Below are 57968 nucleotides of genomic sequence, written 5' to 3'. Positions count from 1 at the left end.
TTTCAACACAAAATAAACATATTATAAAATATATTTAATGTCAGATTTAATGCAATTCGATATTTTGGATGTTGCTAAATTTTTATATAAACTTGATAAAAAAAATCAAACGACTTATAATATGAAATGGAGGGAATAGTATCCACATGCTGTAAGCAATGACGCGCAGCTGCTGCAAAAATCACAGTTGAACAAGACCATTCGCATTTCACGTAGGAAGGTTGGAGCCTCTGAAATGAGATGCAAGCAGAACAGCCCAGCCCGTAAACACACCTGTAGTAGGATATTGGTGGTTCGCAGGTTGGCCTCTACTTGTCTTTGCAAACTGCAGTTTCAGTTGTATTGATAAGTATAGTAGCAGCTGTAGGCTTGTAAGCATAGTAGCAGCATTGATCAGGAATCTTGTGGTATACAAATCTCTTTGTCACACTTTTGAGTAAAGCAGCTATCACTGATCAGTGCCAAAAAGAGAGAGAGGAAGATCTCGCCGGACATTGCGCTTTTGGGTGGCTCTCCTTGTATTTGTGGTGTGTGAGTAATTACAGGTGTAATGTAAGTATGTAGCATATGCTGTGAAAGAAGCGAAGAATTCAGGGCAGGATCAAGGATCATCATCATCTAGGGGAGAAAATGGTGGCCAAGCCCTGATCCACCGTCAGTTGGATGGGAGGGCCATAGGCCATCAGGTGCTCTATCTCGTCGCCGGTGTGTGATCCATCCCCTCTCGCGATCACCTCGCCATCGGAGTCGATGATGCCGCCCTTGGTGGTGCTGCCCACCCGCATTCCCGGCTCAATCCTGAGAGCCTTCACCTGTCAGAGATTTTACATTGGGTTGAGAAAGAAAAAAAAGGAGAAAGTGGCACGGAATCAAACGATTGAATGGCATTATCTCGGTGGATTTTGCTGTGTGAAACTGCAGAGGCCGAAGATATAAACCATTTCCATTATCTAAAAAAAATGTCTCGGTGGATAGCATGGCATTTTCTTTTACACTGAGGAACAGAGATGGAGTGGTCAGGAAACAGAGGGGTAAGTAAACACAGTACCTTGAAGTACTCCACATAGGGGGATTTGACATAGCTGCCATCCTTCATCTGAAACATCAGCCCAGCAAGAGCCGACCTAGGGCAGTCCTTGATTATGGCTACATCCAAGTAGCCATCTCCAAACTGCAATGTAATGAAGAATAGTCAGGGTATGGACTGTGGACAATCAAGAGCCTTGTAGAAATAGCAGAAAATGATTGACAACGCCACTGAATGATTGGCGACCTTTTGACACTTGTATTAAAAAAAACTAAAGAGACAGCTTTAGGGCTTAATAGGATGTAGACACTTTTAAATACAGTATTTATTTAAGCGTCTGAATATTCATTGCTACTAACCCAATAGCCAGCTTTCTATTGCTAAAATCACTTGAATTCCTAAGTTTCCAGCTTATCTTTTAACAATATTTTGGCCTTTCCGGACTAAAAGATTATGAAGAACCAAAACAGAGTGAGATTAACCTTTGCTTCTGGTGCTGTCATGACATTTTCACTAGCAAAAGGAACACCACTGACCCAAACCGAAACAAATGGCCCATCCAGTGATCTCCACTCATGATCAGCTTCATCAATTGAAGGGCCTGCGTAAGCACATGTTTCGTCATTAAAATCATTTGATCTGTCCTCTTGTACACCAGTGCTAGCCCCATTTGATTTGCAACTGCTAATTTGCTCTACAAGATCACCAAGTCCTTCGTATCCTGGGGCTGGAACAAAAAGAACACGCCCATTGTACCGCCGCAAGCTCACCACACGGAGAAGGGACTGAAATAAAGTCAGAGCATAGAATGAATTGCTAAGTATCCAGAAGGGGCTGAATAAGCGAATACAAGGACACTACAACAATCTTTGCATTATACTTTAGACAGCCTCTAAATATGCTCGATGAAGTACTAAAGCTCACGATGACATTTTTTTAGACATCAAGGCATATTTTTGTGTTCAAAAGTACACAACATTTTTCAAAGCAAAATAATGCATGCATAAACATGCATTCCATTTAAAGAACATGCTCCACGATGGGAACGTCATAAACAAATGTATCTGTTGATTGTTATTATATCATCAGCACACTGATGCAAGCCTAACCATTATGATCATCTAATTTTGGAAGCACATTACAGCATTGTGCACATGACTGACCATGAGGACCACATAAATAAAGGAGAGGAAAGAGAGAGGAGAGAAAGCATATGGATATAATTGAGTGTTTGATAGAGTTATGGTAGAATGCATACATAGAAGTCAAGACGAGCACTGCCCATCCACCTGTACTTCTCTGACTCAATATCGATATCAGCTACCAGACCTGCAGTTCATAAATCGTTTTCTCTTAGTGCCCCAGAAATAGATAGTGGGAGAACAAGCTCTGAGAGTGACAGTCAGTGTTATGGGGGTATAGACGTGTAGTTTAAGAGAGAAAAAAGCTTAGCATCAAGCTAATACATGGCATACCCCAAGTAAGCATCAAGACACTAAAAAACCTTGTCTTTCCCTGCACAACAGAGGTAACATCAAGGGGACGCTTGTGACCTGTGCAACAGAAGCTGCCATCAGTACTTTATAACACAGCAAATGGAAATATTTTGAGAGGATTTACAATATGGAAACACAGATGACTATTTATGTTAACCGTGGGGATTGGGGGGGGGGGGGGGGTAGAGACTTGCCTCTGATAATTGCAAGCACAGCGTTATAAACAGAGAAGGATTCACCAGCAAAATGCACAAGTGATTGCACCATTCCATTTCCGGTACCTATGGTATTTGTAATGGGTGAAAACTCTACCCAGAGAACTTATAGTATTGAGCTGTAAAGAAGCTACACAAGGCTGAACAAAATAAATAAGAAATCACAAGCTACTCTCTAGTGTAACACAACTTTATGATGTTCTGCAGTGATCAGAAAGAACAAACCTAAGGCATATTACAGATCTCCTAGGTGTAACTTTGCATCACTACAATAAAGAATAGCATTATGAATTGTGATCACATATTCAAATACCTGCCGGGATGATGCCTAATGGTATTTTTATTGCTGTGTTCCAGTCCTCTCTTTGCAGCAGACCATTAACCACCTAAAAACCCAAAATAAAATAATTAAATGCAAGTAAGAAGAATAAAGGAAAGTCACCCTTCTCTAAAAATATCTGAGGATAAAGAAGACTACTGCCTATAATTTGCATCAGGTTTTTGTACGAATCATCTTTTTTTGCTAACCTCTACAAGTACACCATCTCCACTGACGCAAACAATTCCATCATATTTCCTAAGATCCAGTGAATGAGCAATTTCTTGAGCGTGAAGCCGATGCTTGGTTTCTGAACACAATTCATAATTCAGAAACTTTGTATACAGAGAAACTGGGTGTCACACTAAGATTACCAAAATAGGAAGATTTTGAACAGATATCACAACCTTGCATGGTGTAAAGGATGCCAGCAGCTTCAATGAGAGGTAGGACCTCAGTCTGGAAAATCTTCCGCCCACCTCTCTTTCCACCATAAGGGTTAACTATGATGAACAATCTCTTTGGCCGACCTATTCAACAGCATATCACGGTAGAATAAGATAGATGTCAAGAATAATTAGAAGTCCAGCTTTAGTTGCAGTGTCAATACCCTAAATAGTTGTCTCCATATGCATGAAGAAGAACAAATTAGAGATGACACGTTCTTTTTCCTTTTTTTCCTAAAAAAACACTAATAGAGGGGCTCTGGAAATTTATGGAGGATGTCCAGGATAGGTTCAGGGAAAAAAGAATTTACTACCAGAAGGAAATCAACAACTGGAGCAAACATGACAAACCAAAGAAACTAACTTTTAGGAGAGTTAGGACCTTCTGTCTAAGTTCAACATCTTCTTTGATGCAACAGAACACCTCCTGAAGACCTGGATGGACTACCTAGTGCTGACAAAAAGGGCTACATTTCACTCCTTCACAAATTTCAACAGGTGTATATAATCACTCCAACCATGCGGGATTCCTATTATCTAAAAAAAGGGGGGCAAATTCTATTCCTTCTTCCTTGGTATTATTTGCATTACAAATTACCAACAGACTGTTATTCTGGATTTTGGGACATATGAATGTTGCCAGGAAATAACAGCCTGCCAACCGTGGCAAGCGAAGAATTCAATCCAACTTTGCCAGCAAAAAACCCAATTCCAAAGAGAGGGTCATTGTCTCTGCTTCAAGTATGCATAAGACACGGTTGGTGTGAGTGCAGAAGAACAATGCTTAGAGATAGGATAGAATTACATTGTGTGCGTGAGAGCAGTAGAAGCAAAATGCTTGAAGTCCTATAACAATCCTATAATAAACTAATGGGTGGAAAAGTGAAAACATAAAAACCACCTTCATTTTTTTATTGAAGTCTAATGAAATACACAAGGGTGACATTTAATAGCAATAGCGACACTGAGAAGGACATTTGACCAACACATGAAAATCAATGAAGTATCCAAATGATCATTACAAAAAATATCTTCTCCTACATTAATCAGCAGCAGATGAAAAGAGCTCATCAGGATATCAGATGGTATGATTCTTGGACCTGGCTGAAATTTCAAGTTCAAACACCACAATCTTTGTTATGCCACCAGGAGCTGGTCCATTTGATTCAAAATATATTTAAAAAAAACAAAAACTCATACACAATTTAAACTACCTAGTAAAAGTTGATCTATGGTCAGTGAAACTTGAAGAAACAATGGGGTAAAAAGAACTCCCTATTGGAAGTATTGTACGCTATCCGTACATATAAAGTAGTACTGTACAATTGACGATTTGGACAAATTTGTGCAACAGAGCTGACAGGCCACGTTACAACAGCACGGACACCAAGAAATATCCAGAGAGATGCAGTACTGTACATCCCTCCCGTCGATTGTAAAAACTCATTACATTAAGTTTTTGTTTATGAAGGTGATCAACTAAACAAAGTGAATAATCGATATTTGGGGGTTCTTTCCCCACTACGTTACTCCGAGTCTCCGACTGAGTCAACGCAACCACCGCCCAATTGATCAAAGACCAATCCCAATAAAAAAGGCGACATTTCGTGACCAAATCACACCATGAATCAAACAATAACCTAAACAAGCTTAAAGATCATCGAACAGTAGACATTTCTGTTACTAAGAACAAATCAAGAGCAGATGATTACCGAGTTACTACTACTACTAGTGATTAATCAGTGAATTTACCAAGCGAGGCGAGGCGATCTCTCATGGCGTCCCCCCACGCCGCGGCGGCCTCCTCGCTCTCCATCTCCACCACCACCTCCCTCTCCCTCTCCCTCCTCCTCTCCCCGCCCCCGCACGTCGCCGGCCGCGCCGCCGCCGCCGCCGCGTCGTCGCCCCTCGCGAAGGTCGCGACCCTGAGCGCCCTCCCGTCCACCCGGACCCCGAGCACCTCGGACTCCAGCTCCATCCTCCCCGCCTCCCCTCCTCCCCCGCCGCCTCCCGTGGGGCGCCACGCCAGCTCCCCGCCGGAGAGCGTGGCCTCCGCCGCGGACCCCCCGACACGCACCGGCTCCGACAGGGCCTTCGCCCCCGCCTGGGCCTTGGACTGCTCCTCCGCCATGGATGGCGGAGGAAGGAAGGAAGCTAAGCTGCCTCCGGTGGTGAGGTGAGTTGAGCGAGAGTCGGCGAAGGTTTTTTTGTGTTTGTTTGTGTTGGGGAGGAGGAAGACGAAGGCGACGTGGTGAAGTGATGAGGGGTGTGTGTGTGTGGGCTACTACTATAAAAATGGCGCCTTCCAGCTAGTGGGGTAGTATATCCGTATGGGGGGGGGGGGGGGGGGGGGGGGGGGGTTGTATTTATACGTGTGTGACGTATGTACACACTGGAGTATATAGTGTACCGTATACGGTATACCCCTGGTGTACCGTACAGTAAACGATAACGATGTCGACTTTTGAACACTTGTCTGACTATTCCGTCTTATTTAAAAGTTTTGTATCAATATATAAAATATAAATCATGGTTTAAGTACTTTTAAGTGATAAAATAACACACAGCAAAATAAGTTATGATTATGTAAATTTTTTAAATAAGATAAATGATCAAATATGTGATAAATCGTTAACGGTGTTATCTATTAAAAAAATGAGGTAGTAGATTTCTGTATTGTTGGAGGCCTTTTTTGTTTTTTTTTTTTGGAGGTCCTTGTATTTTGGGGGATTTGTGTGGGGATGGATGGATATATTGACGTTGCCGTGATGCCGTCCATCTTATCATAGGCTTCTAGAAGGAGTAAGCTTTTTTTCTTTTCCTCTTGGAATTGGAACTTCGCTTCTAGAAGTATGGAGTGGTACTTTACCTTCTAGTACTACTACTAGGTGCAGTGGTTCTATGCACGTGGGCCGTGGCAATTCTTCATGTGGACACCTTCAACAGTGCTTGTGTTTGAAAATTGATTTCTCAGCTTGAAAAAAATGTGAAGGGCACCAGCGCACCACCAAATTAGAGTAGGGCCAAGAAAAAAAACAGTTTTTAGGTCATGTTTGAAAAAAGAAATGAAAACATGATAACAAAAAACACATTTTTTTTAAGAATGGAATATATATTTCTTGTTTTTCTCAACAAGCTACAACCAATTGTTATATCAAATCATCAAAAGCATTCACGATGTAATGAGACCAAAAAACACACCAAGTTAACATAAAACAGACACAAACTAATAAGCAACAACACAAAATAAAAGACCCACAATTATTAAATCCGAAAATGAAAATACATGAATATGATATAGTGTAAAGTTGAAAACTAAGGAATTCAAAAGTCGGGAAGATGCAATTTAGGCAGTTTAAATCATGTCCCCTTATGCAAGCATGAAGCAAAGGATATTTTCCTTCGGATCAAAGTAGATGTTTTATTTCCTATGAATGGAGAAATTGCTACTTTTCCGAAGGAATCCAACAAACCTATTCCTTTCTTCCAAACAAGCTCATAAGAAACAATTCCAAAGGATTGCAAACCTCCGAAAATCATTTAAAACCTATGTTCCTCAACTTAGTTTTTTAAGGATATGAAGGTAGAGAAAGATAAATAACACTAAAGGTTCTAATATTTGCCCTAATTTTCTTTAAAAAAAATCTGATTGCTCAACTTAGCTTTTATGTCAGCTTTGGTTTCATATAATGAAACCCTCACATTAATGAAAGGTTAATGTCTCTAAAGGAGAATACGGAGGAAATAGTCATGCTGAACAAGAATGCTCCTTCAGAGCACCTCCTTCATGGGACATCGACGCTAAGCCTCTTAGTACAAAATCTTTTTATATATAATTTGATTGGTCCATAAAGTAGGAATTATATTCATCGCGGGTTTTATTAGAATTGGATAGGAGAATGATCATCGTAAATGCACTAGTGAAGCTAACAATAGGTTGTCGTGAGCAATTGCTTAAGCGCAGCAGCACACAACACATGAGGTGGAAATGCCATGTCGTTGGTAACGAACTAGGTAGGTGATTTTTTTTAAGTGGTTTCATCTGATCTTTAAAAAAAAATTCTAGAATTGTTATTGACATAGAGGAATCATCAGCACATCAAGCATAACAGATTCGTACAATTCTAGTAATGTGTCATAGTGAATTTCATCTGGCTTAAATTTTCTAGATCCGTCACTGAAATGGGAGTGGGGGGTCCATCCGCAATCATACAGGACAGACGTACTGCTTGCCAACCACACGGGGTAAGACGAGACCAACGTGTGCCGATAAATGAGAGAGGAGTGACACAAGGGAACAAAGGCGGATAAATGAGAGAGGAGTGGAGGGAGAGAGGGGCTGTAACCTCTACTCACTATAACAAGCTTAATTTGCAGTGTTCGTCTGCTTGAGACTTTGAGCCCATCCACAGTATGACATGTTCTTGGACGAGTGGACACAATTCACAGTGACTTACCAGAAGAAGTCACCGTGATGCGAAGATGGATCAACCATGGACGCTACACACGTCGGCTAACCTCGTGCAAATCGCGTAGATCAAACCGGCCAGACACATTGATTACGCACACGACGGGCAATTAAATAGTCGCGCAAAGTTGTTGTTTCGTGCCTGGAAGGTGGTTAAAAGGTGAACTAGCTAGGCATCTAGCACTAGTTGTTTATTGTCATGGATATAAAAAAAAACACATGTTCTTATGCTTCTTTTTTTTCAAGTTGTACCTATATAAACAGACCCATCGTTTCACCTATATTTATCCATACTGTTATTAATAAACCAACAAATAATAATTTATATATACATGTCACTATTGTAAAAAAAAACTACGATGGAAAAAGTATGCCATAAAATCAACTTTAAACTTAAGTTTTAAAATTTAAATTTTGACTTGTATAAGCATAAGCTCCAATGAATTAGACTCAACTATCACGGTGTCACCGTCGGATCAATCCCTTCCCAGAAAACGAATGAATGAAGGCGAAACATGAGTGCTAAGGAAAAGGAGTCGTTTTCGTTCATAGCCTCACAGGAACACAGAGGTATATCCAGGGTTCAACTTTTGTTTTCGTCGATACGAGGGTACTGATATACCAAAAATTTTGAACAAAATATTGCTAAATTAATTTTTTTTTGGCTAAAATAGTATCCATATTTTTTTTTTTTGGGGGGGGGGGGGGGGGGGGTTGATCTTGAACCCTGGGTATATCTATGATCTATCCACCGTAGCTCTCACGATGCAAACGGGGTAGCCTCATCTTCGCTGTCGACGTCGCCATTGGGGCATCCAGAAGAATTCACTCACACGGTGACAATTGACAAAGCTTCTCCTTGTTACCATTTGGTGATGCTTCAGTTTTTGCACTCAAATGGTTGACCTCTGCACTTGTTTTGTTTGTAAAATGAGCCCACCCAATAGCCAGAATGAGATGCCATATTACACTCTACGTTTTAAAATATAGGATGCAATTTTGTTTTATTAGAACAAGTGTGACTAACGATTATTTTAGTAGGATATAATATTTATAACACAAAATTAAGTTTATTAGATTCATATAGAAAGGCACACTTACTTATAATACTAAGAGCTTAGCGTGTGTGTCTCAGGGGCATGAAGGCTTTTCTATTGCCGTATTGCGTAAGAACTGAAACTGGAAAGGTGCTACAGATCAGGTAGATGGATTCTCCACACTTCATTTTCTCAACCAATCCAGCAAGTTGGCAGCCAACTATCCAAATCAATCAGATTAGTGTAGTATATAGTAATATAATATAGGCAAATGACGTTATCCATAGCGACAACATACCACCAAAGTCCAGATAAGGCGGAGAGGAGTATATGCCATCATCTAAAATACCTCATACTTCAAGGAAAACTCTTTGGTTTGTAAGTCAAAGGGAGAAGGAACAACAACAAAGGAAGAAAGAAAAACAAAAAGGAACAATTGGATCCTATTATTTCTTTTACGACATGCCAGTTCAGACTTGAGATACACTATTTTCTCCACTGCATATGAACTAGCAAAAAAACAGACAAATTGTTGGAAACATGTAAAGTAGCTTGTCAACAAGAAGAGTATATTGTACACCCAATTAAGTTTTCTTTTTCCTATCTTGCTCCATGGAAATTATGTACACCACAGACCATTTCCCAGTTTCAGAGGATTTTCTGAATAGTTTGGTAATACCAAGTTTGTCTCACAGTATGTAGGGCTCAAAATGAACACACATTAATGCTGAAAATAGTATAGAGGGGAACAGAATATTTGCTATTATACGACAAAATGTAGAGTGGGTTGGTTGCTATTGGATGATCAATATCAAAGAACGTGACAGTACAAAACCAACCAATCCTACTATTCTACTATTACCACACATCACAATATTTGTAGGCAAAGCTTGTATTATAAAACACATAGATTTGGTTGCTCTGAAGGATGGAGATATATAGGAACACAAAATTGGGTTAAACCCACTGAACCTTTAGTCATACAGAGACTTAGCAGATTGGACCCTTGACTTCTTGCTTTTGGCTTTCAGGACCTTCTCCTCAGCCTTTTCATTTTTTGAAATGGCCCTGGCAACAGCTTTCATTTTCCTCACGTTTTGAGACCTTTTAATTTGCACTCCCTTTTTAATTTTCCTGGTTAAAGTAAAAAAAGGCAGCTATAATTAAAAAGCATTCAACATGCACTAAGAATATATATCCACCAAGAAAAAGTGCACAATCAAGACAGCAAACTCACACCACAAGTAAAGATATATGCATATTTAACTCCATCTCTATGGAACTTTTATTAACTCACTTTAAGCGGAATCTTAGAAAACTTTAACAGGAAGTCTTGAGAGGGGATAGGAGAAGGAAGAATAACTTCACCAAACTCCATCGTGATGCCCCAAAGAATGGAGAATGATTGAATTAGAAAAAGATCCACACTGTCAAAACTGAACTATAACTTTCTCAAATATCATGGTAACTTGGATGTGTTATGACGTTAATTGCTTGAAATTTTTAATACATTAATATGAAAGGCCAACAGCATGTTTTGAATCATCCTGGAGCAGTAGAACAGAAAATTATCTACAATAACACACAAGCTGCTTTCATATCTAACAAAAATATTCCTAAACACATTTTTCTAGGCAACTAGGGGTCTCGGGCATTCCTGAGCCTAGGATGTTGCAATATATAGTAACTAAAGTTCTTTAACAACTCAAGTTAAAATCTGTCGCGAATCAAAAATATTACTAATAGTTAGCCTGTCCAAATATAATAAAACAAAATTGGAGTTCAAAATAGACCAGAATACTAAACGCTGTCCTAATATAGTCCATTAGTGAAATGTCTGTTTTTTTCCCAATTAGTTGACAGATTTATGCTAATAGCAAATGAACAGCCAAAAATGTAAACAGACATACATAATGAATAATTCTTCCTTCCTTTTTTGCGAAACCATACCGTTAGCACGCAGCTAGGCCCAAGAGATAATAGTCAATAACCAGTGTCAGCATCTAGTACTGTTTAGCATTCATACCATCGGCAACTTGACTTTTCTTCTCAATTTTACAGCAGCTTTTACTTCAACCCATTTATCCCAGAAAAGATGACACGTCTTGGGCAATGCTTGTCTACTGTGCCAAATTATTACCCAATTATCAAGTACTAGTATGTTTGCCATGTGGTTGGAAGTGATGGTGACTAGCACTTAGAGGAGATAGGATCAACCTAGTTACCTGGACACAAAGAACTGAGCTGTTTGTTTTGGGTCTAAGCGTTTCAGGACAGGTATGTCTTCTGTTTTTCTGGAAAAGGATAAACAATATATCCCATTGTTCTAAACAAATCACAGAAAAGATATCGAAACTTCATTTGACTTGGACAACTTAAAATATTGTACGTTCATAGAAGGCCATGACATTGTGAACCATCAAACCAGATGGAAGCCGACTGACAGCAATGGATGCAACGCCTTATACTAACATATTCCATATGTAAGGAAGCCAGTTTTCAACAAAGTCAGAATATTCAGTTTGAAAAATCTGCTTCAACAAAGTCAGAATATTCAGTTTGAAAAATCCTCAACCCTCACAGAAATATTATCATCCAATCCAAGCATGGACAAGATGTAGTCATTTCCAATTTCCTACTCAGTCAGAAAGGTATTAGTGCATTAAATATTTGCATGCCAAAAATTATTCATGGACTACATGATTCCACATAAACACAGAGTGAAAGAGGTAGTTCTTGCATATATCCACCGTACCACTATTTTCTTCTAATTAATTGTGCCATCGGCACATTATTTAAAGAGATAGTCTGATAAACTGAAGTACAGCCCTTTAAGTCGAAGTTCCTCACCCCTCAAGCCAACAAAATCGAACTAAGGACCACAATAACCCTCATTGGTGTTCTAATTCGAATTCTAGCAGTTTAATTATTGAGATAACCTCGAAAATTAGTTAGTTCCATGCTGCAATAACCAAACGAGCAAAAAAAAAAAGGAGGAAAAATATAAACTGCTGGGAATCGCTTTGCTCACTTGTTAATCGAAGTGAGCGCAACCGATACTGAAGACGTCTGCTTCCCCTCCGACGTATCCATGGCTGCAATCACAAGGAAAGATAAGTGGGACACCCAGAAACCACTGAAAACTCTAGGAAAAGGAAGAAACGGAAGGGCAAGATTACGTTCTGGTGCGCCAACGGCGGTGGAGGCCGCCGGGGCGCCCTCGGAGGTGTCCATTGCGGCGACCCCGCCGCCGCCGCACTTCTTGCTCTTCTTGTTCCGGTTCTTCGCCATGGCTAGTCCTAGGGTTTGGAGGCTTCGGCTCGGTGGTGGTCGTCTCCGATGTGAAGCGCTGAATTGTAATTAACGGAGATGCAGGTACAGGCCCAGTATGGCCTTTTCGTAATTAAGTCCCAATTTACGGCCCAGTAAGCCTAAGACCCAAGTTCCAGTCCAATTGTCCTTAGGGCCAATTTACCGGCCTAGTAGGCCAATGGCTCAATTCCAGCCCAGTAGACCTAAGGCTTAATATCCAGCCCGTTAGTACTAAGGTCCAATTTCTGGTCCAATAGTCTAAGGTCCAATTTTCGGACCAATTTCTGGACTATTAAGGCCCATAGTCTGGTAATATATGGAATTCAGGCGTGGGCTTTGTTGAGGAGAGCATTATTCCTTTTCTTTTTGCTGATGTTGCCATTTGTTTTCTGTTGGGAGTGGCTATATAACACTCGATAGTTTTTTTATGGAAAACTTTTAAATATAACTATAGTTTAATCGGGGTATAACTATATTGTAATTGTACTATAAATGTGTAATAACTTATATATAACTATTGTATAAAAAAAAAACTTGCAGGACTGGTTGGATAGCTGTGCATGCTTATGTGCGTGAGTTCACATGGTTGTCCCTGCGGCCCTACCTCAAGCGCACGGTGTCAAAATTTTCATCCTAGTTTTTGCATGAATCTCAACGATGATCTAAGGGTCCATAAAGTGAAAGTATTTTTTTTTAAGAAAAACCGGCGACAACAACTTTTTAGAAGAACTGATACCGAACATTTTATTTCCCTCTTCTCCTAGTAAAGACCATCCCTCCATTATTGTGTAGTAGTATTTGCCTGTCCACAAGACCACAAGTACCCAGTTTCCCTGAAGCCACGGTACATCTTCCTTTTTTAGATGGCTACCAAATTCCACACGACCAATCGGTACAATCGTCCAAACTAACACCTGAAAATAGTCAAATATGATGGCTATACCGCTGCCACGTCGAATCCACGTCACAGTAACCAGAAAACGGTATATATATATTCTGGATTATTTTCTTCCCAATACGTGGCATCTACGGTCTACCACGAATTCTCGTCAGACTCTTCTCCAGCGAAGCAGAGGCTGCAGCCGAATACGAGCCACCGCATCGCCATCAGGCGTACAAACACGGCGCAGCTGAACCAGTAGAACGTGTATCGCTGTGTTTGCCTCCACTTGGTGTGACCTTGTGCGGATTTTTTCAGGTTCAGGAAAAAACGGACGCTGCCGGCTGCCGCACATCATACTGGCTCCAAATTGACGATGAAAAATACTAGCACCAGTAGGATTTTCTCGTCTTTTTTTGTGTGTGTGGGGCCTAGCTAGTGCTCTGCTCTTCCACTACCCAAATACTCGTAGCACTAGCATTAGCTGGAAGCTGTAGGCAGCTGTGACCTGAGTTCAGGGCCTATTTGATACAGCTCCAACTCCTAATTTTAACTCTAGGAGTTGAGTCTGAAGTGAAGTTGTGGAGCTGTCTAAACCCAGCTCCACAACTCTAGTTCATTTTGTGAGAGAGCTCCATCCAGCTCCACTCCTAGTTTTGGTGGAGCTGAAACTGTTTGGCTGAGCTCCAGCTCCAGGAGGGGTGGAGCTAGAGCTGGAGCTGTGCCAAACAGACCCTTAAGGGACACCACAATTGTATCCGTCTATTCCATCTTAATTCTATACTAATCTTGTATTTATAACTAATTACTTTCTAAATAATAAAGTTATAGGCAATTAATGGTGTAAGTACTCGTTCTAAAGATAATAAAGCCATGAGTAACAAGGCAACAATCAATTGATGAGGGTTACGCTTTCGATTAAACAGGCTTAAAATTCGATGTTAGCGTTTGTATTTATAGATAATTATATTTTATAGGTAAAGTTGTAGGCAAGGTGTGTTTGGTTGTTGGGCACACTTTATCATAACTAAGATTAGACAAGTTATAGCAGATACAAAAGTGTGGGTGACAATACAAATTGCTAGCTATAAAGTGTGATAAGTTGATAGGAATATTGAGTTTATGATATGTGTGACTGTTATTGAAAAAAAATGATAAGTCACAACAGTAAACCAAACACATAACTAATAACCTGTGATAGTTAATGTGATAAAGCGTGGATATGAACCAAACACGCTAGTAACAATGAGTAGTAGCAAGGCAACAACCGATCGTCGATGGGCGTCGCTTTCGACCTGACAGAGCCACCGGGCTTGGGACGGATTGGTGAAGCTCACCAACCAACCTGCCTGCACGCAGAGGCCATAGATCAGGATGGATCAGAAGAACTCCTCGCTTCACCGGCGTCGTCGTCGTGGCCACTGACCGCGACAAACGCAACGAGACGGCGAAGCGAAGCAAAGCATGCTGATGAGCCCAAGTGGCGACGACGCCCGCCCGAATGCAGACGCGGATGGCGTAATAAATAGGGCCCTGGAAACACGCACGCAGCGGACGGCAGGACGCTCGCTCTTGATGGGGATATTTGCCGTCGTTTTCGGGGCTGTTTCATCCGGTTATCTTCTGCTTACGGAACAGGCGGTTAATTGATTGGGAAAAGAAAAGGTTACCATGCATAGGGTCGTTGTTGCTCGTTGGTAGAAGAACGGCAGTGGAAGGAAACTGGTAGTGTGGTTACTGTATTAGTAATTGTTAAAAAAATGTTTTCTCTCTCTCAGAAATAATACCTACCATATTCAAAAAATTATGTACTCCATTCATCCTAAAATATAAGCATTTTAAAAATAGTGTCAAGTCAAACATTTTTTACTTTAACTATTAATAGAAAAAATAAAAAGATCAATCGTGTAAAATTGATGTTACTAGATTTAACATCGAACTAACTATCATAATATGCAACTATTTTTATTTAAAATATTTTACTTTTATTGTTGGTAAAAGTAATATATCGAAGACTGTGTCGAAATCTAAAAATACATATATTTTGGAACGAAAGGAATAGTATAAACTACGTATATGTAGTGGAAACCGAAAAACTATTGTATGATGTAAATCTCATACGTCTATTTTTTTTCATCCAGGTTATCACTACATATGTGATTTCTACTTCATATTTTCTCATGAAGTTTTCCAATATTTTGCATGAGACCAAACCTATCTTGGTACAATTTGGATGATCAGGTGGGACAATGCTGTTTTTCAGGGAGGAAATAACAGTATTTTTCAATGGAGGAAAAACAAAGCACCAACATATATACTACTCGCACCGTCTCGAAATATAAACATTTTGAAAGTTTTACGTGGACATTAAGAAAGTAAGTGAAATTGAATGAGAAATGATAATGACTGGTTTGAATGAGAAAGTATATGAAGAAATTAGATATGTTTGTATTGTACAATAAATTTTGAGTGCTATAATATCTTATATTTCGGGGTGGAGAGAATAGAAACTACTGAGTAGTGGTGATCGTTGAGATGTCGCTCATAATACTATGTCATTGCCCTACATGGGACATCAAGCGTGTACGTGAGAGTAAATAAGTTGTAGTTGCATACAAAACACACGCATGCTGAGTAAGTGACACAGTGATATGTGGATGCATGCCATGTGGCCGACATTGATTTTTTCCGATCGATGGATCGATCCAGCCGGCGTCTAGCTATTGTATTGTGCTGAGGATCTGAGCTCAGGCGGATGTACCTGCCCTTTCTTATGTATGGCCTACGGGGTTGATGTTCTTTCACGCTCAATTAAAAAAAAAGGAAAGTGTTTTCTCCTGCCATTTCACTCAATTATGGTGTTGATGTATCATGTAATGAGACCCTATTGCTGATAAGTTTGACAGCTATCGTGGTACAGTAAAGTCCTGTTTTTTGGATGAGGATAATAGGTATGAGACATGCATCTATAATGGCATTGATACCAATATATATATGAGGATAATAGCTATAAGTCCTGTTAAGTACCTTCATTTTCTTTAAAATATGTGCAGTTTTTTCTTTGAAGAACATAGAAGCCCATCTCAAAAAATATATGTAAGGCTCATATTTGTTTTCCAACTCCATCACTACCCTTAAGCACCTACCACATTTGAGCATTGAAGATATCTGCACAAATTCTGCCACAATAATGCATCTCTTCTTTTCAATTAATAGGTGAATCAACACATACTATGTGCAAAATCCTCCATTTGAAGGCAAGGAAGAGTTGGCAACCCAATTAACATTGCAATGATGGTTAGTACTAGAACTGAACTGCAGTACAAGCCAGGAGCGTACATCCTACAGATACTCCTGGTCCCAAAGAATCAATGTAGGAGTAAGTAGTATTCTCCATTCAATGTGCAGGATTAGTTTGCATTGGATGCATGGTTGGTTGGCTGTCTCCTGACACTGCCGTCCCAGTGCACCCTCACTTGCAAGCAAGGCCTGCAATCATGGGTCACCCCCCATGATGCCTGACCAAGCTTTGCTACACCTAATCATCGCCTTAAGACCAGCAAAAGAAAAGCTAATTGCCCATACATTGTGCAGTGCAGCACTGCAGCAGTGTATGTGCTCCAAAGAGTACTTGATGCAGAGGAAAAAACCTCATCATTCTGTGGCCACTTGTGTGGATGGATGGATGATGAGTTGATAATGAAGCAGGAAATCCTGCATTGTGTTGCTGATATTGCTAATTGCTAGTGTGGGCCTTCAGATTTTCTTATGTTTTGTGGAGTTCAGTTCCCTGTATTAAATTGCAGAAAGGCCTACGAGGAATAAACTTATTGAAAAGGTATATGGTACTACTAAATTAATTCCATGATCTGATCATGTCACTAGCCGTTTGCCTGTCATAAAAAAACAGCATCACTACAGTAGCTAGGATGTTGATACAGCTCTATCATTTGGGATTATCCTACACCAAAAATGAGATAATACTATACTCTAACAACCTAACACTTGAGCAGGAGTGAATAGAAATCAATACTCCTAGATGACAATGCAACTTTTCCGAGTACTAAACCACACCACTAAGGTCTGGTTTAGTTTCCAATTTTTTATTCAAATTTTTAACTTTTTCATTGTATCAAAACTTTCCTACACACACAAACTTCCAATTTCTCCGTCACATCGTTTCGATTTCAATCAAACTTTTAATTTTGGCGCGAATAAACACACCCTGAAAATACATGTCGGAAATAGTACTCGTAACTGAACTGTGAAATCTAACCTGAAGCCTCTGCAAGAGACTACGGCAACATCTCGTGTGCCTCGAGATCTGAGACAAAAGAATTCGCAAGCGAGGTCGATGGAATCATAGGAAGCTGGACTGGATGTTGGCGCCGGTCGCAGCAGCGGCCAGGAGATCTGCGCTCGTGTGTTTCCCCGTCACTGAGCAGCCCAAGTCGAAAGCTCCTGCATGCAGCTGCTGCTGCTGCACCCACCATCACCACGGGAAAGCTAAAGCAGCAGCACGCAATTACCACAGAGGTTATCACCAACACAAAAAGATAGCAAAGCAAAGCGTACCAAAGCAAAAGCCTGATCACCTCCTCTTACCATACCAAGAATAATACATGTAGGGATATTTAGTTACCGGCCACATTTAGTTTCCGTCCTTTTCTCACGAAGACGAAGATTTTATCTCGGTTTTCGTTAACACGTTTTTCAAACAATTAAACGACGTGTTTTGTATGAAAACTTTCTAAATGAAAGTTGCTTTGGAATATCAAATATATTCATTTTAAGTTTGTAATAATTAAAATTCAATTAACTTGAGCTAATAACTTTCTTGGTTTGCGTGCCCGAATTTACTCTGAATCTTTATAAGATTGGAACACAGCCTTAGATATCTTGTCGCACGGTTTGTCGCGTCTAAAATTAGATAAGTTTGAGTAACTTGGCAATTATTTAGTTGTTATTATAGTTATGATAAAATTCTCTTCCAACAAATTAGACCCCACACGTAAATGACTCAGAAAATTGTGGTATGATTTTTTTAGATGTGGCAAATAATATATTTCATTTTAGTTTTCTTGAAATAAATACTATCCTCGTTTCATATTATAAGTCGCTTTGAATTTTTTTCTAGTCAAACTTCTTTAAATTTGATTAAGTTTATAGAAAAAATTAGCAACATCTATCTCACCAAACTAGTTTTTATCAAAACTAACATTTAACATATTTTGATAATATGTTTGTTTTATGTTAATAATATTTTTATATTTTTCTATAAACTTGATCACACTTTTTAAAATTTGAATAGGAAAAAAAATCAAAGCGATATACGATTAAATATAAAACGAATGTTTCATTTTAGTCAAGGGTGACAACTTTTTTATATAGTTGTAAGAGTAGCTTTCAACTAAACAACCTCATTGTTTAGTCGCCTTACATCGATCATTACTTCAGCCTTGTTTGGGAGACCTTAAGATTTCAAGAAGTAGACGGTTAGAAGTTAAATGGTGAGAATCTGAATAAGCTGAGAAACTCAGTTTCTAGATTTTAGTTTATTTTCTAGATTATATATATTTTCTTAGAATCCGATTAAAAATCTGAGCCGTTAGAACTTAGAACCTCCCTCAAATATGACCTTCTTTCCGGTTGGCATGAACGATGTTACCACGGGCCCACTTTGCAGTGACCGTTGCGAGGCGTCTGTACGTGTAGTATGGGTCTGGGTGCTTTTTGGATGGAATTCTGTACCCTGACGAACGCCATGTTCTTCTGCTTCGACCTCCTGGCCACCTGAAGAATTGTTATTTTTTTCTCCAGAAACGAGCTGGCACTCTGGCAGCTGGTGCCATGCCACGAGGGTAGCGTTGACATTTCCTTGACAGTAAATAGTAAAATAAAATTAATGTACTGGCAATGACAGGGATTTCGTGTTTACTGCAAAGGATGTTTGGTTTCCGTTCGTTTGGTATCTAGAGACTTTTTTTTTTATAAAAAAATTACTGTGTGTAATTAATTCTAGTCCTTGATGACTGGCGTAATCTTGCTCACTTTTTTTTGGTCTTTTGCGTTGGAGATAAGCTGTGGAGTGCTTAGCTGTAATTACCGTACTGTAATAAATCTTGGACTTTTGATGAAACGTCCTTGACGGCCATGGAATTTTGTTCAACGCAGTAGCCACATATTTCTCCATGAAGGTTTGGTACAGTTTAAGTAGTATTATGTCCGTTCAGAAGTTTTGCAGGGCATTATTCTGGGCTAAAAATGAATTCAGGCTCAGGTCGGAGTGGCCTGGATTTTCAGACAAAAAGCGGTTCATAAAAATTGCTGTTTTATCATATGAAAAATCTGCACGGATCTCAGAGCAAATGGGAGTTGACATAAATACATAATGGAACATAGTCCACAGAAACCTTCATGGAAGGATGTTAAAGCAATAATTAATGATTAACCATTTTCTAATCTAGTACTTAATCCACTAATGGGCACACTTATTCAGGTTCATTGAAATGGGCAAATCTAAAGAAAATATCTACTTCCTATTGACTATTGTCATTAAACATTACTTCTTTAGGAGAACTTATGAATTTATGATGCCCTGATTGATCTTCCCATTGACAATGACACAAAAAATGCATACAATGAAGACCTGCCAAACAGAAGCTTCCATTAATTAAATCCACTAATCCGTTTACTTATATTTCTCTAGATAATAAACTAGTTTAGGATTTTTTTAGATAAAACTAGATTAGGATTTTTTTAGATAAAACTAGATTAGTATTTAGGAACAGGCAAAGCTCCCTTTTTTTAAGGAGCACAATAATATAAGTCTAAAAACAAAGTAGGGCTTGGTGCGTGAGCACTAATTTCCAGGGGTAGTTTGGTAATTCCACCGGCCTCAACTGAAGTCGTGGAGGGGAAGAGCGCCAGCCGCTCGCATCCAACGGTCCAAACCGAAATCCCCAATCAGCCACCACCATCCACACTACCCTCCATCTTTCACAAAATTAACGAGAATGCCACTGCCCAACCCAACCGTAATACGAGGGGCACGCGAGGGCATAATCGTCATTTCGGTTTGCTTTGTCCTAATGTTTTCCACTGCCTAAGTAACGGATCAAGGCGGAAGGGGGAAAAAGACAGAGAAATGTGGGGGGTTGGGGAGGTTTGAATTGTGAGGTTGAAGCAAAAGCCCCCGAGAGAAGGAGGAAAAAAATCGCGTTTTATTTTTGGTTGTTTTTCTGTTTGGGTTTTGATTTGTTTCGGTTTGGCTGTTCTTGCCGTTGGGTTGGGGGGGAAAATAAATCCCGTTTTATTTCTAGTTCTTTTGATGATTTCTGCGCATCTTCTTCTTGCTGCTCCTGCTGCTGCTGCTTAGTGTTGCGACCCTTTGATTCGGGAGGCTTTGCTTTTTTTGTTTCGGGCTTCTTTTGCCCCTTTTCTTTCGCCAGCTTTTGCAGTCGCCCCTTGCCGATTCCAAGCTTGGCCCCCGGTTCTTTTCCCCCCTTCAAAAATCGCGCGGAGTTTGGGTTTTTACCCCCCCGTCCCTTGGATTCGTGCACGCCGAAATCTGTTCTTGGTGCGTGCAATTGAGTGCTAATTCGGTGCTGGGGGAGTGGGAATTTGAGAGATTGTTGAGGGGATTTTGAGCCCTTGGCGGCAGAATTTGGGGGTTTGGGAGGGCTGTCACTTTCGAGCCCTTTGCTTTTGAGTTAGGGGCGTGTGCACCTAAATTTGGAGATAATATTGGTGCGAGATGGAGAAGGTTTTGGTTGCCATGGTGCCCCGCGGCAGGATTTGGCGGATTGGTGTGTGAGGCTGCGTGTAGGTCACTGGTCTGATCTGGTGGCTTTTGTGTGATTTCCCACGGCGGTGATGCTCTCTGCAGCCGCCGTGATGGCGCCAGCCCCGGCCGCGGCGAAGAGCTCCCTGGAGGTCTTGCTGGAGACGATAAAGAAGCGCGATGAGCAGCCCAAGGATGCGCCTCCGGCATTGCCAGCGCGGCCGACGTGCCGCGGCCGCTTGCCCAGTGCAAGACGGCCATCACTGCCTTCTGGGGTTAAGCTCGAGAATGGCGCGGCAAAAGGCGCTGTGGCGGATACGGTGATGGCTGGGGTTAAGCTTGAGAATGGCGCGGCAAAAGGCGCTGTGGCGGATATGGTGATGGCTGACAAGAAGCCAGGGGTTGAGATGAAGATTTGTGTTCAGGAGGCCAAGGAGGAGAATGTGGTAAAAACTCGCATATTTGGGGCCAAGAGGAAGTTCTCTAATGGGGAGGTTCTTGAGGAGTCACCGTATGCTGATAACATTCACAAGGAAAGGAAGGAGATGATGGTCTCTAAGGAGCTCCCTTCTGTTTCTCCAAGGACAAAGACAAATGGGAAGCCGGTGTTCACTGATACCATGGATTATGTCCTCCAGAAGGTGAGAAGCTTGTTCATTGTGATTTGATAAGATTTTATCTTGTTATCATGTGAACAAATGGTACTACTTGGCAACAAGTTCTCTGATCTATTTGTCTTTATTACATGGAAGTATCATGAACTGAATGCTTGCTCTTATATGATGGCAAGAAATCACTCATGAGTTAAGGCTGAGAATCGTTAGTCAAATTGATCCTTCAATTTGATTATATGTTACATTTGTTTGTTGTCCTGCAGTATTAATCAGTATATCTAGGCAGTTGTTGCTTTGTGCTTGTTCCTTGCCTGGGAAGTAGACCCTCTACTTGTTTTGGCTAGTGGGTCAAGAACACCTATGATTACCTTGCATGTTATTGTTACTCCGATCCTTAGAAGTATGGAACTATGGATATTTTGGACAATCAAAACAATTTTACATGTAATTGGGATTACTTCTCTTTTTTTTTTTCAAATTTCTTTCCCTTGATGATTTGAATATGATGCTTTTGAGTTCAAATAGTTGTTAAAAAACCAGGCAAAGCCATAACATTTGATTTTTTTTATTTCTTCAGAAGCTCCGAGTTTGGTGTTCTTCACCAGATGCAACATGGAAACTTGGACAGATTCAATCAGTTTCTGGAGATGATGTTGAAATACTCATGGTTAATGGAGAGGTGAGTCTCATGCTAAAGTAATGGCATACTTATTTGAGTGAATTTCTGTAACAGTTTCTTATCTAATGGTTTCTCTGTGTAGGTTTTGACACTGTCACCAGACAGACTCTTGCCGGCGAACCCTGATATTCTTGATGGAGTGGATAATTTAATCCATCTCAGCTATTTAAATGAACCCTCAGTTCTTTACGATCTGCAGTCCAGATATTCTCGTGATCTTATTTATGTAAGGTCTATCCTGCAAATTAATTATGTTTTTATAGTCTAGTTTGTCTCTTCATTTGTATTCTTGTCTTTGTAGACAAAAGCAGGGCCTGTTCTGGTTGCTGTTAATCCATTAAAAGAAGTTGCTCTCTATGGGAAAGATTTCATCTCGCAATACAGGAAAAAACTCAATGATGATCCACATGTGTATGCAATAGCTGACTTGGCTTTTAATGAAATGCGAAGAGGTAGGTGCTAAAGGGATTAGTACATTTATACTATTTTTTCGCAACAAGTATAATCTGACGCAACTCCTCTCTGCAGATGGCGTAAACCAATCTATAATAATAAGGTTAGGACATGTTACTGTGCTTCCATGACAATAACAACAATTCTCTTAAGACCGTGTAGCCCAGTATTTTAATGCACTCTCTGTGGTCCTTGTATTATTTCAGTGGCGAAAGTGGAGCAGGAAAGACTGAGACAGCTAAAATTGCAATGCAATATTTGGCCACTCTAGGGGATGCCAGAGGAATGGAGTCTGAGGTTCTTCAGACAAATGCTATTCTGGAAGCATTAGGGAATGCAAAAACATCAAGAAATGATAACTCTAGTCGATTTGTGAGTTTATCTTCATGTAAAAAAATTGTCTTTCCATTGTTCATCATTTAATCATTTCTAAGTATTCTCATTATGCCATGATGATTTTAATATATAGGGTAAACTTACCGAAATACACTTCTCTGAAACTGGAAAGCTGTCTGGTGCTAAAATTCAAACATGTAAGTCTCCTGTACAATATATTGTTGAGATGTCTAGCGATAAAACTGTTGAACTTCCTGATAACGTGTTTTTTTGGGCATGTATGTTCCTCAAACTGAATCTCATGGAGCAGTCCTGTTAGAGAAGGTATGGTGATTCAGTTGTTATCAAAACTCTGATCTGATTTCTCCTTTGAAAGTTCTAATGTCCTGTATCTTGTCTATGCAGTCGAGGGTGGTTCGAAGAGCAACAGGGGAGAGGTCATTCCATATTTTCTATCAACTGTGCTCTGGAGCTAATCCCCTTTTAAAGAGTAATTACATTGCATTTGTTTACATGCTTGTTTGTCTTTGCAAAAATATATATTTCCTAGATAATGGTTCATCTCTTAATATTCCTCTTGCATCCTTATTACTGCAGAAAAACTGTTTTTGAAAGAAGCCGATTACTACAATTACTTAAAGCAGAGTGCTTGCTTGAGAATTGATGGTGTTGATGATGCTAAAAGATTTTCAATGCTAGTGGTAATGTTGCTGCAGATTTGACCATCATTTCTATCCAAATTTCTCTTATTATCTTACAATATCTGTTATTTATGTCAATTTTTCCATTTACAGGATGCACTCGATATTATTCAAATATCTAAAGAAGACCAAATGAAATTGTTTTCCATGCTCGCAGCTGTCTTGTGGCTTGGAAACATTTCATTCACTGTGATAGACAATGAAAATCATGTGGATATTGTTTCAAATGAAGGTACAATTTTCCCCTTCTATGTAATGGGCATTTTTCTTTTCTTATGGTATGCACTGGGGAAAATATGTATAGAAATGTAAAACTATTAGCCACATTGTCTTCATCCTGCATTTGTAAAGAAAATTTGGTATAGCTGTATAGGTGCCAGTTGGTTTTCACCATGCTTAGTGAATGACTGCTGTGTAACATGTTTTTCAGGGTTGGCTACTGCAGCCAAGCTGTTAGGTTGCAGCGCTCCTCAATTGATGAATGCCCTCACTACACGTAAAATCCAAGCTGGAAAGGACAATATTATTCAAAAGCTGACATTAACTCAGGTAAGTTACCTGGCAAATTTAGCAGCATGGATCATAGGTCGCGCCTTATTATATTTTCCATCGTGTTTCTACTGTATGTTTTCTACTTTCTCTAGGCTATTGATGCAAGGGATGCTCTAGCAAAGTCCATTTACGCCCATTTGTTTGACTGGGTTGTTGAGCAAATTAACCACTCACTTGGAACTGGAAGAGAACACACATGGAGATCCATAAGTATTTTAGATATTTATGGGTTCGAGTCTTTCATTGTATGGAACAAAACACATTCTTTTTAATATGAATTTTTTCTTCTAATATCTCAGTTATTAACATTTAACTATACCACTACAGAAGAATGGTTTTGAGCAATTTTGTATAAACTATGCCAACGAAAGGCTACAACAGCACTTCAATCGACATCTTTTCAAGCTAGAACAGGAGGTAAGATTCTAACATTTCAAGGAATATTTGTTTGTGGCAGTGCCAAAGTTTTGAAATAATTATTAGTTCTATTTACATGTAAATTCTTTCTTGAAAACCAATTCTGGAATATATTTTGGTTTGCTTGCTCTGCATTTTTAGCAAAGGTGTAAATGAGTTTCTTACTCAGAACTTGGCATGTGATCAGATGCCAATATTTTTTATATCATCTTATGCTATTTGTTTTGCCATTGTCTTTCAACTTTTGAGTGCTTTTAGTCTTGTACCTGTTCCAATATGGTCATCACACTGGTTGCAACTTCTATTGATTGGTTACAACCGTGCAAGTTTGTATCTCTCAGTTATTTAGGATCTGTGTAGATTGCCTTATCTTTCTTTGGCTCCCTTTGGCACAACCAGTTTGTGGGTGAAGCTTGAGGGACAGCTTTGATTCTTAGTGTAATATCAGACTCTGCTCACTCATAAGCTGCTACTGAATTTTGCTATTTGGCAGCACAATTGCTTTTATCTTTTTTTTTTTTTTGGGGTGTGTGTTAAAGCTGGTAGTCTCATGCTTTTATCCCCTATATCAGTGCTAACTCTACACTTTTTTCAGGAATACTTAGAGGATGGAATTGACTGGGCAAATGTGGAATTTGTGGATAATGCTGACTGCTTAACTCTCTTTGAGAAGGTATCTAGTGTTACTTTCATGGAATCCCATAACTTTTCTGAATGTACATGGTCAGTTTGGAATGTTCTGACTTCTGAGTTTGTTATTTGCATGCAATTTCCTTTTTATTTGGCCTTTTTTTTTTTGAAATTTACTCTTTCTTTTAACGTGAATCCTTTTTATTTGCTTAGATGGTAGAGGCAGGCAAAACCGCAATACCATATTTTAAGTTTTTTTTCGCTGTTCTCTTCTTTTTTGCCTGTGTCTTTCCATGTATCCATCAGTTGCCTTTTTTTTTAAAAAAAAAAATTGTACTAGAGTAGGTACTACAAACTGTTGTAGCAGACCTTACAATAACGTCCAACCTTCTATTCAACAATTCTGAGCTATTCTAGTTTAGTGAACATTTTCCAAGATAAAATGAGAGAAGATTTTGACCAGACAGACAGAAGCACATCCTCAAGAGGAATGTCTCTGTGGAAAATTCCATTGGTCATAAATCAAATGCAATTAATAATTATGTGCAATTATTAAAAAGACTGACATCATCATTGTTTTGCATATTAATACCTTGTGATGTAAACTTAATTTTACATGCTTTGTCTGTGCATGTACTGTTGTATCATTAATTTCTTTGCATTACAGAAACCTCTAGGGCTATTATCATTACTGGATGAAGAGTCTACATTCCCAAAGGCAACAGACTTTTCTTTTGCTAACAAGCTTAAGCAGCACTTGAGGGGAAACTCTGCCTTCAGGGGTGAACAAGAAGGTGCTTTTAAGATTTGCCATTATGCTGGAGAGGTTGGTGATCTGTGTTGACCTATCTTTCCATTGTTTCATTGTAGCCATCACTTTCTCCATCTGTGTGAACTTGTCCGTTTACCGTCAATTATCTCATTTGTTTTTGAAGCTTTACTTTATACAACTTGATTAATCGTACAAGTTGTGTTTCCAGGTGACGTATGATACAACTGGTTTCTTGGAGAAGAACAGAGATCCGTTGAACTCTGAGTTAATTCAACTACTCTCATCATGTAAATCTGAACTCCCAAAATACTTTGCCTCTGTCATGGTTGCTGATTCTCAGAATAAATCAACCTTGTCATGGCACTCAGCTGTTGATTCACAAAAGCAAAGTGTCGTGACCAAATTTAAGGTACCACTTTCAATCATTCATGTATTCATAGGATCAGATAATTTTGTTCAAGAGTGTTGCTCTTGTCCTCTACTTTTTAACTCAATATTTTGTATTTACTTCCATGGCAATGCTTTTAGCTCCTGGTCCATGACAGCTTAATGCATAATGTTGTGCACATTTCTATAAAGTTTGATGTTACATGTAACCATCTTCATGCTCTATTATGTTATCAGGCTCAACTGTTCAAGCTGATGCAGCAATTGGAGAACACAACTCCTCATTTCATTCGATGCATCCAGCCAAATAGCAAACAACGTCCCATGCTATTTGAGCATGATCTTGTTTCACACCAGCTTAAGTGTTGTGGGGTGCTCGAAGTTGTGCGGATATCAAGAGCAGGCTATCCAACTAGGATGACTCACCAACAGTTTGCTGAAAGGTTGCTAGTTTGCAGAATCAGACTTCATGAGCATACTTGTTTACAATGTTCAGTACTAGTGTACTAGCTGATTTCGAAATTCCATTTTTGTTTTTATAATCTGCAGATATGGGTGTCTTCTCCTGCGTTCCATTGCATCGCAGGATCCTCTTAGTATTTCGGTTGCTGTATTACAACAGTTCAATATTCCACCAGAAATGTATCAAGTTGGCTATACAAAATTGTTTCTTCGTACAGGACAGGTACAACGATTCTTACATTTTTGGATAAAATACACTTCAACAGTCCAATAGCACACACTGGCTTGATATGGATTGTCGTTCTCATTGATAACTTGTAGGTTGCTGCACTGGAAAATGCTAAGAATCGGATGCTCCATGGAGCCCTTCGGATTCAGAAGAACTTCCGTGGGTTGTGTACTAGACAAGAATACCAGGGACTGAAGAAAGGAGCAATGACTTTGCAATCATGTAATTCTCTTTATTTTTTCTAATGTTTTTAGTTTTTAATATTCCTAATAAATTGACCTTCTGGCATGTGTGGGATGTTTGACTTTCAAACCACTCCCTGGCTTTAGTTATCAGTTCGGAGATGCCAGATATTTGGTCTAACATTTTTGCCTTGCAAATTTGCAGTTATAAGAGGTGAAAAGGCAAGAGTTCACTTTGATCATCTTGTAAAGAGATGGAAGGCATCTGTTCTCATACAGAAGTATGCTAGGCGTCGAATTGCAGCTACCATGTTTATTGATCAGCTCAAATATGTTGTTCTTCTACAATCAGGTACTTTAAGAGTTGTGAGAAGGCTTTAGTGACATCATGTTGCAATATGTAGCACATCCATCTAATCATGTGCTTCTGTATGCGTCTGCAGTGATGCGTGGGTGCTTGGCCAGGAAGAAATATAAGTGCCTGAAGGAAGAGAAGGACTCAAAGGCTAGTCACAGAAAAGTTATACATGTAAGGAATAATGTTTCACAAGCGCGGATGTATCATGTGAGTTCTCTGCAAATGATTTATATATCTCAATATTATGTAATCCTCCCTCACCTCCCAAGCTGCTTACTGCTTTAATCCAGTATTGAGTGAGCAATTGGGCAGTACATGATCTGACCGAGGATTTGAGATTGATGTTAGAGATTTTGTTTCTGCTATTTGCATGAGCACAATATTGACCTAATCACCAACACATAGCTATTGAAAACTTTCACTACTTGTGATATCCAAGTTTCCCTATTGAGAAGTCCTCCCTGTACAAGCTTTGAATTGATTCAACATTCTAGTGGCATAAATGTCAAAGGTGTATCCTCTAACGATTAGCATCCCATGGCAGGAAACGAATGGAGATTATCCTCGGCAACCAGTTATCACGGAACTCCAGGGACGTGTTTCAAAAGCTGAGGCTGCATTGCGAGATAAGGAGGAAGAAAACGAAATGCTAAAGCAACAATTGGATCAATATGAGAAGAAATGGTCAGAATATGAGGCCAAAATGAAATCTATGGAAGAGGCATGGAAGAAGCAGCTCTCCTCTCTGCAGGTAATTATCTACATTGTATCCTGTTAATTTTTCATGATTGCTTATTTTTGTTTGAGGGAGCACATAAACACTTTTTAAAACATGTTCTCATATTTAATGCCCTATTCTTTTCTGAATAAGATGAATATTTTACCTTGGTTTCCGTTAGCATGTTTTTTTAAACTGCTAAATAGTGCGTTTTTTTTGCAAAAAACTTTCTATATAGAAGTCTCTTTAAAATATCAAATAAATCCAATTTTCAAGTTTGTAATAATTAAAACTCAATTAATCATATGTTAATGGCTTTCTCGTTTTATGTGCACTGATTTCATCTTCATCCATCTCAAACACCAGTATTATATGGCATGCACTTCTGTACTTTGGCATGCCAACCCATGAGCTAAATTATGCAGTACCGAGATATGGCTAAGATTTGAGTGATTGGAGTGTTTAGAGAAGAGTGTCTTGCAATAGTGTTTTCCTGTATTATCATTAGAAGATTACATTCCTTTGGAGTCTAAATGTAAATCATCTGTATTCATTTCAGTTGAGCCTTGTGGCAGCCAAGAAGAGCCTAACTGCAGAAGATGTGGCCAGCCGAGCAGCTCGAACCGACGCTGCTCCAATGCATGCTCATTATGATTCTGAAGATACGTCGACCGGGACCCATACCCCTGAAGGGACAGAGTTCAAATATCAAAACCACAACTCTGAGGCTAGAGTGGCAGCACCGAATTCAGATAGGCGGATAAACGCGGTGAACCACCTAGCCAAGGAGTTTGAGGACAGGCGGCAGGTGTTCGAAGACGATGCTGGCTTCCTTGTTGCCGTGAAGTCCGGACAAGTTGGTTCAAACATGAACCCAGACGATGAACTCCGAAAGCTCAAGGACCGATTCGCGACATGGAAGAAAGACTACAAGTCTCGGTTGAAGGAGACCAAGGTAAATCTTCAGAAGGTTGGTGAGGAGAAATCCCGGAAAAGATGGTGGGGGAAGAAGAGCTCAAAGTGAATGCATTCAATCTGAATCCAAGTGCATTTCCCTACATTCCCTGCTACTGCATCCAAGAAGAGACAATGGAAGAGACTGGGAGGTGAAAAACAAGGCTTCGAGGTTCTCTCCTCTTCATCGCAAGCCTGACGAGATGATGGTGATGTTGTTGATGACGATGATGAGCTCCATCATCAATGGCGGTGGTGCTGGCACTCGATCGTCCGGTGTCCAGCTTATCAGAGAAAAGATTTATATAGGTGAAAGCAAGAAGTCTGTACATGTATATTAGTTCTTTGTTGTCAGTGTATGTATGCCATCTTGTATGTAGAGAGATGAACCTGAGATATGGAAGGGTAATTAAATACAGATTATCCGCCATGAGCGAATAGAGATAATGCAACACCAGCTCTGTAATATGTGTACAGCAAGGAAATCATCGAATTTGCAAGGCGTTTTTACTCCATCTCTGCCTTTGTCTGCAAATGTTTTTGTCTCTGCTTCAACTGAAGTCTGCAAGGTTTGTATCTTCAGAAATCTGAATGATGAACTCTGTATCCAGTACTTGATGCAAGAAAATGCCACAGCAAATTAGCAATAATCAAACACTAGGTCTCGTATGGATCATTACAAAGTACACAAATGTACAAATTAAAACATCAAAAGAGTTAACTAAGCTTAAAGCAGCAGCTGACACATAAGTTGCAAACCCCAACTTTTTTCAGTTTCTGAATTCTGGATGGATCATATCAGATTCATCACAGCATCGTACAATCTGTGCAAGCATTGGTACATCGAGCGATGGAGAGAGAGAGTAGTCTACAATGGCGGCTGGGCCATTCACGAGCCCGGCGTGAACTTGGTGGCGTAGACCCAGGCGTTGTTGGCGACGGGGTCGGCGAGGTGGTCGAGCAGGTTCTCCAAGGGGCCCTTGCCGGTGACGATGGCCTGGACGAAGAAGCCGAACATGGAGAACATGGCGAGGCGGCCATTCTTGATCTCCTTGACCTTGAGCTCGGCGAAGGTGACGGGGTCGTCGGCGAGGCCGAGCGGGTCGAAGTACTGGCCGCCGGGGTAGAGGTCGTTGCCGTCGCCGACGCCGGGGAGGCCGTTGATGCGGTAGCCCTCGACGAGGCCCATGAGGACGACCTGGAATCCCAGCACGGCGAGGATGCTCTGGGCGTGCACCAGGTTGGGGTTGCCGAGGTAGTCGAGGCCGCCGTCGGAGAAGATCTGGGCGCCGGCCTTGAACCACACGGGCTCCTTGAAGTCGACGCGCACCCACTTCTCGAGCACCTCCGGCGTGATGCAGCCCAGCGCGCCGAGCATCGCCCACCGGCCGTGGATCACCTCCAGCGCCCTGTTCCTCGCGAACGCCTCCGGGTCCGCGGAGAGCCCCGCCGTGTCCCACCCGTAGTCGCCCGGGAACTCGCCCCTCAGGTACGACGGAGTCTGCGCCGAGAATGGCCCCAGGTACTTCACCCTGTCCGGCCCGTACCACAGCTCCTTGCTCTGCACCCCCACAACCAAAAAATAGCTACTTAGCTAATCTGCAATCTCTCCGTCCAAAAATATAACAATTACTATGATGTATTCTCGAACATCTGATGATATTAGGTTGTTATATTCTTGAACGGAAAATAGTAGAGTAAGTGTGTACGTACCATGGTGATGCGGCCGGTGGCGGCGGCGGCGGCGATGTCGCGGAGGGGGGCATTGGAGGGGCGGGGATGGCCGAGGAAGGGGGTCTTGGCGGCGAGGACGCGGGAGGTTGGGGCCATGATCGTGGACGCCATCGGCGGCGGCTGAGCTGCTGCTGCTGCTTCTGCTGCTGGATTCGCTAAGACTAACACTACTCTAGAAGGAGAGGTGCTACGTGTAACGTATATGTAGCGGGGGAGTTTGTGGCGGAGGTGAGCGGGTGAGGTGGAGATTTCTGGATTTGGGCGGGGCCAATCGGGGCGCGGCTTCGGATAGTGGCGCTGCCACGTCGGATGCCTGCCTATCTCATGTGTTATCGCAGGTTTCGGCCCAGCAGTGTTTTTTGGGCCGGGCTGAAGAGCGCCTGGGACCCACATCCAGAAGCGATGGAATCCGTATAGGAGTATCTTCTATTTTTAAGAGGGATTGCCTAGCAAACATTCGAATGTTGGACGTTGTTCGTTTCGTCGTAAAAATTGTAAGCAATGTGAGTTATTGGAAGTTTAGGGAAAGTTCAAAAGGTTATTATATAACGTCGATCAATAAAAAAGGACAAAAATATATTTTAAAAAACACTATAATGTTACAACGACATAATACTAACATCGTAATAACATCAGCATATGGGTATAGCTGGGTGTTGTGTTTAGTACCTCTTATCAGATCTGGTAACCGTAACTTCTGCGTAGATTTCAGAATGCGATTCAGCACATAATGAGTTCTGTTGGCCTTGGCCATGGATGCATGGGAAACCAGAGCTTTCAGCTAATGAACCAATGCTAGATAGTACATAATCTTGTACAGCCAAAGCAAGCCTCTGCAGCTCTACAATACTCCCCCCATTTCATATTATAAATAGTTAGATTTTTTTTAATCAAACTTTTTTAAATTTAACTGAGTTTGTAGCAAAATATAATATTATTTTTAATATAAAACAAACATTGTAACGAAACATATTCAATGTTCAATTTAGTGAAACTAGTCTGGTGTCATCGATGTTGCTAATTTTCTCTATAAATTTGATTTAACTGAAAGATTAACTAAGGAAAAAAAGTCAAACGACTTATTATAATACGAAGGAAGAGAGTACTACGAAATCAAAGCCAAAGATCACAAGACATAGCAGGTAGCATGAAGCTACGACGACGCGTAGTGCTCCCTTATTGCCTGATTAAGCAATTCGAGCTCGTCCAGAAGATGGGTCGCGCCTTGGTCGACGAGCATCCTCGTCACGGCCGGGCCAAGCACGATCACGGCGGCGTCCGCCGTCGCCGGCGCGACCTTGGCGCCGTTCCTGCGGCGGCGGATGGCCTCCTTCGCCCTCTTCCACGGCGACCGTGGTGGCGGCAGCACGTCCCGGAACAGCTCGTTGAGCTCTTCATCCAGCTCCCTCATCATCATCTGAGCCTCGGTCTCGCCGCCGCGGGGGACGAAGCAGCCGATGAGGAGCTTGATTAGCTTCATCGTCTAATCTTGTTACGAGGACGTATGCGTAGATGGATGCATCATTTAGGTAAAAAAAGGAGACGAAACTACGTACGTACACGCCTAGCGTTTTTAATTATGCAGGTGCGGACACGCGCCACGGTCGATCCGTCTCAGACTCGAGTATAGTAGTTGTACTCCATCTCTTTTATTTTGCAGGAGGTTTTAATTTTTTTTTCTAAAATCGAGTTTCTTTAGACTTAATCCAGTGCAGAGAAAAACTTAGCAGGTCATCAACAACGCTGTCCAGCCATCGTGCAGATCGTTACGGTGTACATAGTACAGGTAGCTTCCAGGTAGCTTCCATGTGCATGTGGCATTTGCTGCTTACATTGTGGTCACTATGTTCGGATGGGACTTCGAGACGAAAGTCTTGCTCGGCTTGCCGGTGCTGGTGACAGTGAAGCTCTTAGACGCTGATTACCTTTTTGAAGGCGTTGTTATGGAGCTCTCGTTCAACTTTATTTCAACGGATTTCTCTAGGTAGGAGGTTTTTTTTACGCAATTGTAGGAGGTTTTAAAGAGTTAGAAAGTTCGATTATGAAAAAAAAACAAGTTGGCTTCAACTGATGAAGCAATATTGCTAGCAGGTACAGAATCATGTGTAGATCGTCAAATTAAAGTGTTGTTCGCTTTGTTGCCAGACTTAATCCTACTAAATTTTGGCAAAACCAAAATTTGACAAGGCAACAATCTAAACATTATCAAAAATTACCTACGCTACCAAACTTTGGTGTTTTTAGAATCTTCTTCCCAAAATACCTGATAGATGTAGTAAATTAATTAAATACAACCTATACATCAACAACCTTACAAAATATTGACAACGCCAAAATTTAGTCACGTTGATTTAGGCATCAAAATAAACATGTCCTAAATCAAGTTTCAAACATGGAGCGTAGTTTGTGCGAGCAGCTGCATAGTAATAGCTATTTCATATAGCAAGACATTTTGCTAAAGCATTTTTGAATTCAAACCAAACCCAAGATCACAAGACAAGCGCGTGGATCCGGCATGATCAGGTCGGTCCAACCAGCAAAAAAAAGAGAATATACCAATCTTTTTAAAACTAATTTACGTTCATATGTCTGTACGAGAAAAATTTGCATAAATATATCCACCCCGCAAAGTGAAAACGCGGGAATGCGGGAGCGTTGGCTGAGCTGTTCCCGCTGAACAAGGGAGTGGAACTGCGACGGTCCCGCGGGTTGAAACTACACCGCGGACCGGGAGTGTGGCAGCGTGGCACCGAGATAGTCCCGTGGCTCGAAAACGCGGCACCGATGCGGTCCCGTGGTTTCGTCGTGCGTAGGGGTGGATGCCGAGCCGGCTCGGCTCGCTTTAATCTAAACGAGCTGACTCGGCTCGGCTCGCTATCTAAACGAGCAGAAAACGCAGCTCGGCTCGTGCTCGCTACAAGCTCAAGCTAGCTCGTTTTAGCTCGCGAGCCAGCGACTACACGGGGACGGGCAGGCCGCGCTGCGAGTGACGGCACAAGGGCAAGGGCAGCAGGCTATGCAGCAAGCGGCGGCGTGGTCAAGCACACGTTTTGACATGAATCTGGCACAAGCAGCAAGCAACCTTCATTAGCCAAAATAAATCCCAGCCCGAGCAAAGGTAAAGAAAGAAGGTTAAATTTGTAAGGTCAAAGGAACATTTGATTGAATCTTGCAGTTGAAACAAAACAAACGAAACACATGACGAACACCAACTCAGTGAGAAGTGTGAGAACCAAAATCTCTTACATGTGAACCAATTTTCCAGGACTCCAGGTGGGGCTTCGAGGATGTGAGGCAGGGGCCTTGCCTTCTTGTCCCTATGCGGACTCCACGAGCATGGCATCCTTCCAAGACTTCGTGATTGCGATTTTGCTAGCATGGTCTTGGTGCTCCTGAGTGGAGAGACCGAAGAATGCAGAGAGTATTTTGCAGCTGGTTTGCTACGGTAGAGGAGAGCGGCGAGATGGGCAGATGAGCTTCAGCGCCGCCGCACGGTTGTGCGGCTGAGACCTGAGAGGAGGACTGGGCGACGCGCTCACGAAGGCTAGGGTTAGCATTTTTGGGATGAGTTGCTGGGAAATGGGCCGGGCGACTCGCGAACGTGGTTGTTGGGCTGCTGGCCTGCTACTTGCCCTTAGCTCGTTGAGCTCGTGAGCCAGCTCGAGCTGGCTCGTTATGAGTAACGAGCTAAGATGCTAGCTCGGCTCGTTAAGAAAATGTAACAAGCCGAGTCGAGCCGAGCCGAGCCGAGCTAGCAACGAGCCGAGCAAGCCAATAAGTCACGAGCTTTTCGTCCAGCCCTAGTCATGTGGCACTGGCTATGTGAACAGTGCCCAATAGTACTAAACAATGCCTCAACAGTGCTAAATAGTGTCTTAATAGTATTAAACAATGTCTTAACGGTGCTAAATAGTGTATCAAATGAACACAGTAACAGGCATATTTGTTTACCTAAAAGCCGTGGGAGCGCCACAAGATTAGGAGCGCCACGTCAGCGATTTTTATTATTATAATGAATGCACGGCCGGTCTCACATGCCCAGCCCCAGAACCGCGCGGTGCTGCAATACTGTTGGACCCACGTTTTTTGCATTGCGCCAATCACTCGGCCGGTCCCGCGTTTCTTCTCTGCGGGATAGGTATATTTATGTAAATTCTTTCCATGTAGATATATAAACGTAAATTACTGAAAAAATAGGTATATTCACAATTTTTTTCCTCCAACCAGCTGCTACAAGCCTACAATGGAACTACGACGCGTGCTTGCCGCTGCCTTATTGCTTGATTTCGCCATTCGATCTCTTCCAAAATCTGGGTCTCGCGTTGGCTGACGAACAGCCTCGTCAGGCCCGGATCAGGCACGATCACCTCGTCGTCCGCTATCGCCGGCGCAGATGGCCTAGTCCTGGGCCCTCCCCCACACGGCGACCGCAGCTCCGGGAACACCTGCTCGAGCTTCTCCTGCTCCTCTCCCTGATCTCGTCCAGGCTCCGCTCTATGTGGTCCGCGTGAGGCGATCCATATGCTGTCCAGGCGCTGGTCGAGGTTCCGCCGCCATCATCTCCACCTCCAGCTTCCTCACCGTCGTCGTTGAGCCTCCGTGGCCTAGTTTACGGCGGGGGGCGGCGCTGCGAGGGACGAAGCAACTGATAATCTTGCTTGCGCGGTTGCGCCGTCTGTCTCTTCATGTGATTGATCGATCGATGCGTACGAGGACGGAAATATGTACACGCCTTTAGGCTATTTTCATGCGCCGAGAGCTCAGATGCGGACAAGCTAACCACGGTGTCCGATTAATGGGAGTACTAATTTGGAGCCTGTTGGATTTATTGCCACTTTTAACCCTACCAAAATCTTATCCTGCACAAATTATGGTAGCGTAACAGACTATAAATATTACCTTACCAATACCATTCTACCAAAGTTTGTTGGTTCCGGAACTTTCTTCACACAAAAAGACTACCAAAATTTGAAAAATACATCGAACTAAATAATTTTAACGCTACCAAAATTTGATAACGTCGAAACTTATAAAAATTTAGCATTGCTAAAATTGGTAACAAAATGAACAAGCGCTTGGTCCCCTACTAAGAGTAAACTTTTTTTTTCAAATTTAATCAAATTTGGTTTAAGTTTAAACTTATTTCAGTCCAAAATTTCTAAACCTGTTGTAAATAACTTATTTCACTGTCGGTACTTAAACTTGTTCGCCTGGATAAACCTGTGTCATCTAGATTCCCGAACTCTCAAAATATATTCAGGTCCTAAAACTTATTAAAGTGTGGTATTCTAGTCCCAAATTACCAAGACCCTTTTGGGATCATACGTTGTATTCAGATGACATGCAACACGGGCATTTACTCATTTTCATTTTATATTTTTTTCTCCCCCTTTTCTTCTCTTCTTCCTTTCTGATCGTGCGTAAAAAAAAAGAAAAAAAAGATAAGGGAATTTAGAGGGGAAAAAAGAAAAGAAAAATTAACCAAAATGTTAGGCATGCCACTTAGCATCCATACGACATGCCATGTAAGCGCTAGCAATCGAAAAATTGTAAAACACCAACCAATCCTTCAAATAGCTAGAATCGCTCTAGGATTCATGCTATATCTCAACGATTTGCTGGCCGCTCAGTCTTCGAAGATGTTTATATGGGTAAAGTTTACGTGTTGTGAATGTCAGCGTTGTACTGTGTAATTAAAAAAAAAATTAAAGGACACATCTCTTGTCTCACTTTCTTCCCTCTATTCATCGATCGCTGCTTCCTCCCACCGTGTTACCCTCCTTAATTTCCCATCTCTATCGGATTAATGACACCCGGTCATCTTCTTATTGAAGTGTAACATTGACACCACTCCCGCAACTCACACCAATAAATACGCTGCCCCGGTCCCGTCACATACTAACCACTATGGATAGAGGCAGTGTTTAGTTGCATGCCCAAAATTTTGTTTGACGTATACGAACACATATTTAAAGTATTAAACATAGTCTAATAACAAAACAAATTACATAATTCATCTGTAAACTGCTAGACGAATTTATTAAGACTAATTAATCTATCATTAGTAAATGTTTATTGTAGCACCACATTACCAAATCATGGCGTAACTAAGCTCAAAAGATTCGTCTCGCAATTTTACATGCAAACCATGTAATTGGTTTTTTTCCTCATTTAATGCTCCATGCATATGCCCAAACATTTGATGTGGCGGAATTTTTAGAAGTTTGAAGGGAACTCAACACAGCTAGAGTCCCTCGCTAGTCTCACGTACCGCCAAGGTGATGCTGGGAAACTGTTTTAATCATCCGGGTGGATGTCTACCCGTTTATTACATGTAATCTAAATGTTTATGAAAAATTTGAAAATAAGTGATAATATAGATCAATATATAGTATATCACTCCACAAACATGCAAGTTAAAATTCAACTTCTACAAATTGTAACAAAAATGCAAACATTCAAACTAAAATTCAACTTCTATTTTTGTTACAATTTGTAGAAGTTAAATTTTAACTTGCATGTTTATGGAGTGATATATTATATATAGATCTATCTTGTCAATTTTTTAAAATTTTAAATATTTAATTGACATATAATAAATAGGTGGACATCCACTCGAGTGATTAGAATCCATCTCCAGGTGATGCCCCTCCATTTGGACCATCAATATCGCCGCTCCAGCCATCTCTCTATGCCCAATCCCTCCCCCACACCGGCTCTAATCACGAATCCTAATCCAGTAAGTCGCCATCATCGCTGTCACTGGCACAAGAGAAGATATCGCTGAGCTCAAAATTCGTGGCTTAATTAGATCGGTTCGAATTCATAGTCATATAATAAGTCAAGCTAAATTTTTAGCTCGTTAACCACCCCTACCGATAATGAAGCAGGACTGTAAGTTTTTTTTTTCGAGGAAAGACAAGAAGCTTTATTTAAACTATAGAGTTAGGGTTACAATCCCGAGCCAAAAGCTCAAAGACGCATTCCGGGGACTGTAAGTTTGTAACAGTAGTTTGGATTATATTCTGATGAAAGTTTGACTGACGAGTTACAGTTTCATCTCCGACCTGCACAGAAAATATCCAGCACCCAGATGTAGAATTAAATTTGAAAATATACTTTTCATTTAATTTTATTTTAGAAATATTTGGGATGCAAATTTTTTTGCAGAAATATACCGTAAATCCCGCATGACTGTTACGCGAAAATACCGTAATCGCACTACGCTGGTTCACGTCATCTCTGACGGGCCCATACTCTTACCTGTGACGGATAAAGCGTTTGGTCACAGATCAATGGTCACTGATGACATAAGTCACCTGTGACGGGTAAAGACCCGTCAAAGGTAAAAGTCACCTTTGACGGAGTTCAACTAAAATCCGTCACTGGTGACCTTTACCTGTGACAGGTAAACATATTAACTCGTTAATGGTGATCCTTACCTGTGAGGGGTCTGAATTGAGATCCGTCACAGACCTAAAAAATCGGCAAAAAAAATAAAATATTGTAAGCATAGCTAGTCGCAGACTTTCATTAGGGATTCACAAATCACAAAAATAATCACATTCACAATCATTTGGACACAAAACAGAATCACAAGAAACATCACAATCATATTCATCTGGCCAAAGAACAAAATCACTTCACATTCACAATCATTTGGGCACAAAACAAAATCAAAAAAATCATCACAAAAATCATCACCAAAGCCAGATCTGGCGGTTGGGGCCTGGATCCGCCTAGGAGCTCTAGATCCGGCCGGCGTCTGCAAGCTTGGGCCGGTGGAGGTGTAGGCGGAGGTGCGGGCGGTAGTAGAGGCGGCGTCGCCCGCGGTCGGAGGCGGAGTCGGCGGAGCCCGCGGTCGGAGGCGGAGGCACAGGCGGTGGAGCCCGCGGTCGGAGTCGGAGGCGGCGTCGCCCGCGGTCGGAGTCGGAGTCCGCGTCGCCCGCGGGTGGAGGCGTAGGCGGCAGCCGACGCTCGAGCCGGCGGAGGTGGAGAGCGCCGCCATCGAGCCGCCACCGCGCCACGGCTCCAGATCCGTCTGGTGCCACCGCGCCTCCCCTCCCGCCCCTGCCGGATCTGGCGGAAGGGAGAGCGCCACCGCCCCTGCCGGACCGGCACGCCGCCCGTCCCACCCTTGCCTAGCCGCCACTCACGCACAGAGAGAGAGAAAGAGAGAGGGAGAGATAGAGAAATGGAGAATGGGAGAGAGAACCGAGAGAAATGGGGGAATGGGAGAGGGAACCGAGAGAAATGGCCGGCCTTATCTCCTCTTGTTGTGGGCCCAGCTGGGAGGAAAAAAATTTCCCTCCTCACCTCAAACGGTTGAGGGCTTAAACCCGTCAGAGGTGAGGGTAACTTACCTCTGACGGGCCATCCGGCTGTGACCCGTCACAGGTAACTAGTCACCTGTGACGTGTCGGAAATGGAACCCGTCAGAGGTGAGGTTATGACGGGTTTCATTTTCGGCCCGTCACAGGTGACTAGTTACCTGTGATGGGTCGCAGCCGGATGGCTCACCGATGACGGTATCCTGTAGGACCCGTCAACGGTGACCTTCATCAGTGACCAGTACTTATGCCCGTCACAGATATACCGTCAAAGGTGTGAGGATCTGGCGTAGTGTCGTGACGTCACAGACGGTATCACGTAAAGAAAGTGCGAGACCACCGCGATCTTGCGGAATGAAAGAGCGAAACCAAATAGTCTCGCTGCTGAATCAATCAACGACATAGTCCAACGGCTCCATTTAATTAGTGATTAATTACTTAATTAACTATTAACTAATAATTAGTGATTAATTATATTAATTAGCAATTAATTAATAATTTATTAATCAGGATAATTAATCACTAATTAAATCGGCATGACACCGATATAGCTGTTTGGTTCCGCAGCGATACCGTTCCTCGAAACCGCGGTCTCGTACTTTCCTTGCGTGAGCCCACGCTGACACGCCCACGTTTTTTCGCAATTATACGAGATCGACATTATTTCTGTAAAAATTTTGCATTTCGAATATTTCAGAATTTTTTTTAATGAAAAATATATTTTCAAATTTAATTCCCAAGATGTACAGAACAAACCTGAAAGTCATCTACACGAGCTCCCCGTTGTTATCCATGTCGCTCGCGCCATAGCCTCATCCTCCAGACAAGACGGCGGCGGCCTCCTCCTCATCCTCCATGGTGTCCGACAACCTCCTCCCCTTCGTCTCCGGCAGGCAGGTGACGAACAGCCCGAGGCAGCCGACGGTGAGCCCGAACACGCCGAACGACCAGTAGCTCCTCTCGCGGCCGAGCGCGACGAGCATGGGCGCCACCACGCCGCCCAGCACCCCCGCCTGCCGCACCAGCCCCACCGCCGAGTTGCGCACCGACGTCGGGAACAGCTCGATCGAGTACATGAGCAGCACGTCGTACGCCGCGCACGACGCGAAGAAGGAGGCCAGCTCGGCGGCGAGGCGCAAGCGCGAGCCGCCGGCGCCGGCCTCCGGGTCCGGGATGACGACGCACGCGAGGCTGCACAGCCCGGACGCCGCGGTGAGCGCGACCAGCGAGCTGCGCCGGTTGAACCTGCCCATGAGGAGCCACGAGAGGACGGACGACGGGAGCTCGGCCGCCGCGTTGTACGCCACGCTCAGGTAGAGGTCGGAGCTCAGGCTGCCCACGCTGAGCGGCATCCCGTAGTAGACCACGCCGACGCCGAAGGTGGCCGTCGTGATCGCCGCCAGCCTCCGGAGCGCCCACCGCCGCTCACATATCGACCGCAGCGTGGCGAACATGCCCTCGCCGCCGGCCACGCCGTCCCCGACCTCCCCGGCGCACGTTTCCAGCTTGGTGAAGCTCGACGTTGTAATGCCTTCGCCGCCGTTGAGCGACGCGATCTGCCGCAACGCCGCGATGGCCTCCTGCTTCCGTCCGCGCACCAGCAGCCACCGCGGCGACTCCTGGACGAGGAAGTAGAGGAGGACGGCGTAGCAGAGGGACGGGAGCGACGTCCACACGTACATGTTCCGCCACGACGCCTCGCGGAGCGTGTACGCGAGCGCCGGGAGTGACATGAACCCGACGGAGAAGAAGACGAACGCGGCGACGCTCACCGTGTTGCGCCACCACTTCCCGACGAGCTCCGTGGATAGGACCATCGCGGACGTGCCCGCCGTGGATCTGCAGAACCCGCACACGAACCGCAGGGCGGCGTACACCCACACGTTCGGCGAGAAGACCGTGAGCACGCCGGCGACGGACATGGTCACCAGTGACAGGACGAGCATCTTCCTTCGTCCCAGGAGAGTGTCGGCGAGCGTCGTGAGCAGGAAGCCCCCGGCGAGGTTGCCGGCGAAGAACGACGACGCCGGGAGGGAGACGAGCGCCGGGCCGCCGCCGCCGCACTTGAGCGCCCACTCCGACACCACCGACGTCTCGGCCGGGCGGTCCCACTCCCACGTGCCGGGCGGGAGCGCGCACGCCGAAGCCGAAGCCGAAGCGGCCGCCAGCGAGCAGAACGAGCCGGGGTCGCCGGCCGCGACGCCGGTGCAGTGCCATGTGGGCTCCGCGTCCGTGAACACGGGCATGAACACCTGCTGCGCCTCGAAAGCCCAAGCGAAGGCCAGCAACATGGCCGTGAGCAGCTGGCGGGCGCCGGTGGCGCCGATGTACGTCTCGATGGCGTCGTCGATGGACAGTGCCTTGGCCGGCTTTGCTTCATGGCTCGTCAGCAGCGGGGTGGTGGCCGCGTCGGCCATTATCGGCGATTTGGCGAAGTTGAGTGCGCTCTCTACTGATCTTCCTCACGATCGATGGAACTTGCTAGGGGTACTTCAGTATTTATATGTCAAGACGGTGCAATACTGCAATCCAGGATTTAAACTAAATAAGTGATAATTATTCATAAAAAGTTTACATCATAATACAACTAAAATTGAAGCATTTTTCTTGGCATATAAACATATTTCTATGTTTTTACAGTAGAAAAGAGTATTTACGTGCCTATTACTAAGGGATTTTGACATTTTGGTTATAATGTTTGACCACTCGTCTTATTAAAAAAATTTGTGCAAATATAAAATGAAATGTGCTTATTGTATTTTACATAATAAAGTAAGTAAAAAAATAAATAATAATTTTAAAATTTTTTGAATAATACGAATGGTCAAATAATGTATTAGGGGACGGAGGGAGTATTTGTAATTGGCTAAAGATTTTAGTATTCTAAATTAAATTAAAGTAGAGAGGTAAATCAAGTATTACTCCCTCCGTCTCATAATATAAGAGATTTTAAGTTTTTTTTGCTTGCACTGTTTGACCACTCGTATTATTCAAAAAATTTGTGCAAATATGAAAAACGAAAAGTTGTGCTTAAAATATTTTGGATAATAAAGTAAGTAAAAAAATAAATAATAATTTTAATTTTTTTTAATAAGATGAGTGATCAAACAATACAAATAAAAACTTAAAATCCCTTATATTATAGGACAGATGGAGTATCATTTACGGAGAAATGTATATTAGTAGCAGGAAACAACGATATATATGTGGCTATCGGAACTGCCGAGCCGTCTAAACGTCTTGTACTATTTGTTTGTTTTACTAGCTTGTTGCAGAAAGCGTTAATCACCATGAAAAACACATACCTACTAATTTGTTTGGGTATTCAAACGTACTGTACGGAGTAGTTAGTTTTGGAAGCTTTAAATACATACAGCAAAGTGCTTGACCATTTAAACTAATCACATACTCCCTCCGTCCCACAGTATACGGGATTTTGAGTTTTTAATTGTAACGTTTGATCACTCATCTTATTTAATTTTTTTTATAAATATAAAAAACGAAAAGTTGTGCCTAAAGTACTATAGATAATAAAGTAAGTCACAAATAAAATAAATAATAATTTCAAAATTTTTTGAATAAGACAAGTGGTCAAACGTTGCAAGCAAAAACTCAAAATCCCTTATATTATGGGACAGAGGGAGTAATAATTAGAGAATTAATTACTACTAGGTGCAAATATAGATGGCCATATGGCCCGGCCCAAGGCACGACAATTTGGCCCGGCCCAACGGTTGGGCCCGTGCCGGCCCGGCCCGATAGCCGGGCCGTGTCTAGGCTACTACCTCGGCACAACCCGACATGACCAAAGAAAAATAGTTGAGGGACCCATCATAGACTTAATATAGCGATTTGAGGCATAGGCTAAAGACATGAGATATACAAAATAGACTTATTTCAACCATATAAGACAACCCCAAAAAGATGGGGGAGAAGAAATAAACTTATTTAATAGAGAAGCACGATGGGCTATCGTGCGTTCGGGCCAGGCTGACACGGCCCGAGTCTTATTGGGTCGTGCCTGGGCTGGGGTGCAGCCCGTGGGTAGGCCCGACCCGAAGTGTTGGTCCGATTGTGCCGGCCCGACTAGGCCCGGTCGTGCCTGGGCCGTGGCTCATTTGGCCATTTATAGGTGCAAAACTTGAAATGCAGTGTGGGTGAGGCTAGGCGAAGGCCCCTGGACGCATCGATTCTAATGGGTTGTTCTTCTGTGTACCTTTTTCTAATAAATTCGATATAAATAGTTATGAAAATTGTTTATAATTATGAAAAATTCTGAAATTTTTTGATAATGTAGAGTATAGTGATGTATATATCAATTAATCAAAATCAAGTTCCAATAAGATCAATTCAACACTAAAGATTCATGACTTCAAATGATTTATAATGAAACATATTCAATAGAACATAACTTGAAAGAAAAACCCTACATATATACTCATTATATTATCACTCTTTCAGTCTTTCTCCAATCATAACCAAGAGACATTTATTGAAGCTCATTTGATATATTTTTTTATCTCTCAATTATTTCGGGTACGTCATTGTTGTAAAGACTGTTTCAAAAAATTCGGCACCCATTTTTTTCTCTCACTGCGAATACATTTTGTCGTCAACACTGTTTTGAAGGATTCAATATTCATTTTTTTTCTCTCTTAGCATAAGTGAAAGTGCATCTAGGCCCCTAATGATTTTGATGATTGATTACAATGCGATTAGAGAGGACTAACATTTTTATTCAAGCAGATGTGAAGGTTGTTATGTCCTCAATGTGTTGTAATACAATGCATATCCCGTGAATGCGACATCGCGATGCAATGCGGCAATGATCAAATGGTATATTGTATCTTTTATCTTGCATTGTATCGTAGGAAAGCCATACTATTAAGGGGATGATGCATAGACATATAAGGAGTGATGCGTGTGCTCAAAATCTAATTTTTCTTGAAGCATTTCTCTTCTTGGAGTGTTCTGTAAATTTTCGGAAATTCCGAAAGTGATTTTCGGACGTTCCAAAAATACACAGAACCATATTAGAGCTCTCTAGAAATTTTCAGAAGTTTCAAAAATGATTTTCGGAAGTTCTAAAAATACACAGAACCGTTTTGAGCTCTCTGGAAATTTTCGGAAGTTCCGAAAATACTCAGAACAGTTTTTTTTCGTACTGGAAATTTTTGAAAGTTCCGAAAATGTTTTTCGGAGGTTCCGAAAATGGCCGTTGACTTTGATATTTCTCAGATCTAGAATTTTCGGAAGTTCCGAAAATCACTTTTATTGCACACCAATGGGCATATTTGTGCTGTGGGTATAAATACCCACCTCCCCTCACTTGTGAGGGCTGCTGGTTTCATTGCAATTATTTGTGTCCTTGGCTTGTTCTCTCTCTCTAGTTCATTTGAGCCTTGCTTCCTTGATTCATCTCTCCACCCGTGTTTGATTCGGATTTGGTGTGTGTGAGAGTGTGGATTCGAGTTTGTGTGGGTGCTTCTTGTGGTCTTCGTGAAGATTTGTTAGCACTTGCATCATCTCCGGGAGTTCTTTGCATCATCTTTTACTTTTGGAGGTTGAGGACTCCTAGACGGCTAGGTGTCGCTCCCGAGCCACCGATCTACTTGTGGTTGGCCGGTAGAAGTTTGTGAAGGCCGGATCTCGCCTTCGCAAGGGAAGAGATACCTCTTAGTGGAAGGAGGAGTGCTTAGTGCAATCTCTTGAGGAAAGGGTTAGCTAAGACCCGTCTCTTAGTGAGCTCCTCAACGGAGAGTAGAATCCCCTCAAGGATTTGAACTCCGAGAACAAGTTTGCAAGCTTCATCTTGGTCATATCTCTTCATCCCTCTCCTCTAGCTTCGCTTGCTTGTGCCGCTATTGGGCTAGTTGTTGTTTGTGCTTTGGATTCCCTGTGGTAGACTTCTAGATCTAGAGATTTCATTTTGTGTGCGCTGCTCTGTGCATTCTCGGAAGTTTCGAAAATCCTTTCGAAAGTTCCGAAAATCCTTTCGAAAGTTCCGAAAATTCCCAGCCTACTTCTGAAAATTACTGCTTCCGCTTTACTTAAGTTTTTAAATTAGCCTATTCAGCCCCCCTCTAGGCCTAATTGACCTTTTCAATAAGCATTTATGCACTCTTGTGGTGTGGAACAAAAGAGAAATATGAGGAATAACAATTCGACAAGCATATATATAAGCATTAATCATCCAAACTAGCACTAACTTCAACATTGCATATATCCTTAATTCAAGTAAAACAAATTATGTGTCATGTATCATATCACTCAGTAGCAAAACCTTAACTAAACCGTATAACAATAATACGATTAAAATAGTCTTTATCCGTTGCAACGCACTGACATTTTTTCTTGTTATTATATATAAGAAAGAAATTGAGAGATAAACATTCATTTTTTTAGCGAACGCGCAATTGGATTGCACGTCAATATATTAGAAGGGAGTAGAATTTTATTACACAACGCAAACCGTTAAGGAAGAGAGAAACATTCATTAAAGACAAGCGCTATTAATATGTTAAGTGTAACTTTAACTTTTAATTGACGTCGTTAACTTCTTAATTAATATTTTAAAGGTCGGGTCCACTCGTCAATCTAACCCTTCGCCAAATTCATCCTCGGAGAGATGTCTCGCGCTTTTACCGTCTGCATCTCCATCATGGCTAGCTGTTGCCGCCTCCCCTCCTGTGGCCGCGGCCACCCGCACCCCGCCAGCCAGCGTCCTGCTCGCCGTGGCCGGAGACGCCAGAGACTCGGCCATTTCCAAGTGCGCGACGTCGCTACTGCCAGCGAACGCGAGGGACAACAGCCAACTACCGAAAACATAAATTCCTAACTTCCAGCCACATAAGTAGCTGATCAAACTAGATCAGATCGTTAAATTGGCCATAAATTTGAGTTGATCATGATTTCTCATGTGCATAGTTAGATAGGAGATTGGAGGCCGATGGAGACAGGAGTAGATTTGTACTTTTGCCATTGTTTTTTGCCATTGTTTCTAGTTCCATTTCCTCCCGATATAATATAATAATGTTGCCAGTTTCCATCAAAAAATCATCACTTTTTTAATTATGTCCTTGAGCAAGAACCCATTCTAGCGATATCCTCAAAAGCACAAACTTTATATGTCCTATCGTAAATTTTGCCTATATGCAATTGCTAAAATTAAGAGAATTTGATATTATTTCGCTAAAATTAGGAGAATTTGGTATTATTCATTTAAAAAAAGAACCACTCCTAGTTAAATCCTTTCAATAATTTACGAAACAATAGTTTGGGTTTCTATGTTGTGATAAGTATTTCGTGACTATATTTACTTTGATTCATATTTTCTCCGTATTCGTATTCAATATTATTTGGTTCCGTTTATATATCCGGGGTATTCATTTCTATCTTTAAATAAAAAGTTAAAAATAAATATGTTAGATCAAGTTTCCGTCCGTATTTGAGCAGTTGTATTCATACCTAACAATGAATCGATGTCCCACATTATTTTCCCACTAAGTTCACTGCTCACTCGGTGCAACTATATGAAGTACGCCAAAAGTTCAAAACCCAAAAGGTTAAAAGTGATCTCTTGCCTCCCGGCCGGTCCTTTGAGCCCGTATAGCCTCTCGATGTTATACTTATACGCTAATACATGAATTGCTTTGCCCTTTCATGATCACCCTAATTACGAAAATTGGTGATGACTGACCGTTGTGAGATATGCTATTGATGCTTGCTTCTATTTTTTTTCATCTTCTTATTCTTTTGGAAGAATTTTCAATAGAAGTTTAGGCTTGAGTTTACCGCTACAAACCCCTTCCAAGGGCGAAGCCAGGATTTATGGTTAGGAGGGTGTGGGCAGGGCGAACACGTCACAAGTCAGAGTAAGCAATACCGACGATAAAACAAGACATCATGTGTGTCAGGGTTACAGATAAGGTATACCCTCTATCCTTGGATAAACGATGAGTACTGATACGGTATGCCCGCGTGTATATGGATAGTTCCTATATGCGTTAAGGAAATGTATCACGTGATAGAAACAGAATCCACGGATGGAAGGAATCCTACTCGGACGAGACTGGGTCTTTACCATATCGTGAGGGGTCCGATATCTCCGAATCCTACTTGGAGATCAACTGACCCGCGGTATAAAAGGGAACCCCTAGGCAGGACCTAAGGCATCGAATATCACCGCTAACACATCCACCATAGCCTACGAAGCCGAAGCCTACAGGAGCTAAGTTGCCGGGTGATCTAGTCGAACCAACTTGACTACGGTCTCGTCGGTATCATCAAGTTCTGTTATTCCCTTTGTAATCTATGGTTTTCATCGTATAATTCCATACCAACTGGATTAGGGCTATTACCTACCAAGGGGCCTGAACCAGTATAATCTGTCTTTTGTTGTTTGCTTGATGTCGTACTACGTATCCTTGTACCAACGTACCCCAATACCCTCTATATCCGGTCTACGGGTATCCCCCGTCGACAATGTGTTCTGCCATAAAAAAGCTTGAATTTAGCTCTTTAGCTGTATCATTGGATGTTTGATAGTTCCATACCTGAGACACCATGCTCGACATCTAGACGCAATGGGAGGACGGAGAGACTTGGGAAGCCGAAGCAATGAAGACGAGAAGTTGATTTGCGTTGTCTCTTTCTTATTGATTAATTTTCTATATCATGTTTATTGATAATGGACTAATTAATATGCTAATATGCTAGTTAGTATAGCAGGGAGGGGTGTCGGATAGGGGGGTGTTGGCCCCCTCCGGCACCCCCTATAGTTGCGCCCCTGCTTCCAACGCTTGAGATCGATAGGGCTCTCGCTTAATATGTTTTATATTTCAATTTGCAAATTTAGTGGTATATAAAATTTTCTATAGAAACTTTACATATAGAAACTCCTTTCATAGAAACTTTACACATATAAACATTATATATAAATACTTTATGCATGCATATAAACTCTCTATATAAAAACAACTTTAACTTATGTACGAGAATTTATATATCTAATTAGAAAGAATAATGTAGAAAATTCAATAGAGAAAAAAAGTTAAAGAAAGGATATTTTTCAAAGAGCCTTTTCAAAAAATAAAAAAGAGGGACGTCCACCGTGAACGTGATTACAGAAAAAATAAATAACATTATATGTGTGGAAAAATCTTGAAGCAACTCCCACGTGATCATGTCATAACATATACTCCACTCCATATTTGCATGCATAAACGTGGTTAGGCGCACGAATGAAAGAAAGATCGTGGGAACGGTTCGCGCGACTGGCTACTGGCGAACATCCGCGTACTAGACCTCTTTGTGCGGCTCTCCACCTTATATATGAGCTGGTATTAATTCCCAATCGTTTCGCGGGCAACCCGACCTCCAATCAGCTGCCAGCATGTAACACGAGCAGCTTGTTAATTACTCACTCCATTCCAAATTAATCTACATATTTCATAGGTACATCAAAACCAAGAAAAGCTAATAACTCTCTCATACTATATTTACTCTAGCAATAAACTCAATGCATGCACCATCCTCAATATTTTCTAGCCAATAGCAAATCAAGATATTGAACGTGGGTTATAAATACTTGTGTGCATGGATGCATGCATCAATGTCCATTTACTCCAATGCACAAATAACGAATAGACTCAACAAATAAACATAAATATATAGATCATTTAGGAATAACTAAAAAACTATATGTAGATCAATTTGAAATGGAGGGAGTACTCCACTACTAACTATCTTTAATTAGTTGGGACTGTATCTTATTACAGTATTTATGCCCGAGCATATATCTACAGAATATTTACATCCCAGTGTGCATGTGTGTGTGTGGAATTTGCACATTTCAGTATTCATGCCTGAGCTTATATAACACTCTTAAATTTACATGAAGCAGAGAAATTACTCTTGCTGGCTACATCGGCAAGAATTACTTACATGGACCATAGATGGAAAGTATATATAAAATGGGAGCGTATCCTATGCACACAGGCCCTCGTGTGTACACACCGTGTACACCAACTAAAAATTATCATAAAAAATTCTAGAAAAATTCATACATGTACTTTAAATAGTATTACATATACGTGCAAAGTCGCATCTTCAAATTCATTCTACATAGAGAATAACAAAAAAGATAAAATTCTGACAAAATTGCAACCTTAAAACTGTCAGATTTTTTGTTTTTTTTGTTACGGCTAAAATATAATGAATTTGATGTTAAGATTTTAACCTTAAGTGTAATACAATTGAAAGTATGTGTATGATTTTTCTAGATTATTTGGTGACATTTTTTAGTTGATGTGCACGTGTGTACACGTGAGGGCCTGTGTGCATAGGATATGTTGCCATATAAAATTGAACCTTCCGCGCCCCTTTAAAACGAAAAAGATCCCATCTATTTTTATTTCATATATGTTGTTTCAGTTGATTATGGGTTATCTATACATGTAGCAACTTGTGTGTTGCAATACTACAGTGGCACTCACCCTAGCACTGAGAAGTAAGAAGCATCAAGACAAATTAGTGGTGGAGCCAACGGCATAAATCGACTATCACTATACTAGAGAAACCCACGATACTCTCGGTTCGCAACCCCCTTTAAACCCGGGTATGTAACCGGGACTAAAGATGCCCATCCAAACGGTTAAGAAAAATTCTAGAAAAAATTGACTACACTCATACAACGTATCAATACAACTCTGTACAATCTTAGGTCTAAATTCAACTCATACGTCGAGATATAAAAATAAATACAAATTCAGTGTATGAGTAGTAGCGTATTATTTACATATATGAATTTGTTTTTTTTCTTGACGCGTAGATCAAATTTGAACTTAATTTTTGATGAATTGTTAAATATCACTATACTCTACATTATCAATTCTTTTCAGAATTTTTCATAACTATTTATATCAAATTTAGAAGAAAAAGGTACACAAAGAAACATCACATTTGTTTGGTTTCCGATGTGATTTCGGGGCTGGTTTTAAAACAAGAATCGGTGCGGGCGCGCATGGGCGGAGGGAGGCTTGGCCTCCCCCAACAGTGCATTTCCTGTTTAACACCTAAAGTAATTAATTGTAATTAATTCTCCAGTTATGTGATTAGTTGAAATGATCAAGCATTTGATGTAACCATTTAAAGCTTCCAAAACTAACTACGTTTGAATACAAAGAAATACAAGCTAAAACAAAAAAAAAAATACAAGAGATTTAGACGGCTCGACTGTTCCAAAAGCCGCATATTGTTGTTTACTGCTACTAATATCCATTTTCCTGTAAATGATAATGCTTGATTTACCTCTGCACTTAAATTTAATTTAGAATACTAAAATCTTTAGCCAATTACAAATAATAGGCACATAAATATTATTTTCTACAGTAAAAACATATAAATATGTTTGTATGCCATGTAAAATGCTTCAATTTTAGTTGTATTGTGATGTAATTTCTTTTATGAATAATTATCACTTATTTAGTTTAAATCCTGGATTGAAGTATTACACCGGCTTTTGACATATAAATACCACCACTAGCAAGTTCCATCGATCGTGAGGAAGATCAGTAACCAAAGCTGATAATGGCCGACGCGGCCACCACCCCGCTGCTGACGAGCCATGAAGCAAAGCCGGCCAAGGCACTGTCCATCGACGACGCCATCGAGACGTACATCGGCGCCACCGGCGCCCGCCAGCTGCTCACGGCCATGTTGCTGGCCTTCGCTTGGGCTTTCGAGGCGCAGCAGGTGTTCATGCCCGTGTTCACGGACGCGGAGCCCACATGGCACTGCACCGGCGTTGCGGCCGCCGCGGGCGGCGACCCCGGCTCGTCCTGCTCGCCGGCGGCCGCTTCGCCGTGCGCGCTCCCGCCCGGCACGTGGGAGTGGGACCGCCCGACCGAGACGTCGGTGGTGTCGGAGTGGGCGCTCAAGTGCGGCGGCGGCGGCCCGGCGCTCGTCTCCCTCCCGGCGTCGTCGTTCTTCGCCGGCAACCTCGCCGGGGGCTTCCTGCTCACGACGCTCGCCGACACTCATCTGGGACGCAGGAAGATGCTCGTCCTTTCGCTGGCGACCATGTCCGTCGCCGGCGTGCTCACGGCCTTCTCGCCGAACGTGTGGGTGTACGCCGCCCTGCGGTTCGTGAGCGGGTTCGGCAGGTCCATGGTGGGCACCTCCGCGATGGTCCTGTCCACGGAGCTCGTCGGGAAGTGGTGGCGCAACACGGTGAGCGTCGCCGGGTTCGTCTTGTTCTCCGTCGGGTTCATGTCACTCCCGGCGCTCGCGTACACGCTCCGCGAGGCGTCGTGGCGGACCATGTACGTGTGGACGTCGCTCCCGTCCCTCTGCTACGCCGTCCTACTCTACTTCCTCGTCCAGGAGTCGCCGCGGTGGCTGCTGGTGCGCGGACGGAAGCAGGAGGCCATCGAGGCGTTGCGGCAGATCGCGTCGCTCAACGGCGGCGAAGGCGTTACAACGTCGAGCTTCTCCATGCTGGACGCGTGCGCTGTGGAGGTCGGCGACGGCGTGGCCGGCGGCGACGGCATGTTCGCCTCGCTGCGGTTGATATGGGAGCGGCGGTGGGCGTTCCAGAGGCTGGCGGCGATGATGACGGCCAGCTTCGGCGTCGGTGTGGTCTACTACGGGCTACCGCTCAGCGTGGGCAGCCTGAGCTCCGACCTCTACCTGAGCGTGGCGTACAACGCGGCGGCCGAGCTCCCGTCGTCCGTCCTCTCGTGGCTCCTCATGGGCAGGTTCAACCGGCGCAGCTCGGTGGTCGCGCTCACCACGGCGTCCGGGCTGTGCAGCCTCGCGTGCGTCGTCATCCCGGACGAGGAGGCCGGCACCGGCGGCTTGCGCCTCGCCGCCGAGCTGGCCTCCTTCTTCGCGTCGTGCGCGGCGTACGACGTGATGCTCATGTACTCCATCGAGCTGTTCCCGACTTCGGTGCGCAACTCGGCGGTGGGGCTGGTGCGAAAGGCGGCGGTGCTGGGCGGCGTGGTGGCGCCCATGCTCGTCGCGCTCGGCCGCGAGAGGAGCTACTGGTCGTTCGGCGTGTTCGGGCTCGCCGTCGGCTGCCTCGGGCTGTTCGTCACCTGGCTGCCGGAGACGAAGAGGAGGAGGTTGTCGGACACCATGGAGGAGGAGGAGGAGGCCGCCGCCGCCATCTTGTCCTGCGCTGGCGCGAGCGACATGAATAACAACGGGGAGCTCGTGTAGATGATTTTCAGGTTTGTTCTGTACAAGTTGGTGCTGGATATTTTCTGTACAGGGATATGGATTTTCATCCGTGGTTATTTGTATGTCATCTAAATAGTTATTAATAAAATTTTAAAAAATAACAACATAAATTAATATGAAATATATCACTCCTTAAACATGTGTAAAATTAAGGAGTTGATTTAGATTTTTATGATGAAAACAATGATGGTTTGCGATATTTCATATGTGAAAGATTGGTTTCTTGTGATGAGATTTTGGAGTTTAATAGATGATTTGTTTTGTGAGGTGATGTTGCTGTTGACCCCGGGCGGTCAGACCGGCTGGGTGCCGCCGGTTAGATTGTAGGTATTGCGGCAATCAGACCGGCCAGCCCGATGGTCTGACCGACAGATTCCGGTTCAATGTCGGTTTCGGGTTGTATTGTCGATTTTGGATGTTTCCTTCGAGAATTTGACTTCTAGATGGTTTCTATCCGTATGGATACTATTGTGATGCTAATGTGAGTCAAATCGAGACGAACTTGTGCTTGGAATATGGTTTTTTGGTTGTTGCATGTGCAGGTGTTGCTTGAGGCCTCGGGAGAGTGTTGCCGGTGATAGATCTTAGTCGACTTAGGAAAAGTAGACGTTCAGGGATCAAGAGATCATGCGGGATACTAGAAGGCTAGAGAACAATACATGTGGTGATGAAGAATCCATATGGTATACAAGAGGGTTTATGTACGTATAGAAAGAGTAGTCAAACTTGGAAAAGAGTCCGAATTTGGGAAGATTGATAGAGATAAGGAAAGGGATAAGTTGTATACTTGTAATAGAGGGTTTTACACGTGGTTGGGAGTCTTAAGTTGTGTTAGATTCGTGGGCTTTGTACAACCTACCTCATGTATAAATAGAGAGGGAGGATGTGGCCTTTCGATATCGGTTTTAGAGAGACTTGAGTTGAGAGAAAGTTATGGTTTCAAGTTTAGTTTAAGATTTCGGTGAGAAGTGTTGTTGGTGTAATTTGTAAACACTATCTGAGAAGAAAGATGGGTGAAGAAAAGAAGAAAGATGGGTGCTCGCCTGCTCGGTGCTCAATTGCTACTACGAAGTACTTGTATTGTCTCCAGTAGCACAGCAGGTGGGTCAATATGATTTGACTGAATGCATCAGTACGGAGTGCAGAAAAACATATCAAAGAGAAGAATACACTGGAATACTTAAAGAGTTGGACTGTGTACGCACGCATCTCAAAGCCGATCTGACGGCAACGGCTGTAGGTGGACGTCCGCTTAGAGCAAGTATAATAGGCTATAAGAAGGCTGAATGCTGAGGTGGATGGGAGAAAAGAGAAGAGAGATGAGAAGCGGGTTGTAAGTTTACAGCCGGCTTAGGCACAGGAACCAAGAAAATCTGTGAGACAGACATGTGGACCATATATTTATAGTGAAGAGTTAACCACTATATAAGTGAGCTGATAGATAAACTATAAGTAAGTAGTTGGCTGTATTATTATCCTTGCTCTTAAGCCATTAGAATCCTTTCCCCAAACGACCTCTATATAACAAAAGAATCTAGTTTTGAAACGTCACCGGTACTGTACCATGCGACGCCGTACGTGGAGGCCTGGTGAGCCTAGCTCGGCCTCTTGGCACCCTGACGACCAAGGCTAACTACAACTTTTTCAGGAAGGAATAAGTTCATCCGAGGTCCCTTAACTTGTCAACAAATCCGATTTTCGTCCCTCAACCAAAAAACCAGATACAACGGGTCCCTTAATTATCAAAACCGGTGCAGATTAGGTCCTTCGGCGGTTTTGAGGGTGGTTTTGGCTTACGTGGCGCATACGTGGCTAATTTGACTCGGTCTTCATCTGACGTGGCATTGACGTGGCGCTTACGTGGCAATTCGATTCAGAAAAATAATAAACCCCATGGGACCCACATATCAGTTTCTCGCACAAAATTAATTTTAAAAGTGGGCCCGCGTGGGCCCCACATGCTGCTTCTTCTTCCTCCTCTCTCCTCATCTACCCTCTCCTCTCTCACGAGTCACGACGGATGGACGGAGAGTCAGCGGCGCCGCGGCGGCCAGCGGGAGAGGACGGAGGAGCGGGCAGCGGCGGAGGCACGGCTCCGGCGACTGTGCCACCCCCGCGCTCCTCCCCCGCTTGCCGCCGGTCGCGTTCGCCGCGCCTGTCCTTCTCCCCGGCACCCGCCGAGGTGGGTGGCCCTCCCTTCTTCCTCCTCTCCGAGTGCGCCAAGCCGCCAACCGCATCGATGCATGCGTCTTCGTGGACTACTCCGGCGGCATGTCCCAGTGTTTTTCGAGGACACCGTCACATGTCCCTGCACATCACATCTTGTTCGTGTGGATTTTTCATAACACACGTTAGATTTGGCTGCTTCTGCCCATTCAGGGGACAAGCCGATGCGGCGCTCGACGTTCGACGCCATCCTCGCCGTGTTCTTCGAGGACGCCACGGCTAGGCGGCAGTACGGCTGGCACCTGCCCCGAAGCGGTATGGCGAGTTCTTGGTGTACATACTACATACCCAAGGAGTCGGTCGTGTTCGACGGCGTCAAGATCGTCATCCACCGCCGGTCGCTGCCCCGCGCTCCCTCTCTCCGGCATCTATCGCCTGTAACTTGCGGAGACTGCCCGCCTCCGCCGATTCGGCTTCCGCCGCACCTCCCCCAATTCCGCCTCCGCTCTCGCCGCCGCCGCTGCCGGGGGCTCCGGGTGCCCTGACGGAGGATGCTGTCGAGAAGGAAAGGATGCGGCGGCGACGCGCGCCGCAGAGGACCAAGAAGGCCGCGGCCGCGCAGAAGGAGTCGGCGGCGGCGGGGCCGAGGTTGTGCAGCTCTTCTCCCGCCGCCGCCGCAGCCAGGGCCATCTCCCGCCGGCCGCCGCGCGCAGTTTACTCTCCGTCGTGCCTGGAGAGAGGAGAGGGTAGATAGGTAGAGAGGAGGAGGAAGAAGAAGAGGGGTGAGGATGACATGTGGGCTCCACGTGGGCCCTACTATTTTTAATTAATTTGTGTGTGAAACTGACATGTGGGTCCCATAGATTTTATTATTTTTCCGGATCAAATTACCACGTAAGCACCACGTCAATGCCACGTCAGATGAAGACCGAGTCAAATTAGCCACGTAGGCGCCACGTCAGCCAAAACCACCCTCAAAACCGCCGAGGGATCTAATCTGCACCGGTTTTAATACTTGAGGGACTCGTTGTGTCTGGTTTTTGGGTTGAGGGACGAAAATCGGATTCGTTGACAAGTTAAGGGACCTCAGATGAACTTATTCCTTTCAGGAATGCTATTTTTGGGTTGAGGGACGAAAATCGGATTCGTTGACAAGTTAAGGGACCTCAGATGAACTTACTCCTTTCAGGAATGCTAGCTCGCGCGCGGGTTGCGGGCGCTCACTTTCGGCCCACAAGACCCACGGCACGCGTGCGCGTTTCTTCTCTTCTTTTTCTTTTTTTAGCAGTTTTTTCTACCGCTGTTTTCTTCTCTCTTTTTTTCCGCGGTTTGCTATCGCACGGATAGGAGAAAAAATCGTAATTAGTTTACTAGTGATTAGTATCCTGTTTTTACTAGTGATTGGTTTACTGGTAATTTTTAAATCTTAACTTAAAAATTTTCAATTTTGGACTTGAAAGTTTTCAAATCTCGAGTTGAAAATTTTCAAATCTCAGGTTGAAAGTTTTCAAAATTTTCAAATCTGGACTTAAAAGTTTTCGAATCTCGAGTTGAAAATTTTCAAATCTCAAGTTGAAAGTTTTCAAATTTTCGAATCTGGACTTAAAAATTTTCGAATCTGAGTTGAAAGTTTTCAAATCTGAGTTAAAAGTTTTCGAATTTAAGTTGAAAGTTTTTTCAAAATTTGATTTTAAAATTTAAATCTTAAATCAAAAGATTTTAAATCTAGCTTACAAATTTTTAATCTGTTAGTAAAAAAATCTCCAAAAGAAAAATCTTTAGAATTTTTCCTAATACTATAACTAATAGAGGACGGACTTAAGGGGAGTAATAACTAATAGAGGAGGGACTTAAGGGGAGTGCGCGCGGCTAGCCCCCCCCCCCCCCCCTCCACTTTTTCTTTTTTTTCGTTGCTCCGTGTGAAAATGTAGAGAAAAGGACACGGCGGCGATGAAAGAGAAGTTATACGCAAAAGTAGATAATAGATTAACGCGTGAAAACACATGAGAGAAATTTCAGAAAGGAATCGACGAACAACAGACCAGCAAATGAAAATGGCTGTACTATCAAGCAACAAAGTACGCAACTGAGCGCAAATAGAGAGCAGGACATGACTCAATTGAGATTACAAACAAAGAGAATCTCAAAGAAACGAATATAGTGTATCGAACAATGCGTGAAAGCACATAAGAGAAGAAAAAAAATGGACGAAATCATGACAGTCACACTGATCGCTTGCATAATAATCTAGCTCATAGTAAGCTAGTGAGCAACAACCTCATTGAATGAGTATGCGAAATGGAAACGGATCAAAGAGGAGGCAGCGGTAATAGTGTATGGAGTCATGCATGAGAAAATCACACATGAAAGAAAAAATCATAAGGGGATCATGCATTAACGACAAACCAGTCGTTGCCTACTGAGTAACAGATTGAGGATACGAGAATAATCGAAACTTAAGAGAAACGCATGTCATATATATCCGACAATAATCGATCACACTACTCCAATATTAGTTGAGATGGGAGTACGTACTTATTGATTTGCATTTTGGATCATATACTATGATGCATTGATTAGATAGTGTTAATTAGTGCTATCGAATTGTGACAGGACTGCATCTCCTGAGCCGTAGAGTAACACAAAGACAAAAGTATATATGTAGCAGAGCGTGCTTAAGCTAATAAAGGGGGTTAATGGCCTCGGAGACCCAGCAAAAAGAATATGATCATGCAAGGTAAGACTAAGCGACAAACATAGCTCCCTTGGATCAGAATAGAACGAAAACAATCCATCTACACACGCTTCTTTATATTATTGAAATTTAAAACATGAAAAAAATAAAAAAAACACACTACTACATGATAGATTATCCTGGACGCCACCCCCTTTTGTTTCCAAGCGGTTCGTAAGTGAAACCACACAGAAAAATAAGAGTACCAGCGTGGGACTATCGCCCCCGCACGGGATAATCATCATTATCTCGTGCGGTCGATTTAAGTAGACCGCACAGAAAAATCGATTTTTCTGTGCGGGCTTTTAGAGTGAACCGCACAGGAAAATACC

General features: G+C 42.7%; 6 protein-coding genes across 7 annotated transcripts; 2 read left to right on the top strand and 4 right to left on the bottom strand.

The window, feature by feature from the left end:
- Nucleotides 1–238: 238 nt before the first annotated feature.
- On the bottom strand, nt 239–5807 carry LOC127780723 (sphingosine kinase 1-like). Its single transcript, XM_052307680.1, has 10 exons — nt 5256–5807; nt 3465–3587; nt 3267–3367; nt 3052–3124; nt 2718–2804; nt 2503–2580; nt 2286–2356; nt 1510–1812; nt 1049–1171; nt 239–812 (listed from the first exon to the last, which is right to left on the bottom strand). The coding sequence occupies exons 1-10, from the start codon at nt 5632–5634 to the stop codon at nt 615–617; spliced, it is 1536 nt and encodes a 511-aa protein (XP_052163640.1). The 5' UTR covers nt 5635–5807; the 3' UTR covers nt 239–614.
- A 3940-nt stretch (nt 5808–9747) lies between these two features.
- Nucleotides 9748–12351, bottom strand: LOC127778785 (uncharacterized). The gene is made up of 3 exons (XM_052305406.1): nt 12188–12351; nt 12040–12103; nt 9748–10142 (listed from the first exon to the last, which is right to left on the bottom strand). The coding sequence occupies exons 1-3, from the start codon at nt 12297–12299 to the stop codon at nt 9983–9985; spliced, it is 336 nt and encodes a 111-aa protein (XP_052161366.1). The 5' UTR covers nt 12300–12351; the 3' UTR covers nt 9748–9982.
- Nucleotides 12352–20327: 7976 nt separating this feature from the next.
- LOC127779846 (myosin-1) lies at nt 20328–29942 on the top strand. Of its 2 annotated transcripts, none has more exons than XM_052306765.1 (24): nt 20328–21624; nt 22175–22276; nt 22359–22502; nt 22578–22728; nt 22805–22832; nt 22936–23101; nt 23199–23262; nt 23376–23389; nt 23471–23555; nt 23663–23766; nt 23860–23998; nt 24197–24315; nt 24411–24563; nt 24646–24735; nt 25331–25408; nt 26033–26191; nt 26346–26546; nt 26762–26967; nt 27074–27209; nt 27308–27437; nt 27603–27749; nt 27841–27926; nt 28300–28506; nt 29033–29942. In XM_052306765.1, the coding sequence occupies exons 1-24, from the start codon at nt 21076–21078 to the stop codon at nt 29495–29497; spliced, it is 3723 nt and encodes a 1240-aa protein (XP_052162725.1). In that variant the 5' UTR covers nt 20328–21075; the 3' UTR covers nt 29498–29942. The 2 variants fall into 2 exon arrangements, with proteins under 2 accessions (XP_052162725.1, XP_052162724.1); XM_052306764.1 differs by having other exon boundaries at nt 20329–21624; nt 27841–27962.
- A 103-nt stretch (nt 29943–30045) lies between these two features.
- Nucleotides 30046–31343, bottom strand: LOC127779847 (chlorophyll a-b binding protein of LHCII type III, chloroplastic). Its single transcript, XM_052306766.1, has 2 exons — nt 31141–31343; nt 30046–30988 (listed from the first exon to the last, which is right to left on the bottom strand). The coding sequence occupies exons 1-2, from the start codon at nt 31270–31272 to the stop codon at nt 30317–30319; spliced, it is 804 nt and encodes a 267-aa protein (XP_052162726.1). The 5' UTR covers nt 31273–31343; the 3' UTR covers nt 30046–30316.
- An 8707-nt stretch (nt 31344–40050) lies between these two features.
- Nucleotides 40051–41947, bottom strand: LOC127780365 (organic cation/carnitine transporter 2-like). The gene is made up of 2 exons (XM_052307264.1): nt 40248–41947; nt 40051–40157 (listed from the first exon to the last, which is right to left on the bottom strand). The coding sequence occupies exon 1, from the start codon at nt 41906–41908 to the stop codon at nt 40304–40306; it is 1605 nt and encodes a 534-aa protein (XP_052163224.1). The 5' UTR covers nt 41909–41947; the 3' UTR covers nt 40051–40157; nt 40248–40303.
- A 9128-nt stretch (nt 41948–51075) lies between these two features.
- Nucleotides 51076–52910, top strand: LOC127780463 (organic cation/carnitine transporter 2-like). Its single transcript, XM_052307369.1, has one exon. It carries the CDS (start codon nt 51081–51083, stop codon nt 52713–52715), a length of 1635 nt encoding a protein of 544 aa, XP_052163329.1. The 5' UTR covers nt 51076–51080; the 3' UTR covers nt 52716–52910.
- Nucleotides 52911–57968: the final 5058 nt, after the last annotated feature.

This window comes from Oryza glaberrima, chromosome 7 (genome assembly GCF_000147395.1).
Source record: "Oryza glaberrima chromosome 7, OglaRS2, whole genome shotgun sequence".
NCBI lineage: Eukaryota > Viridiplantae > Streptophyta > Magnoliopsida > Poales > Poaceae > Oryza > Oryza glaberrima.
Note: the sequence above shows the minus strand (reverse complement) of the source record. Positions and strands in the feature narration are given on the sequence as shown.

Coding starts and splice junctions, on each gene's coding strand:
- LOC127778785 (XM_052305406.1), bottom strand. CDS start 12,299: ATGGCGAAGAACCGGAACAAGAAGAGCAAGAAGTGCGGCGGCGGCGGG. Junction 12,104..12,187: donor CGCCGTTGGCGCACCAGAAC/GTAATCTTGCCC, acceptor TTGTGATTGCAG/CCATGGATACGTCGGAGGGG. Junction 10,143..12,039: donor GCGCTCACTTCGATTAACAA/GTGAGCAAAGCG, acceptor TACTTTAACCAG/GAAAATTAAAAAGGGAGTGC.
- LOC127779846 (XM_052306764.1), top strand. CDS start 21,076: ATGCTCTCTGCAGCCGCCGTGATGGCGCCAGCCCCGGCCGCGGCGAAG. Junction 22,277..22,358: donor TACTCATGGTTAATGGAGAG/GTGAGTCTCATG, acceptor TTCTCTGTGTAG/GTTTTGACACTGTCACCAGA. Junction 23,999..24,196: donor GGATATTGTTTCAAATGAAG/GTACAATTTTCC, acceptor CATGTTTTTCAG/GGTTGGCTACTGCAGCCAAG.
- LOC127780365 (XM_052307264.1), bottom strand. CDS start 41,908: ATGGCCGACGCGGCCACCACCCCGCTGCTGACGAGCCATGAAGCAAAG.
- LOC127780723 (XM_052307680.1), bottom strand. CDS start 5,634: ATGGCGGAGGAGCAGTCCAAGGCCCAGGCGGGGGCGAAGGCCCTGTCG. Junction 1,172..1,509: donor TGACAGCACCAGAAGCAAAG/GTTAATCTCACT, acceptor ATTACATTGCAG/TTTGGAGATGGCTACTTGGA. Junction 813..1,048: donor CCTATGTGGAGTACTTCAAG/GTACTGTGTTTA, acceptor AATCTCTGACAG/GTGAAGGCTCTCAGGATTGA.
- LOC127780463 (XM_052307369.1), top strand. CDS start 51,081: ATGGCCGACGCGGCCACCACCCCGCTGCTGACGAGCCATGAAGCAAAG.
- LOC127779847 (XM_052306766.1), bottom strand. CDS start 31,272: ATGGCGTCCACGATCATGGCCCCAACCTCCCGCGTCCTCGCCGCCAAG. Junction 30,989..31,140: donor CCACCGGCCGCATCACCATG/GTACGTACACAC, acceptor GTGGGGGTGCAG/AGCAAGGAGCTGTGGTACGG.